Source organism: Sapajus apella, unplaced genomic scaffold, assembly GCF_009761245.1.
Source record: "Sapajus apella isolate SASKATOON/1434 unplaced genomic scaffold, GSC_monkey_1.0 scaffold21, whole genome shotgun sequence".
Lineage (NCBI taxonomy): Eukaryota > Metazoa > Chordata > Mammalia > Primates > Cebidae > Sapajus > Sapajus apella.
Window position 1 is genome coordinate 12,542,435 of NW_022436961.1, and position 62,189 is coordinate 12,604,623.

Here is a 62,189-nt window from a genome sequence, read left to right on the forward strand (position 1 = left end):
AAAAAAAAAAAAAAAAAAAAAAAAAAGTGGGAGCTACATGATAAGAACTCATGAACACAAAGGAGGGAACAACAGACACTGGAGTCTATTTAGGGGTTGAGGGTGGGAGAAGGGAGAGGAGCAGAAAAGATAACTTTTATTGAGTACTGGGCTCAATACCTGGGTGATGAAATAATCTGTACAGCAAACCCCCATGATACAAGTTCACCAATGTAACAAGTCTCCACACGTACTCCCGGACCCAAAATTAAAGTTTAAATAAATGTTGGCCACAAAAAAAAATTGTTTAGATTTGCAGTGTTACAAAGATGGAGAGATAATTTTTACACGAGATTGATTAGTAGATTTTGAAACACCTGGCAAGCAATAGTAGATGCTCTATGTGTAAGTCTGTTGTGCCAAACCAAGCCTGGTGTGATAAGGGCCCTGCCTAGAGGGTGGCTGTGGGAGTGAAGGATTAGATTCTAGAGGCATTTGAGAAGGAAAGAGTTGGCAGGATTTTGTGACTGATTGGATATAAGTGATAACAGAGAGGAGCGAGGCCCAAATGACTCCCAGGGCACCGTAATTTATGTTTTTAGTATATGAAGAAAGAATAATAAAAAACATAAGTTAATGACTCATTCTTTGCCAGAACTTGATGGTCTGAATTTGTATACTTTGTATACTTTGTTCTGTATATGAGAAGGATAATAAAAATTGTAGTAAAAATTTTTTTAAAAGGAAAGTAAAGCCGGGCGTGGTGGCTCACGCCTGTAATCCCAGCACTTTGGGAGGCCGAGGCGGGTGGATCATGAGGTCAAGAGATCGAGACCATCCTGGTCTACATGGTGAAACCCCGTCTCTGCTAAAAATACAAAAAATCAGCTGGGCATGGTGGCGTGTGCCTGTAATCCCAACTACTCAGGAGGTTGAGGCAGGAGAATTGCCTGAACCCAGGAGGCGGAGGTTGCGGTGAGTCGAGATCGTGCCATTGCACTCCAGCCTGGGTAACAAGAGTAAAACTCCACCTCAAAAAAAAAAAAGGAAAGTAAGGAGTTAATTTCCATAGCAAACTATGAAAGCATATTCATTATATGCATGCATTAAAAAATTATCATGTAACTATGACAACTTAAAATTCAACTGTATTTATTTATTTATTTACCCACCCTGAGACAGGGTCTGGATCTGTTGCCCAGGCTGGAGTGCAGTGCTGCGGTTATGACTCACTGAAGTCTTGAACTCCAGGGCTCAAGCAATCCTCCCATCTCAGCCTCACAAGTAGCTAGGACTTCAGGCTCACGCTGCCACGTCCAGCTAATTTTTAATTTTTTTTTCTAGAGATAGGGTCTTGCCATGTTGCCCAGGCTGGTCTTGAACTCCTGGCCTCAAGTTATCCTCCTGCCTTGGCCTCCCAACATGTTTGGAATACAGGCATGAGCTACCATGCCCAGCCAAAATTCAACTGTTTTAAAAAGCCAACTATAGTGCTAACCAGGACTGTAAAAGTTATAAATTCAGCTGTCAAAGGATTTGTTAACGCTGGGAGCAGGGGCTATAAACTTTCATTCTGTTATAAGAGGAATAAAAAAGAACTACAGACAAATCTTGGAAGCTTTTTAGTAGATTTATTTTTCACAGCAATAAATAGGCATAGCAGTTCTGAAACCATTTTATGTATATCATAGAATTGAACAAATGAGTAAATGTCATTTGATGTTTTGGGGAGTCAGAGGTCTCATTGTGGAAGAAGGGAGGATAAGAGTCCTCAAAGGGATGGGGACAGTGACTCATGTCTGTAATCTCAGTACTTTGGGAGGCTGAGGCAGGCAGATCACTTGAGATCAGGAGTTCAAGACCAACCTGGCCAACATGGTAAAACCCCATCTCTACTAAACATACAAAAATTAACCAGGCATGGTGGTGCATGACTGTAATCCCAGCTGCTTGGGAACCAAGGCGTGAGAATTGCTTGAACCCAGGAGGTGGAGGTTGCAGTGAGCCAAGATGGTGCCACTGTACTCCAGCCTGGGAGACAGAGTGAGACTACATCTCAAAAAAAAAAAAAAAAAAATAGATATCAGTATAAATTAAGCCCTCTTAAGTATTTGACTAATTACTAATCTATGCATTGAGATAACTACCCAGTCTGCGAGGGGAAGGAACCATCAGGAAGCTGTGGTAAAACAATCCCCAGGGCTCATATAGGACTGGGAATATATGTGTTCCCACCAGCTAGGGTGAAAAGGCCTTGTAATATAGAAAACATACAGTAGGGTCTTCAGAAGGATATCATCTTAGTATGGGGCCACGTTAGCCCTTGACTAAAAGCTGCTCTGAACCCTCCCTCCTTTAAAAGCTCAAAAGCAAAGCCTTGCCTTGAAAAAATCCAAATAATTCCAAGTAATCACACACTAGAACGAAGCTCAACACTAGTTAAATAACCACAGCAAAATCCAATCAACAGTGTAAAATTCATCTGTCATCTAATCAAACATTACTAGGAAGGCGAAACAATACAAAAATACGACCCGTTGCTAGGAAAACAAACAGTGAAATGACAGAAATGATGAAATTACTGAACAAGGATATAAAATCGGCAATTATAAATATACTTCATATGGTCAAGAATATAGAGGCAAATAACATAGGAGACAAATGGAAGATATAAAAATTATGCAAATGGAACTTTTATCTGAAATGAAAAATACACTGGTATAAAGAGAAGATTAGACAGTGAAGAAGACAAATCAACAGACTTAAGAACATAACCATAGAAACTACTCAGAATGAAGCACAGAGACAAAAAAGAATGGGAAAAGAAAAATAAAACGTCAGAGCATCAGTGTCCTGTGAAACAAGACCAAGCAGTCTAATGATAAGAGGAGAGTGAGACAGGAACAAGAAAAAAAAGGTTTTGAAGAAATAATAGATGAAAGTTTCCAAATGATCAAAACTATAAACCCACAGTTCCAAGAAACTCAATGAACCCCAAGAGAAATAAAGCCTCAATAACTCACCTAAATGTCTAAACTTTTTTTTTTTTTTTGAGATGGAGTTTCGTTCTTGTTGCCCAGGCTGGAGTGCAATGGTATGATCTTGGCTCTACTACAACCTCAGCCTCCTGGGTTCAAGTGATTCTCCTGCCTAAGCCTCCCAAGTAGCTGAGATCACAGGCACCCACCACCATGCCCAGCTAATTTTTTGTGGTTTTAGTAGAGATGGGGTTTCACTATGTTGGCCAGGCTGGTCTCAAAACTCCTGACCTGAGGTGATCCTCCCGCCTTGGCCTCCCAAAGTGCTGGGATTATAGGCGTGAGCCACCATGCCCAGCCAAATGTCTAAACTTTTAAGACTGGCCATACTAAGTTCTAGTGAAGACCTAGTGTGATTCACACTGTCACACATTGTTAGTGGGAGTGCTGAGTTGTGCAACCACTTTGGAAAACAGCTTGACAGAAACTAAGCAATCACCATATGACCCAGAAAACCCACTCCTAGACATTTACCAAAGAGAAATGGAAACATATGTCTACCCACCGCTTGTATTTGAATGTTCATAGCAAATTTATTCATAACCAAAAGTTGGAAACAACCCAAGGATGCATCAACCTATGAATGGATAAGCAAATTGAATAAATTATAGTATATCATGGAATACTGGACAATAAAAAGGAACAAACGAATACACCATTTAAATGAGTCTCAACAGTTATACAAACTAAGGAAACCAGACACACAAGACTTATCCCATTTGTATGAAATTCCATAAGAAGGTAAACTATAATGTTAGAAGGCAGATCAGTGGTTGCTAGGGGTCGTGGTTGCGGAAAGGACTGTCACAAGGAACATGATGGAAGTTTCAGGTTGAGGGAAGTGTTCTACATCAGTATTGTGTGGTGGGTGATGGGTAGATGACTGTATACATTTGTTACAGTTCAACTAAATGGCCATTTTAAATTGGTAAATATTGTACACAAATCATACCTCAATAGAGTTGATTTTTTAAAATATGCTATATTTTTTTAATCTAAGATTCCATTGATTATGAAATTAATTTTAGAGACAAACTGAAAAAATGGTACCTTAGAATCAGCAAAATATGATATATGGGAAAATGCAAATTGAAATTAAAACAAGACTTCAGGTAACTCAAGAGTATTAGAATAAACACCAGAAAGCTTCTTTGAGGTGTTAGGGTAGGACTTTTCTATTAATATCAGCAAGTAATATGTATATTATCAGAAGATATATGTATATTAGGCTAAATGGGGTGTTACTGCTTAATGGGTACAGAGTTTCTGTTTGGGATGATGAAAAAGTTCCAGAGATGATAGTAGTGATGGGTGCACAACATTGGGAATGTACTTAATGCCACTGAATTGTCTGCTTAAAAATGGTTTCATGGTAAATGTTATATTTTACTCCAGTAACCAGAATCATCAAAGAAATTGGGTTGTAAAGAGATTTTAGTAGAAAATCCACAATAAATTATTTATTTCACTTAAATATATGATATAATATTCATGCAATTTTGGGACAGGGGAACCTTTCTAAATAGGCTTATGCAAAATTACTGACAGGATTGGTGAAGGAGAGAATAGGGGGAACACAGGCTCTTAGACCACATGGCTTCATTTCCCAGCTCAAGGTGACAGAACTCAGCCCCAGTCGCTTGTGGCCTCTACCTCAGTATCCTCATCTGATTAATCAGAATGATGATAATAACCTACTTCATAGAGTTGTTATGAAGGGAATAAATGAAGTAATAATCTAAACACTTAGACCACCACCTCATTCATACGTACTCTTATTATGATACAAAGATTTAAAACTTTTGTATGCCAAGACTCAAATACAAAATCCAAGTAACTGGGTAAAATACTTGAAACATACATATTAAGCAGCCTATAAATTAATAATAAGAAAGTGAAAAACCTAATAAAATAATAAACACTCAATTTGCACACACAAATACCTAAGTGTCAAAAAAATATCAACAGTTGCTAAACCCCACTAACCACAAAAAAAGTTTATTTTCAGCTACCATTTGGTCAAAGCTTAAAATGAATAGTACCCAATTGCATCAGTCAAGTTTGTGTTCCAATGTAAATAACAAAACTCCTAAATGTAGCTTAAATATAAGTTTTCTTTTTCTCTTATATGAAGTCTAGAGGTACCATATGATCCAGCAGTTCCCCTCCTGGGTATTTATCCAAAGTAAATTATCAATATGTCAGAGAAATGTCTGCACTCCCATGTTTGTTACAGCAGTATTCACAATAGCCAAGATATGGAATCAGCTTTCATGTCCATCAATGAATGAATGAATAAAGAAAATGTGACCAACACAGTGTAACCATGCCTCTACTAAAAATGGAAAACTTAGCTGGGCATGGTGGTGGGTGCCTGTAATCCCAGCTACTTGGTGTCTGCCAGGTGTGAGATTCCTCTGAGATTGAATTCCTGAAGCAACTTTGCTGTAAGGACACTGAACCTTGAAACTACAGTGATGTAGGGGATCTGACACTCTCATTGTGAGCCAAACTGTGGCTGAAGTGGTACTGGATTAAGGATACGTCTTGACTACCAGAGAGAGAGACACAAACTTTCTAGAAGATAAGACTTCCCAAGGTAGGCCCACAGGAATCCCAAAAAATCTGTTCAAGCTGTGAACCCATATGCACTAGAAGGCAAACCCCTATGAGTAAGAGTCAGTGGAAACAAGAAAAACATCTTCAGTCACTTAAAAATTGTCAGGTACATAACATAGAATAGCTGGGTATAAAAATGTTTAAAGATATAAAGGACTCCACTTTTGTATGTTGTAGTAAGAAATTTGAACCAGTCCTTTTACTGAGGTCAACAAAGAAGAACAAAATGTTCAACATAGTATCTGCTCTGGTGCCTTTGTCTTTGAATAATTCCATCTCTTGGTTGATAAATTTGAAAAGTTTTTTAGAACTACATTTTTTGACAGAAGGGTGAGAAGAGAGGATGAGAACTATGATCTTTTTATTGGTTGTGATTTGTTTTTAAATACAAAGAAAGAATTCCCAATTTGATTTTTTTCTATTTCAATTTTAATTTTTATAATCATTACCAATAGATATACAGAATTCCCTGTGACAGTTTTGATAATATCATATTCACATTCTAAGTATCAGAAGGTATTTGAACTGGAAGTAAAAATATTTCTTTAATCATTTGTGGATTACAGTGATATAGAAGAATCATTTTTAGACCCATCCAATGTATAATTGTAGCATATAGTTCTCTGGATACATTACAAGACATAAATGATTCATATTTCATATTTTAAATGGTATACAATATATTAAGAAAAATATCAATGTTTTTATATATATATATATATATATTTTTTTTTTTAACAGAGTCTTGCTCTGTTGCCCAGTCAGAGTGCAATGACACACTCTTGGCTCACCACAACCTTTGCCTCCCGGGTTCAAGTGATTCTCCTGCCTCAGCCTCCCGAGCAGCTGGGATTACAGGTGCACGGCACCATGCCCAGCTAATTTTTGTATTTTTGGTAGAAATAGGGTTTCACCATGTTGGTAATGCTTGTCTCAAACTCCTAACCTCGTGATCTGTCTGCCTCAGCCTCCCAAAGTGCTGGGATTACAGACGTGAGCCACTGAGTCCAGCCTGTTTATATATTTTAAAAGAGCCTAGTCAATTGTGTAAGAAGAAAATTTGACACGTACTTTTAAGGCAAATGATCTATGGAAGTTTTTTTTTTTTTTTGTAATTATTTGACCAAAAAGAGAGAGGTAAACAATAAAAATAAGAAAACTTCTGGGTCAACAAAGAAAATTAGATCTGGCCTATAAACCTAAGATTAAGTGCAGTTTGGCATGACAGTAATTTACCAAGGATTGGAGGTTCATGGTTATGTTCTGCAGAAGAACACACACACACACACACACACACACACACACTTGACAGTAGCAAAAAGCAAAAAAAGAAATAAGTTTAAGAATTGCTGTTCTTGGCCGGGCGCGGTGGCTCAAGCCTGTAATCCCAGCACTTTGGGAGGCCGAGGCGGGTGGATCACGAGGTCAAGAGATCGAGACCATCCTGGTCAACATGGTGAAACCCCGTCTCTATTAAAAATACAAAAAATTAGCTGGGCATGGTGGTGCGTGCCTGTAATCCCAGCTATTCAGGAAGCTGAGGCAAGAGAATTGCCTGAACCCAGGAGGCGGAGGTTGCGGTGAGCCGAGATCGCGCCATCGCACTCCAGCCTGGGTAACATGCGTGAAACTCCGTCTCAAAAAAAAAAAAAAAAAGAATTGCTGTTCTTCCAGCCTGGCTCATATGGTGAAACCCCATCTCTACTAAAAATACAAAAATTAGCCATGCAGTAGTGGTGTGGACCTGTAATCCCAGCTACTCGGGAAACTGAGGCAGGAGAATTGCTTGAGCTTAGGAGGCAGAGGTTGCAGTGAGCTGAGATCATGCCACTGCACTCCAGTCTGGGCAACAGAGTGAGACTACATCTCAAAAAAGCAAACAAACAAAAAAGAATTATTGTTCTTATTTATAATTAAGAGGCCATCACAACCAAAATAGCAAAAACTGATACTGCAGTCATGAAGCCCCTTGGCCAATCTGCCATTCTCGGGCTTTCCATGCTCCCATGCACACTGTAGGGGCCATAGAACATTAAGCATAAAGCATGGAGTGGAACTCATATGTATGTGTTAATCCGTATTCTGCCGGTGCTATCTGTGTGACTTGAACATGTATTTAAACCTCTATCTGTCTTTTTTTAATCTGTAAAATGGAAAGTAATAACACCAGCCTCATGAGGTTACTGGAGCATTAAATGAGAAGCTACATGTAAAAACATTAGTATATAGGAAGCACTCAAAGAAAGTATTTTTCTTTGTTCTACATCACTACTTGACTAAACTTGGAAGTACTATTTTCACAAACATCTACTCACCTCTAACTCTTAAGAACATTCTCTCACATTAATTTCAAACACATTTGCTTCTATTTCCAGGACCCCCCTCCCTAACTACCATCCACAGTTCCCACTTGCCCTCAGGGTATATTTGTTTTCAGTCCATCTTCTCTAGGAACCCTGAAAATATTCTCATTCTCACTTTTGTTGTGAGATTTCCAAGCTTGGCTGAAAATCAGCTTCCTTTTTAATTTATTTATGTGTGTGTTTATTTATTGAGACAGGGTCTCACTTGTTGCCTAGGCTGGAGTGCAGTGGTGCAATCTCGGCTCACTGCAACTTCTGCCTCCTGGACTCAAATGATCCTCCCACCTCAGCCTCCTGAGTAGCTGGGATTACAGGCCTGCACCACCATGCCCAGCTAATTTTTTCTAGAGACAGAGTTTTGCCATGTTGCCCAGGCTGGTCTCGAACTGATGGGCTCAAGTGATCCTCCCACCGCAGCCTCCCTGAGGCTCAAGATTTTCCTTTCCATACTTGGGGGGGGAGGTGCCTAGCTGGCTCCTAAGAAGGGGTCCCTCCTCTGTCTCAAAATATTTGTTGAATGAACAAATCATTAACCTCAGTACACATTGCAGAAAACACGTTCAATAACACTGGAGCTGGAAGGGCCACAGATTATCCTACAGAATAATCATTTCACTTTTCTAATGTTGAAAGAGAGGATTCGAGATGTTAGGACTACAGACCAGGCTGGAAATAAGCAATTATTTACTCCATCAATATTGAATGCCTGCTATTGAGTGCTAGACTCTGGGGGAGGACAATGTTAAGGGGAGCCCAAGTTTTCCAATTCCCTGTCCAGAGCACTGAAAAAGTACTGCAGGAAGCTAAAGTGAGGACAAAGTTCCCAGAGATCAGTGTATCTGAAGGGAGAACCAGCAGAACTTGGTCTGGGGCAGGTCTGGGAAAGGAGGGACCCCGGCCCCCTAGGACCGTTTCTCCGCCGAGCCAAGCGAGGGCGCTGTTCTGCTCCTAGTGCGCCGTGGCCCGGCGGCGCCGCCTGCTCGCCTTTTCCCGGCGGAAATGCCCGAGCGATGACGGAAACCTGGAGGGAGGGGCGAGAAAGAGCGAGAGAAGGGGAAAGATAACCGGGAGAGGCCGGCGGGCGTGAGGTGGCGGCGGACGGCCATAGTCCAGCGGGAGTTGGCCAAGAACCCGCGGCGCGCTCCCCGGCACCTCCCCGCGTCCTTCACCGACTCGCGCGGCGCGCGGCCAGGCGAGGAAGGGCGGGCAGGGGTCTCTTCCAGGCCGCGCGCTTGGAGCCGCCTTCTGGGCTTGGGCGGGGCGCGGGGCCCACGGCCGCCCTCCCCGGCTCCGTCTTCCCCCAGTGGGATCTGGCGGCGGCGGCGGAGGGAGAAGGGAGCGGCGCCGGGGCCGGGGCCGGGGCCGGGGGCGGGTGGGGTGGGGGGAGGGCGGCGGCGGGGCAGGGGCTCGGGACCCGCATCGGGATCGGGCCGCCATGGACGACAAGGCGTTCACCAAGGAGCTGGACCAGTGGGTCGAGCAGCTGAACGAGTGTAAGCAGCTGAACGAGAACCAAGTGCGGACGCTGTGCGAGAAGGTGAGGGCGCCGTGAGGGGCAAGTGCGGGAGCGCGAGGCTGGGACAAGCCGCGGCCGCAGCTTTCCTGCATGTCCCTGGCCCGTCCGCTCCCGGCCTGGCTTGGCCCACCAAGGGCCTGCGGTGTTGCCGCTCCGGCGTCCATTCAGGCGGCGGGCCCAGCCGGTCAGGGACTGGAGCGTTGGACTGCCCTGGTCCGGCTCCTCTGCCTCGGCGCGGGACACGCCCCACGCCCGCGGCCGGTGGCCCAGATCCCGGGCGTGGGGACTCGGGTGTGGATGGGCAGGGAAACGCGCCCCCAGGAGTCGAGCCTGATGTTGGTCAGGTTGCCTGCACTCCCCTGGGGAGTTCCTGCCACTCCAGCATGTCCCGAGTGGGCTGGCGAGAGCGGTGTCCGAAAAGGAGCAATGCTGTCTCTAAAAATGCACCTAAATTTAACCAGAATGTCGTGCCTACTAATGAACTTGTTAATTAATGTAGACTTTTTGTCAGGCGAACGGGGCATCTCAAAAATCACTAACTCACGGGAGGCTGAGGCTGGAGGATTGCTTAAGTCCAGGAGTTAAGAGAGCAGCCTGGTCAACGTAGTGAGGCCCCATCTCCACAAAAAAAATTTTTTAAAAAATTAGTGGGGCATGGTGGCGTGTGCCAGTAGTCCCAGCTATTCGTTTGCTTGAACCCAGGAGGTGGAGGCTGCAATTAGCCGAAATCGCGCCACTGTACTCCAGCCTGAGCGACAGAGCGAGACCCTGTCTCCGAAAAAAGAAAAAAAAAATTCCTGGCTCTTTAATGTGTCAAGCGTTTGTTTGTGGAGAGGTAGGCGTGATGGCCAACTGCGATTTTTAAAATAGAGGTTGACTTTGGTGAAAACAGATGGTGACTGGTCTTTGCCTTCACTCGCTTTTGGTAGTAAAGCATTGATTTTCAGAGACGAGAGCGGGTCTTGAGTTTGGGAACCGTGTTTGCTGAAAATGATGTGGAGTGTGTGTTTTCACGCATGATAGCACTTTTCAGACAATTATTTTCGTTTTTAACAAAGTTTTTTCCAAAGAATAATGCAGGTGATCAATTCTTTCTTGTACATCGTTCGTGAGTGTGTAAAGTGATCATTTTATAAATTCTGTATCCGTTGTTTTCTTAACCTGTGGAATTATTTCCATCTCTCCATCTTTAAAGTCTAGTTTTCCACATTTATCCTTTATAAGATGGACTAAATAATTTTCATGTATTTTTATGTTAAAAATTTCCACTTGAAGTCCATGAAGTAACAAGGTTATTTATTTTTAACATAATCTGTACTTTTTTTTTTTTTTTTTTTTTTACCGTAACGCTTGGAAATCATGATATCGCAGAAGTACACTGGAAAAGGACAAATTTTTGTTAGTCTTATTTTAGGACACTCTTAAAATCATGAAATTTACTTAGAAAAGAAGCACTAATAGTGTTAAGTTAAAATAGTGTTTTTAACGGGTGTAATGTTGCCCGGGACCTTTATGTATTAAATAACTATTGGTTAACACAGAAGGATTTATTTTTGTAAATAGAAATGCCAAACAAGTGGTATTTTTCTTTTTCTAAAACGAACTGCTTACCTGTGGCTTCAGTCAACATTCATTTTATTATGTATTACAATTTATACTTTAAATATCTTTCTCAAACTCTAATGTGTAGTGAAATGTACAGGTTTGAAATGAGCTGAGTCAGTTAACCTTGCTATGAACATTAGAATGCAGATTATGGGCAAAGTGTTAGTTGAATCTGTTTTTCCCATTGACTTTCTTTTTTTGTTGTTTTCTTTTTGTTTTTGTTTTGAGACAGAGGTTGGAGTGCAGTGGTGCCATCTCTGCTCACTGCAGCTTCCGTCTCCTGAGTTCAAGGGATCCTCCTGCCTCAGCCTCCTGAGTAGCTGGGATTAGAGGTGCACACCACCAACACTGCTGATTTTTGCATTTTTAGTAGAGATGGGATTTCGCCATGTTGACCAGGCTAGTCTCGAACTCCTGGCCCCAAGTGATCCGCCCACCTCAGTCCATCAAAGTGCTAGGATTACAGGCGTGAACCCGGTGCACAGCCCCCATTGACTTTCTAATAATTTTAAGATGAACTCCTAGAGAAGAATAGTGTACCACTACTGTACCTTGAAATAATCACACCGGAGTGTCAGTCACTTGTGAAGCTTTCTGTATTTGTCAAGAGATATTTTTTTTTTTTACTTCGGCTCCTAAATAAATCAGACTAACAGTTCCTAGGACTTTATAGGTATATTTAAGATTGTCTTGGGCAGGCACAGTGGCTCATGCCTATAATCCCAGCACTTTGGGAGGCTGAGGTGGGCAGATCCTGGCCAATATGGTGAAACCTAGTCTCTACTAAAATTACAAAAAATTAGCTTGGCGTGGTGGTGTGTGCCTGTAGTCCCAGCTACTCAGGAGGCTGAAGCAAGAGAATCGCTTGAACCCAGGAGATAGAGGTTGCAGTGAGCTGAGATTGCGCCACTGCACTCCAGCCTGGCAACAGAGTGAGACTCCATCTCAAAAAAAGAAAAAAAAAAAAAAATTTTTTTGTATCTTACTAGCTTTTTTTTTTTTAAGGCACAGTCTTGGTGTGTCAGTAAGGCTGGAGTACAGTGGGGCAATCATGACTTGCTGCAGCCTTGACCTCTAGGACCCAAGAGATCCTCCCACTTCAGCCCCTCAAATAGCTGGGACCACAGACAGGTGTCACTGCAACAGGATTATTTTTTTATTTTTTTGTATGGGATCTCATCATGTTGCCTAGGCTCGTCTCAAAATCCCGAGCTCAAGTGATCCTCCCGCCTTGGCCTCCCAAAGTGCAGGAATTGCAGGAGTGAGCCACCACTCCCAGCCCATTTTTTTCTTTGAATATTTGTACTTATCCGCAAAAATATTTGTTAGTGAAATTCATTACTTTTTGTCCTCTACCCCCATTGATGGAGTTGCCAATGAGATGGAGAAGTGTGATAATACTCATTTCTTTCTACTCTTTTGAGCCATGTTTAGTTTTGCATCTCTCTCTGGCAGCTGTGACCTAGTTTTGTGGTTTGTGTGTGTATGTGTATATATGTTTTCAGACCTTAGTCCCTAATTCCAGTTTGTTTCCCTACCCCATCCTCCTTGTTCATACACAACAAATGCAGCATTCAGCCTGTCTGAGTTCCAGTCCTGCTTCACAGCTTGCTAGCTGTCAGTCTCTCTACACCTCTCATTCCTTATGACACTATGTACCAGCCCTCCGGGATTGTTTGTACGTGCTAGGATACTACCCATTGGCCAGGAACAGTGGTTTACGCCTGTAATCTCAGCACTTTGGGAGGCTGATGCAGGTAAATCACTTGAGACTAGGAGCTTGAGACCAGCCTGGCCAACATGGCCAAACCCTGCATCTAACTTTAAAAAAAAAAAGAGCTGGGTGTAGTGTTGCACTCCCAGCTACTTGGGAGGCTGAGGCACAAGAATCCCTGGGAGACAGAGGTTACAGTGAACAATGATCATACCACTGCACTTCCAGCCTGGGTGACAGAGTGTAGTTTAAAAAATATATATATATTGTCCATGTAAAGTCTTGATGAGAAGTAAGCACTCAGTGAATGTTAAATGAAGAAAGGCTGCCATGTAAAGTCCTAATGAGAAGTAAGCACTCAGTGAACTTTAAATGAAGAAAGGCTGAACGTTTTAATCTTAAGTATTACCCATTTTCTTTTGTAAAAAAATGCAAAATAAATAGATGTGCTGATGTGACTCTTCTGTGGTAAATGTACTTTAAAGGAGATTTTTATATATAGTAGCTCTAGAACCCTGAAAAGGTCTCTGTAATGTGAACCACAGAGTACTGGGATTAATAGCAGTTATGTGAAGTAACTTTACTCCTGATTTGGTCTACTTAATACTTGCCCTACCTTTCTGGGGTAAGAATGGTAGGCATATAGAAAGAATGTATGAGAAAAATAAAAGTCAAACCTAATTATATAAATCATCGTTATTTAACTCCTTGTGATTAGATTTTGGGTTATTTTTTTTTTTAATTATTCTATTAGAAATACTATTCTATAGAAAGTTCCATTGTATGATGGTGGTTTTTCCCTTAAATTTCTATTCTAACTCAGATTCCCCAAAAACTGAAGGAGTCCACTGAAATCAAGACCAGAGTAGTACTAGTAAAGGCCTATTTTGAGGTAGTAGCAAAAATCCATCCTAGTGCCAGTGGGTGAATGACTACAAAAAATAAGAGTATGAATGGTATGATGTGTCTGGCTTCCAAGGTTAATTTCTGCCTAGTGAAAAATTGTTTGCATAAAATAGCAAGGCACGTCTTCTGAGAAGACTAGCTCTTAACACTAACTTAAATTAGCAATCCAGCTTTTGAAGCTGATTGTGAATTTGACTCCTCTTTTGTGTGCAGAGAAATTGCTTCTGTGATTCATTCCTGCATCAGCAGTATGCAGTTATTTTAGAAGATTGTGTGCCTAGAGAGCCAGGCTAGCACTGATAAGGACACTTTGTAACTAGAACTATATTTAACTCTTGTCTCAGAAAGAGTAAAAATGTTAAGCTCTTTGACCTGATACATTCTATATAACTGAAGAACCTTGGTGATGATTCTTTAGGTGGGGAGGGAAATTCAGCCAATTTGTGTGCTGGTAGATCTTTATTCTGACGATTATAAAGCACCTATTGAGAAAAATATTGAGGTTTGTGTAGGAGTATAAATAATGTAAATTTTATATTGAACTGATGGAAATGTTTCTGAGTCCTGGCGTTAGCCTTGAAATAAGCAGCAATATCTTTAGGCTATGACTTACTCCTAATGTGAAATAGTGCTTGTTTCACATTGGTGCCTACTTACACTAATGTGAAATAGTCCTTGTTCCTGAATGCCCAAAACCATCTTAATGAAGATCAGACCCTGGCAAAAATGAGTGATTTTTGTGAATTGAGAAAAAATTTTTAGATTACTTTCTGTGATTGATTACAGCTTTAAAAAATAAAAATAGTGGTCTTCACCAGCAAAATGCCTAACTGTACTTCCATTTTTAACCACACCTGAGCAAAAATTAGTGCCAGCTTTGGGGGCCCATTGATAACGTCTAAAATACAGTGATAAAGAAAATAGCTCCTTTTTTTACTGTAAGGAGGAATGGCATGAGTGCAGTGAACTAGAGGCTTAAGACCCAATTCTAGTGACTGAACTTGCTTACCTAAGCCAGCCTCTCTTAGTGGACAGGTAAATTAAATCAAACTAGGCTAGCATGAACTATTGCTAATGACGGGAAAGTGGACTTTCTTACATTTTTCTACTTTATATATGACATGTCAGATTACATACCTACAGTGTAAAATTTCTTTTCATTGTATATTTTTACTTGCAGTATGTGCCTTTTATTCTTATTTGAAGATCCTGCAGAAATTTTGTCTTCACAGTCTTTTCTTCAGTACAAATGCTATAAAAGACTTGGTGAATGAAGCCCTTCTTTGGTAAAAGGAAATGGAAATGAAAATGCCAGAAATTGGAGATGGAATTAATGCTTAATTTATTTTCCTAGATTATTTTTGAATGTAGTGTTTTATAGGAAGAATGTTATTAAAATTACAGACATAATCTGTATGAGAAATCTGAGTCTGTATTAAATAGAAATTTTTTATTGTTTTGAACTGATTGCCTTCAAGTAAATGTAGTGAAGTCAAACCTAATCCAGATTGTTTAAAGAAACTTGCATGAAGACATCTTTTCTTCCTTAACGTATGTTACTTTTCAAGTCTAAATTTTATTAATAATCATATTAGTCCTGGAGTTCTGTGTATTACGGATTCCGTTTCCTTTCTGGAGAATGGGAGAGCTCAAGAGCTCAAGCTTAGAACTGGTTTGCTCTTGTGTCCTTTGTAATTTAAAATGTCTGTAATCATTCCTTGTAAACTGTTTTTTGACTGAGGTACTTTTGTTATCAAAAGAATTAAAAGACAATCCTGAGGCGCAACCTGAGATTCTTGACTTCTGCTATAATAGCATTATGTTACGCCAAAAATGTGCAAAAATCTCCTTCGTAGATCTATTACGTGAATATTTTATACAAATACAATCGTTTTTATTTTGAGACTGGGATGGGGAAGTGAATTTAAGTGTTCTCACCTATTCAGTCTTAGAAGAAAGCTTATTTTAATTAACTTTATAGCATAATTGGATTTTTTTTAATGTGCAAGGTAGAGTGTATAGGCGGTAGTTTAATTTTGCTCAAAAACTCATTTTATAGAGAGGGAAATAATTAAGTTTCATCTTCCTTTAAAAGAGTTCCACATGATATTTATGTCCTGGATGAGGAGCATTCAGAATTGGTTCAGTGCATTCTCGACTTGGCTTGAGTAACAAGAGAGGCGCTTGTTCCTGTGGGCATTGAGGAAGAAAGGAAAGGAGTGGTTGACAAAATCCTGCCACTATGTATTTATCCCATACATGCCACAGAGTTGAGTTGAACCATTATGTACCAGACTGTTCAAGGTGCTAGAGATTCAGCTGTGAAGAGGGGACATCATTAATGAACACCAGGCAGTGATTCTTGCTGGAAAGAAAAAGCAAAAGATGGGGACAGTGATGGGCTTGAATTCAAGAGGCTGTTTTTTTTTTTTACTAAGGTGGTCATAGAAAACCTCCCAAATTCTTTATAATGTGGTTTACTTTTGTAATAAAAAAGAATTTTGCAAGAGTTGGCACAGTCCCTAATACTGTTCTCACCTCTGACACCATCTTCAAAAGTTTAGTCGTGATGTACCTTCAGAACAGCAGACAAATAAAAAAGAAAGTTTAGTGAACTGTAAATTACAGAGAACTCTCCCCAGGACTGCCTCACTTTTGTCACCAATTACAAGTTCAGTGGGTTCCCAGAACTACTCTTAGGTTCAGTGATTCACGGGAATGACTCACAGAACTCTCTTAAAGCTGTTATCGCCATGATTATGGTTTATTACAGGGAATTAGTACAATTTAAGCCAAGGGAAGAGACACATAGGGCAGAGTACAAGAGGGACTGACATCTGTAGTCTCCAGTCCTCCAGAGACCAAACTGATAATGGAGTCACCCAAAGCCCGCATCATAAGTCACATTGTTAACCGTCTGCAGGTCAGAGCCCCCAGGCAGAGAGTGACTTTCTACCAAGCAGAAAATCCAAGGGGCAAAGGCCAGATCTCTTTTTGGATGAGGTTAATTCTTTACTACACAGATTTTTATTCCATAACAAATTCTAAGGGACAAGAACCTTAATAAAAATACATGGCAATACCAAAATACATGAAGAAAACAAGGATAGATTTATCAGAATTGTGGAGTGTGTACAGTGTGAGGGAATTTTCCAGTTGAGTTGGCGTATTCTTTTTTTGTTTTAATTTTGTATTTTGTCAGCCTGGCACGGTGGCTCACGCCTATAATCCCTGCACTTTGGGAGGCCAAGGTGGTCAGATCATGAGATCAGGAGTTCGAGACCAGCCTGACCAACATGGTGAAACCCTGTCACTACCAAAATTACAGAAGTTACCTGGGCATGGAGGCATGCGCCTATAATCCCAGCTACTCAGGAGGCTGAGGCAGGGGTATCTCTTGAACCCAAGAGGCAGAGGCTGCAGTGAGCCAAGATTGTGTCAATACGCTTCAGCCTGGGCGACAGAATGAGGCTGTCTCAAAAAGGAAAAAAAAAACTGTATTTTGTCTTTTCTTGGTTGTATAAATTCTTTGAAATTAAAAGTTAGCAATTTTTAAATGTTCAAAATATTCTTTTCTAGTTTGTATGTGTATAATTTTTACTGTGCAAGTTTTAGCATTTTTATGTAATTTGTCCGTGTTTTCCTTCAACTTTTAAGTGTATGTAAGAATCACTTGGGAAGGAAATAAAAAATCCAGGTTCCTTGACTCCATTCCAGAGACTGATTGACTATGTCTTGGGCAGGTCCAGGAAGCTGCCTTTTTTTTTTTTTTTTTTCTCTAAAGGGAGGGTCTTGCTGTTGCCTAGGCTGGAGTGCAGTAACGTGATCATAGCTCACTGCAGCCTTGAACTCCTGGACTCCGTCTGTCTTCACACCTCAGTCTCTTGAGTAGCTGAGACTACAGGAATACATCACCACACCTGGCTAGTTTTTTTCATTTTTTGTAGAAACAGTGTCTCCTCATGTTTGTCCAAGGTGATCTTGAATTCCTGGGCTCAAGTGATCCTCCTGCCTCAGCCTCCCAAAGTGCTGGGATTACAGGCGATGTGAGCCACTGCCCCCAGCCTCCTTTGTGTTTTCAGTGTCATGGAATACCTATGAGAATACTATGAAGGAGATTTTTGCTAGCATCACTTCCTCTGGTGTATCTTTATCCTCTCATCAAAATCATTTTCCTCATTTATGCGTTAAGTTTGCATTTTCACTTCTTTATGTCACTAAGTTTATGCATGTTGCTGAGTTCCTAGCTGCATATTTGGGGTCTCTCCAACAGCAGCATTGTCAGCATTCCCACAGTTGGTTCTTCTGTGTACTTTTTTTTTTTTTTTTGAGACGGCGTCTCGCACTGTCACCCATCCTGTAGTGCAGTGGTGCAATCTCGGCTCACTGCAACCTCCACCTCCCAGGTTTAAGCGATTCTCCTGCCTCAGCCTCCTGAGTAGCTGGGAACTTAACAGGCGCCTGCCACCACACCCAGCTAATTTTTTGTATTTTTAGTAGAGGTGAGGTTTCACCATGTTGGCCAAGCTGGTCTCGAACTCCTGACTTAATGATCTGCCCGCCTCAGCCTCCCAAAGTGTTAGGATTACAGGCGTGAGCCATCTCGCTCAGCCTCTTCTCTGTACTTTTGATTTGAATTTCATTTCCAGGGTTATGTCTTTGTATTTGGCTTCTTTCTTTTAGCATAAGATTTCCAAGATTCCTGCATATTGCAGCATGTGTCTGGAAAATATGGGTTCCATGAAAACCCATGTTTTCATTTCTTTTTATTGCTGAATAAAATCCCCTTGTGTGGATATAACGCTGTAGTGGTTTTTATAATTACTACCATCTGGAATTTGTTTTGAAGTTTAAGAAGTCAGGCTTATTTCGTTTGAAAACGTAATACAGAATTTGTTTTTTAAAATTTCGAGCATCAGCCAGTCGCGGTGTCTCAGACCTGTAATCTGAGCATTTTGGGAGGCCCAGGTGGGAAGACTGATTGAGCCCAGGAGATTGAGGCTGCAGTGAGCCATGTTCACACACTGCACTCCAGCCTGGACAACAGGGCAAGACCCTGTCTCAAAAAAAAAAAAAAAAAAATTGCAAGACCTCAGAAAGGTAGGAAAGAAAGCAAATGCACTCCACCCACCTTCCCTATCCACTGCCCTCCCACCTCCCAGACAACCATTATTATGTTTCTGTATATCTCCTCGGCCATGTTCTTCATATGCAAAAAAACATGGGGTGCGGAATGTTTGTGGTGTATTAGGAACTGTCTGTGGAATAAACTTGGCTTCTGATAAAATTATTGTTTAATTTGTGATCTCAGGAAAAGAAACCGAAGGCTATAAAGGCCTTAAGATTATATAATTAGATTAAAACTGAAAATCCCATGTTTTCTGGAAGACTTCAGTGCATATAATCTCATTCTAATTACTTACAGGCAAGGAGAAGAAAGTATGGGCTATATTGTTCGTAACTCTTGGGAATCCTACCAGGCTATAAGCAGAAAGGGCATTTATAGAAGAAAATGTAGTAGACTGGAAACAAAAGGAAAGCTGGAAAACCAAGCATGAGCACTTTGCAGAAATTAAGGGAAGTTATAGAGATATAGTCAAAATTATACCTTAGAAATGTTTTAGAACACTGGAGAGAACAGTTCCATTAGAGCAGAACTTGCCATTGTCCATCCTGTTTAGAGTTGCTTCAGATTAAAAGTCTATGCTGGGTGCATCCAGTTGGCACAAAGTAATCTGGGGCTAGAGTAACTTTGTGATTCCTACAGTGTGTATACAAACTATTGTGTATTTTGAAAATCACTACAGGTTGAGTATCCCTCAGCTTAGTGTTAAAGTCTATTGACAAAAATGCACAGCAGCAGGAGCATACAATGAAACTCAAAATTCAAGTTTTCAAATATTCTTCGGATTATCAAATCACTGAAGGGGCAGAGAATTGTCTGTTCCTACAGTTGCACTCACCCACCAGTCTGACCCACCAGTCTGAGCTGTCATGTACTTATTGGGCTCTACCTTAAGCTTCATCCTGTTTGACTTTTATTGTGCTGTGTTGCCTTTTTTTCTCTGTCTCACTCTGTTGCCCAGGGTTAAGTACAAAGTGGTGCAACCATGGCTCACTGCAGCCTTGAACTCCCCAGCTCAAGCTGTCCTCCCACCCCTCCCTCCTAAATAGCTGGGACTATAGGGACACACCACCACACCCAGCTATTTTTTAAATTTTTTGTAAAGACCAGAGGTCTCAGTATGTTGCCCAGGTTGGTCTCAAACTCCTGGACTCAAGCCATCCTCCCCTCTCTGCCTCCCAAAGTGCTGGGATTACAGTCATGAGCCACCACTCCCGGTTGCCCTGTGTTGTTTTAACTACTCTAGCCATCCGGTTGTTTCTTCCTCTTATTTTCATGGTTTTCTGTTTCTAATTTGTCATGGACCTGGAAACTCGGTAAATAGCTTGTTGGAATTTTGTAGGTAACAGTAGGCCCAGAATAAGGCCTAAGAGATTCTTCTGGTGGTTTAGTGGGGAGGTACATACACTTTTATGATGTCTTGTTTTTTTACTTCCGAGGCTTTTAAATTTTTCTTCCTGATTCTGGGGTCTTTTGCTATTACAGGCAAAGAGGCTAGATAGATGAGCTGTTAGTGAACTTTGATTTAGTCAGAACATTTTTTTTTTTTTGCCAGTGTTTAAGCGTAAATTCTGTACTTCAGGACCACCTTAGTGTGTTCTAACTTAATTCTATAAATATAAAATAATTGGAATAAAGGTATTCAAGGTTGGCCTATAAATTGATGTAATAATGTTTACACAAGAATTTGAATAACTTGTGACTTTTTTCTTCATTAACTTTTTAAACTTGCGAATAATAAGATTATTCTTTTTAAAACACAGAACTTCTGCCTCAGAGATTTGCCTATTCTGGACATTTCATGTAAATGGAATTGTACATTATGTGACCATTTGTGACTGACTGACTTGTACTTAGCATAATGTCTTCAAAGTTGTAGCATGTATCAGTACTTCATTTCTTCATGGCTGGATAACTGTTCCATTGTATGGATATATTATGTCCATTTATCGGTTGATCAACATCTGGTGGTTTCTGCTTTTTGGCTGCTACGAATCATGCTGCCATGAACATGTATAAACCAGATTTCATTTCTCTCAAGTATATACCTAGGAGCGGAACTGCTGGATGATATGGTAATTTTAGGTTTAACTTTGGAGGAACTGCCAGACAGTTTTCCATAGCAGCTGTACCATTTTGCATTTCTACCAGCAGTGTATGAGGGTTCCAATTGCTCTACATGTTTGCAACACTTATTAACTGTCTTTTTTATTATAGCCTTTCTAATAAAGTGGTATCTCATTGTGGTTTGCTTTTCATGTATGTTTTTATAAGGCATGTTTCAAGTGTTATTTTCCCCAAAATTTTCTTTTAATGGATAAGAAATGATACTTTAACTTTGTGATAGAATTTTTTTTTTTAATTGTTGATTTCACTTTTCTAACAGGCAAAGGAAATTTTAACAAAAGAATCAAATGTACAAGAGGTTCGTTGCCCTGTTACTGTCTGTGGAGATGTGCATGGTCAATTTCATGATCTTATGGAACTCTTTAGAATTGGTGGAAAATCACCAGATACAAACTACTTATTCATGGGTGACTATGTAGACAGAGGATATTATTCAGTGGAGACTGTGACTCTTCTTGTAGCATTGAAGGTATGATTATTGAAATTCAGTTGTTTTTTTGTTGTTGTTTGTTTGTTTGTTTTCAAGTTTTAAACCAGGCAAAAGGCAAGAATGACAGGATTGTATATCATCTGTTTTATCCATTCAGTTTATAGCCCCTTAAAATAATTGGTTTTACATCTTTTTTAAGGAGAGGTGAAAAGGATACATTAACTTGTGTGTATTCCTGGTAAATGTATCACTCTCTGGAGTAGTCCATAGCTGAAGTCTTGGATTACCCGCCATATTATTGGTCATATTGAGTCAATAAATAGCTCTTTTAAAATCCTTGTTTTGAAAAGTCTGTTATTCCTGTGTCTTACTATTTTTACCACACCATTTATCATTTCAGAGTTCAATTGTTGCAATGGCTTAGTAACTAATATTTCTGCCTCTAAGGTCTGATTCTCCTCCCCCACCCCCCCAGTCCACCTGGCATATGCTGGCTGATGAAATCTCTTATTTGACACTTTTATATTGTTACTTCCTCTTGATTGCCTGTTGCCTATAGAATCAAACTCAAACTCCTTGCCTGGCCTTCTATACTCTAGACTGAATTTGCCTGCCCGTGGTTGGTAGCATAAATTCCACCTCATATCAGTTTCTTATTACTCGGTGCTCTTGAGTCTGTTTATTTCCTTATTCGATTTCCCCCATGAGGTTACTCTGCCCCTGATTTCTTAGGCTTTCTGCCAAGATTCAGCTCAGGTCTCACTTCTTCCATGTATCCTTCAACCATTTTAGCCTTATTCCTTCTGCTCTAAATTACTATGAGGAAACTTAATTCTCCCAGCCCTTTTTATGCTGCAAAAGTGGCTTATTGCCTTGTATTACTTCTTTTACATATCTCCTTGGTGAGATTAGACCCTCAACAGCAGAACACATATATTACACAGTCATGGGTCACTTAACTACAGGCAGACATTCTGAGAAATGTGCCATTAGGTGATTTTGTTATCTTGGAATGATGCATTCCATAAATTTTGTCACCTTTTGAACTTAAACAAACCTGGCTGGTATAGCCTACTCCACACCAAGGCTGTGTGGTATAGTCTGTTGCTCCAGCCAATATTATACATGTAATCTATTGTTAACAGAAACGTTGCACAGCTCATGACTGTACTTGTGTAGACCTGGCACCTGGCTTTGTAGCACCAAACTTATGTTAGACACATAACATATGCTTAGTAAAATATGTATGAATTGAAGTCTATACTTGCAGCTTTTTGCTTGATTTGCAGAATCCAGTGCTTTTTCATATTTCTTATCAGACACATTCCTGACTAGTTGCTTATGTTTTTGTTTTGTAATAGAAAGGAAACTATTAATACATTTGAAATCTTGCCCAGTTTTGTCAAGGGCCTGTTTTTGTGTTATTATTGGCAAATCCAATCTTCCTGTGGGACATACAAATTGAAAAGGGAAGAAGTTAATCAGTAGAGGAGTTTGTCTCAGTTTCAAACCTGTGATTTTCACTGTTCATTCAGCACTAAGAAGTCATAGTGTTCTGGAAAGATTTAGAAAAGTAATACTTTGATGATGAAGAAGATAATAGAAACAGTATCAGATACAAATTTATAATAGTAATATAAGTATTAGTTAAAGGTTTTGATGAGAGTGGTATAAACATGATGAAAAAGGATGATTATAACAAACATGTCAAATGTTAACCAGTAAGACCTGGTTATGAATAAGCAAGTATTTTATTTTGAAAATGAAATTAACATTTAATTTTACTGGTGGCCAAAAGAGCCATTTTTAAAAATGGATCAGAGACTAATGTGCTTCACATGACACTGGTAAAAATCTGATTTTACTATGTGATTTCATTCCTTTTCTTCCAGGTGCGTTATCCAGAACGCATTACAATATTGAGAGGAAATCACGAAAGCCGACAAATTACTCAAGTATATGGCTTTTATGATGAATGTCTGCGAAAGTATGGGAATGCCAATGTTTGGAAGTATTTTACAGATCTCTTTGATTATCTTCCACTTACAGCTTTAGTAGATGGACAGGTATGTATGTGTGTGCTTTACATCTTACTTGTTAAAAGAAAATGAGGCAGGGAGGAGGTAAATGAAGGCAAAGATTGACTATTGATAAGTTAGGGTCTAGATTTACATGACATGTGTTTCTGCATCTCTTTGGCCTTTTCCTCCTCCTTCCCTTATACTTAAAATTTCAAAGCAGGGAAGTGGATAAGTTTCGTGTACATTTGGACCAGCAAATTTTCCTGTTGTTCTCAGATATGTGTGTAAATCTTTTGACCAAAGAATATGCTGTGTGCTTAAGATATCGATAAACATTATAAATAAATGCTTAAGACACTGATGTATAGTACTAGTAAAGCATGGTGTTATTTAAAACTTTCTCTGCATATACACACAGTGCTGGTTACCATGAAAAACTTTTCATTCCCGTTTTTCTGGAAATTGCAAATGTTACATTGCATATTATACCTTCTTCCGTGAGAAGTGAATGCTTGGCTGAGCACAATGGCTAGTTTGTTGGGAGGCGAAGGCAAGAGGATCGCTTGAGTCCAAGAGTTCAAGTCCAGCCTGGACAATGTAGTGAGACCCTGTCTCTACAAAAAAATTTAAAAATTAGCTAGGCATAGTGGTGCGTGCTTGTGGTTCTAGCTACTCAGGAAGCTGAGGTAAGAGGATCTCTGCAGCTTGGGAATTTGAGGCTACAGTGAGCCGTAATCATACCACTGCTATCTAGCCTGGGCAACAGCAAAACCCCATCTCAAAGAACAAAAAAAAAAGGAAAAAGAAGCAAATGCTATTTCTGCCTATAACAAGTAGTGCAGACATACCATGAAGCAGTCAAAGGTATAAAAAGAAATTATGCAAATTTCCTATTCTCTCAATTTCTAGAGGTAATCACTGTAAGCATGAACTGGTTTAAATTTAAATACAAAACATAGGCTGGGCAAGGTGGCTCATGCCTGTAATCTCAGTACTTTGGGAGGCCGAGGTGGGCAGATGACCTGAGGTCTGGAGTTAACACCAGCCTGGCCAACATGGAGAAACCCCATCTCTACTAAAAATACAAAAATTAGCCGGGCATAGCAGTGCACACCTGTAGTCCCAGCTACTCGAGAGGCTGAGGCAGGAGAATCACTTGAACCTGGGAGACAGAGGTTGCAGTGAGCTGAGATCACTTCACTGCACTCCAGCTTGGGTGATAGAGGAAGGCTCCATCCCAAAAAATAAAATAAATAAATATATAATAAAATGCTGTAATTCTTAAATTATAAAAATCCATTATAATTATTAATTATTAATTATAAAAGTTGTCAAGAGTGTAATAAATACTCTCTTAGACTGCTCATGGGAATATAATTTGGTTATAACCTTCTCTGTGTAATCCTGACAGTCTGTTTTCTCAGCCATGATTTTGGACACTGCCATGATTAATTTGAAAGTACAATACTTTGCATAGACTTGTTAAAAGAAAATGTGAATTTGAAAGATGTTAAATTTTAATTAAGGTTGTTTTTAATTGTTTTGAAGCAACATAGTCTTCATTAAATAATAAAATTACTGGACAGAATGATTTTTAAAAGATAGCCTATCAGTTTTGATGAAGGATCTAGTTTTTAAAATGGGTGCATTAGTAGAGCTTTTGTGTATTTTTTCCTTCCTCCACTCCTCTCTTTCTTCCTTTTGCTCTTTCTGAAAAGTTATCAGAAAAGAAATAAATAGTGGACAAAACTGATCTAGAAGAAAAGAGGGAGGACACAAAGCTCTAGGAATATAATAAAGTATGATTATAACTGTACAGAAGCTCGTGTATCACAAGAATAGGTGCAGCTTTACTGCACTACATTTGAAAAGCGGAATGACGCTTACTATAGTAAAATACCAATTATTAAAATGGGCTTGCAGAAATTAGTCCAATATAAGTAAACTACCAATAGTAACCAGGTCTAGATAGTTTTATAGGCCAATTCTACCAAACCTTTAAGGAACAAACAATTTCTGTGTTCTAGAACTTGGGAAAACATGGAGAATTCAAAACTCACACTGTATGCCTAGTATAACCCCAGTGCCAAACTAGATGTGGCACGCACAGAAAAATAAAATCAGATCAAAATCATTTGGGAAAAAAATTCCTATACTTATGATTCAAAACTCAGCAGTTATTTTATAAAATATAATAAGTGGGTAAAGAAATGCTGGTTTTACTATCAGTAAAACATTGGATCCTTCTTATCAGGCCAGGCACAGTGACTCATGCCTATAATCCCAGCACTTTGGTGGGAGGCCGATTTGGGCAGATCACCTGATGTCGGAAGTTCGAGACCAGCCTGACCAACATGGAGAAAACCTGGCTCTACTAAAAACACAAAATTAATCGGGCGTGGTGACGCATGCCTGTAATCCCAGCTATTCAGGAGGCTGAGGCAGGAGAATTGCTTGAACCCAGGAGACGGAGGTTGTGGTGAGCCAAGATCACACCATTGCACTCCAGCCTAGGCAACAAAAGCGAACCTCCCTTCAAAAAAAAAAAAAAGAAACCTTCTCATCAAAATGAAAAAGAAAGAAAATGCTTGTTAAAACTTGTGTTATTCTGATTCAGAACATGTAGAGCGCAGTATTTGAAAACGGTTTACAAAAAACAAAAGATTTGTATTATTCCATTTTGTTTTAGAAGTCCTGGCCAATTCACTAAGCAATAAAAAGAATTAAAAGGTATAAACATTGAGAAGAAACAACAAAATATTTTTGCAAATGACTTGATTATGTACTTAGAAAATATGAGAAAACTGAAAATTTATTGTAGCCAGTAACAGGAATCAGAGTGTTTGCTGTAAGAGAAACAAAAAATTGTATAGATCAGCAATAACCCACAGAAGCTGTAAAGGCAGTTGGGTGCAGTGGCATGCTCCTGTAATCCCAGCTTCTCAGGAGGCCGAGGCACGAGGATTGCTTGGGCCCAGGAGTTCATGGCTAAATTGCACTGTGATCGTGCCTGTGAATAGCCACTGCACTCCATCCTCAGCAACACAGCAAGACTCCATCACTATAGAAAGAAAGAAAATGAAATTTTATGGCAGGTCCCAAGGATGGGAATACCATTGACCAGAGAAGGGGGAAGGAACACCATATAAAATATCTAGGATTATAAAGAAAAACAGATGGACAAAATAATGTTTAAATGTTTGCACTATTTGGACGGACACGTTTAATCATTACTCTGTTAACTTTTAGCAATGAATAAAGCAAACACATTCCCTTTTGTTAATTCATGAACAGATATTCTGCCTCCATGGTGGCCTCTCTCCATCCATAGACACACTGGATCATATAAGAGCCCTGGATCGTTTACAGGAAGTTCCACATGAGGTAAGCTTAGTTTTAAAAAGAAGAAAGGAAAACAAAATATAACCACATAGTGAGGAAGATAAAGTGTGACTGGTAATAATTTGTAACATGTACTTAATTTTATTGGCCAGGGCCCAATGTGTGATCTGTTATGGTCAGATCCAGATGATCGTGGTGGATGGGGTATTTCACCACGTGGTGCTGGCTACACATTTGGACAAGACATTTCTGAAACCTTTAACCATGCCAATGGTCTCACACTGGTTTCTCGTGCCCACCAGCTTGTAATGGAGGTATGTACTTTCCTTATAGAATGATTTTTATTTCAGATTAATATATATTTCTGTAATAAAGCATCACGGCTTAACTAAGAAACATTCCTTTACCATTTATTACCTATCTGAAAAGAGGAAAAACTTCCTGGTTTTAGCAAGTAGGGAAAGCACTGGTAGACCAGAACAGAATTATAACTCATTTTTGAAATTGAGACTTAGAAAAAAGTTACAAAAATAGTACCCCAAAATTCCCTGCATGCTTTATTCAAATTCCTGACCCTAAATATTTTACTGTATTTGCTTTACCATTTTGTGTCTCCTTTCCTCTTCATTTCTCACACTTTCTTCTGAACCATTTGACTATCTGTTTCAGACAAATACTCTTTTACTTCCAGTTTTCTACATATATTTTGTAGAATCAAGGACTTGCTGTCACATAACCACCATATAGTTACTACAGTTGGGAAATTTGTGTTCATAGAGTACTGTTATTTAATATGAACACTTTACTCAAATTTTGCTAATTATCTCACTAATTGCTTTCATAGCAAAATTTAATTTTGTGCATACTGTATGTGTGTAATCTGATCCAAAGATTAGGTTGTGTTCATTCTACTTTGATGTGGAAATCCTAATTTTTTTTTTGTTTTCCATATTCTTGACATTTTGGAAGAGTAAGAGCATTTTATCTGACAGAAATATCCCTCGGGTAGGATTTGACGTTTCCTTGCAGTTAAGGAGTCATCGTATGCATTTTTTGGCAGTCTTGCCATAGAAAGATGGTGTGTCCTCCTCCGTGCATCATATCAAAGCAGATTTGAGACATCAAATCTGCTTGTGTCAATGCTGGTGGTGGTAACTTTAATTGCTTGGTTAAGATGATGTCAGCCAGGCGCAGTGGGTCACACCTGTAATCCCAGCACTTGGGAGGCCGAGGCAGGTGAATCATGAGGTCAAGAGATCGACACCATCCTGGCCAACATGATAAACCCCTTCTCTACTAAAAATACAAAAAAACTAGCTGAGCGTGGTGGCACGCACCTGTAGTCCAAGCTACTTGGGAGGCTGAGCCAGGACAGTCGCTTGAACCCAGGAGGCAGAGGTTGCAGTGAGCTGAGATTGCACCACTGCACTCCAGCCTGGCGACAGAGCAAGACTCCGTCTTGGAAAACAAAAAAGGATGATGTCTGCTAGATTTCTCCATTATAATGTTAACTGTTTTACAATTACTAAGGGAATATAAAGGGAACATAACCCCTCCAGACTAGTAGGGAGTGGCTTCAAGATGTTAGAGAAAACTTTACCTGCCCAGTAGAGACAAAGAGAAAGGGTGTAAGCATGATAAATAACACAAGTTTATATAGTAAAAATAAATTTAATGATACCAGTGATCCTAAGAAATAGACTAAAATTTTAGCCTAAAAGAGACTCCCAGATTGGATAAATAATTAAAATTTAGCTGTTACTTGGGATACACCTAAAACATAAATGACTGGCTGGACAAAGTGGCTCACGCCCATAATCCCAGCACTTTGGGAAGCCGAGGTGGGAGGATCTCTTGAGCCCAGGAGTTTTGGACCAGCCTGGGCAACATAATGAGACCTCATCTCTATAAAAAAAGTCAAAACCTTAGCTGGGCATGGTGGCATATGTCTGTTGTCCCAGCTACTTGGGAGGCTGAGGTGAGAGGGTCACTTGAGGCCAGGAGGTTGAGGCTGCAGTGAGCTATGATCATACCACTGCACTCCAGCCTGGGCAACAGAATGAGACCTTGTCTCAAGAAAAAAAAACCACAAACTAGAGGTAATAGTTAGAGAATAGTGTGTTGGTGTATCAAGTAGATAATCAAAATATCAAAAATAGCAAATAGGCCAGGTGCAGTGGCTCATGCCTGTAATCCCAGCACTTTAGGAGACTGAGGTGGGTGGATTGCTTGAGCTCAGGAGTTCACGAGATCCCGTCTCTACTACTAAATACAAAAAATAAGCCTAGTGTGGTGGCATGCGCCTATAGTCCCAGCTACTCAGGAAGCTGAGGCAGGAGAATTGCTTGAACCCAGGAGGCAGAGGTTGCAGTGAGCCTAGATCGCACCACTGCACTCCAGCCCGGGCTATACAGGGTGTGTATTTATATATATACGAATGAGGTAGGTTCTGATAAAAGGCATTGTTAGAAATAAAAAGAGATTATTGATGAAAACTGGCCCAGTTTTCTAGGAAGAAAGTATTCTAAATTTGTATTTACCTAGTAATAGCTTCAAAATATATAAAGCAAAAATTGGCATAATTTATAAGGGAAAATTGAGAAATTTATTATGATCGTGGGAAAAATTTAGTACACATCCTTGCCAAGATCTTAAGCATAGATAAGGCAAAACAACAATTAGCGAGCTGCATTTAACAAAACCCTGTGCCTAAGAATTGCACAGTATTCTGTATAGGTACACAAACTGTTAAAAATGGAGCCCTCATAAACTAATGTAGACTGTCTACATTTCCAGAGGGTACTTGTAGTTTTTGAGTTTAGTTTTTTTTAAATGTGTCTGTGTCAAAATCTTAAAACTGTAATGAAATGTTGAATTTGTTTTTATGCTGCAGGGATACAATTGGTGTCATGATCGGAACGTGGTTACCATTTTCAGTGCACCCAATTACTGTTATCGTTGTGGGAACCAGGCTGCTATCATGGAATTAGATGACACTTTAAAATATTCCTTGTGAGTAACTATAAATTTTAATTGTATATACTTAATTTCAGAAGGAAATTTTTAAATGTGAAAAATAGAAGTAGAAGATTTCTGCTTCTTAAATGGTGGGATAAGGAGTGTAGCAAATTCCCTCCCCAGCAAAAACAGCTGTTGGCTGGAGAATATTATTTTTAAAAAATAAGTTTTCAAAGCTTTTGGAAATTGTTCTAAGGGCATATCGCAGATAGAGAAACAGTTAATTCAAGAAATCCTACTAAATCTCAGTAATAATAATAGTAGTCTTAGTATTTGAGCTATGACTTGTTCCCTCCAACTCCTCCCAGATTCCTCTCACAGAAATGACTACAAGTGCTCTACTCTGGGTGGGTATAGTTAGGAAGCTAAGGGATCCCCCCTTCACCCAGTGTTGGAGCTGTGGTTTCACTCCCAGAGATCAGATGCCAGCTCTCTTGGTCTGGAGTTAACAGACGCTCTACTCCTGGTAGACGCCGTCAGGCAGGCTGAGGTCCCCTCCCTGACCCAGCTCCTGGGCCAGAAGCTCTGCTCCAGACATGCACGGCAGATGAGAATGCTGGGTTTCCCAATGCTGTTACCCTAGCACCTGCTCATAAACCAGGTGGTATCCCTGAGTACGCAGTGGCACAGAAGTTCTGCTCAGGAGGAAAGGCAGGTCACAGAAGTTCCTCAGCTCTGCCTCAGAGGCCTTACCTTAATTAGATGAGGGAGAATTCCAAATCTGAGTGCTTTGTGGAAAACAGTGGATGTCATGGTGGAGACCAATTAAGAGGGCTGTCATGGCGCCTATGATACTGGGAGCAACATGCAAAAGAGCAGAGCAACAAGTTGTTCAACAGATAGCACCAGGGAAAAAGCCAAGAAAAGCCCTTCTGGGATCACAGTCATCTCTGGGGGACAAGAAGGCCGTGCACATGCACTAGCCATACGCACTCAGGAGCAGTCAGAGTAGGATGTGGGTTATTCTGTAATATTCTCAAGCCAGACATAGATTGTACTGAGTTGAATAATGTTCCCCCCCCCCCCCCCCCAAAAAAAAAATTCATGTCCACCTAGAACTGGAAAAGGAGATGCTATTTGGAAATAGTATCTTTGCAGATATAATTATTAAAGATGAGATTATACTGGATTGGAGTGGGCCTAAATCCAATCCGAATGGCCTTTTAGTAAGAGGAAAAGAAACACACAGGGGAGAATGCTGTGTGAAGCCAGAGATTCGAGTGATGCATCCACCAGCCAGGGATTGCCAGAGCCACCAGAAGCTAGGGAAAGGCTAGGAAGGATTTTTCCTAGAGCCTTCAGAGAGAGCATGGCCCTGCCAGCACCTTAGTTTCAGAGTTGTAGCCTCCAGAAGTCTGAGAGGATAAACCCCTGTTGTTATATAAGCTGTACAGTTTGGTAATTTGTTATGGCAGCCCTAGGAAATGGATAAGTAGCCTGATCAACAAATGGTTTAACCCTCACTGGTATATGAGGCTTAAACACAATCTCTAATCATTGACTGAATAATCAATTACTCTGACCCAGGAGCACCTCCTAGGAAGCCAGACTTTAAAATAAAATCATGCTCATCCCTGACAGTCTGGCAGCATATGTGCATGCCCAAGGTTACATCCTCTCTGGACTGAGTGGAGAAGGAAGATCCAAGCTATTAGTTCCTGGCTGAATGGGAAACCAAAATGTAAACTCCTTCAGCTTCAATAGCAATCTGCAAGTCACACAACATTTCCAATGGTCATTAGGGTGGGCTTTAAGATCTAACTGGCCAAGGGGGCTTAAGTACAACCTTTGATCAGTAAGTGGCTTATGCGTACCCAAAGATAGCCTCTCAGTAGCCAGGCCGAAAGATTAAAACAGGTAAAAACGGCCAGGTGCGGTGGCTCATGCCTGTAATCCCAGCACTTTGGGAGACCAAGACGGGCAGATCACCTGAGGTCCAGGGTTCAAGACCAGCTGGACCAACATGGAGAAACTGTATCTCTATTATAACTACAAAATTAGCCTGGTGTGGTGGTGCATGCCTGTAATCTCAGCTACTCGGGAGGCTGAGGCAGGAGAATCGGTTGAACTCAGGAAGCGTTGGTTGCGGTGAACTAAGATCGCGTCATTGCACTCCAGCCTGGGCAACAAGAGCAAAACTCCATCTTAAAAAAAAAAAAAAACCCCAAGTAAAAACATCTGAACAGGGCCACAGGGGCCGTACACTGTTGTGGAAGTAGACTTTACAGCTAAGTCACTAAACAAAAATTAAAATAAACCACCAAAAAGACAAGATCAGTCCCCAATGACATGAATTCTAGAGTTAACTGCAATATATTATCTTTAATGTCCAATTTTTCAACCACAGATTGTAAGACATGGAAGGAACAAGAAAGTATGACCTCTACACAAGGAAAAACTACAATAGGAACTGTTTCTCTTGGATAGAACAACTAGGCAGGAGAACAAGGCAATAGAAGACTTGAGCAACACTGTAAACTGTATGCCTCACGTCTATAAAATAACACCCAACAACAGCAGAATACATTCCTCTCAAGTAAACATGAAACATAGTTACATGCTAGACTATAACATGTGTCATTTGGCTGGGCGCGGTGGCTCACACCTGTAATTCCAGCACTTTGGGAAGCTGAGGCGGGCGAATCACAAGGTCAAGAGATTGAGACCATACTGGCTAACATGATGAAATCCCATCTCTACTAAAAATACAAGAAATTAGCCTGGTGTTGTGGCATGTTCCTGTAGTTCCAGCTACTCAGGAGGCTGAGGCAGAATTGCTTGAACCTGGGAGGCAGAGGTTGCAGTGAGCCCAGATCACGCCACTGCAGTACAGCCTGGGCAACACAGCAAGACCTTGTCTTAGAAATAAAAAAAAAAAAAAAAAAAAAAAAAGAAAGAAATATTTCAAATTAGTAACCTAATTTTATACCTGAAGACCTAGAAAAAGCAGAGTAAACTAAACCTGATATAAGTTTATGAAACGAAGTTTAGGGTAGAAGTAAATGAAATAAACAGTAGGAAATCATTAGACAGCAATTAACAAAACCCTAAGTTGATTATTTGAAAAGCCTTAACTAGACTGGCCAAGATAAAAAGGAGTAAAGACATTACCAAATCACTAGAGACCTTACTGAAATAAAAAGGATTATAAAGGAATACAATAAGTAACTATATGCCAACAAATTAAGTGACTTAGATAAAATGGATAAATTCCTAGAAAGAAACTGCTGAAACTGACTCAAGAAATATGAGATCTGCATGACCTTTTAAATGTGAACATATGGGGCCAGTGTGGTGGTTCACACCTGTAAATCCCAGCTTTGGGAGGCCAAGCCAACAGGATTGCTTGAGGCCAGGAGTTTGAGACCAGCCTAGACAACATAGCAGGCCCTTGTCTCTATTTAATTTAAAAGAAAATAAATAAATTAGTAAAAAATTAAAAAAATAAATAAATAAATAAAAGCCCACGAATAAAAGCCCAGGTCCAATTGACTTCACTGATGAAGTCCACCAAGTGTTTAAAAAAGGAATTGGCCAGGTGTGGTGGCTCTCACCAGTAATCTTAGTACTTTGGGAGGCCAGGGCAGGTAGATTGAGTCCAGGATTCAAGACCAGCCTAGGTAACATGGCAAAAGCCTGTATCTACAAAGAAGACAAAAATTAACCAGGTCTGGTAGCTCAACCTATATATAGTCCCAGCTATTCAGGAAGCTGAGGTGGGAGGATCAGCTGAGCCCAGGGAGGTGGAGGCTGCAGTGAACTATGATCACACCACTGGACTCCAGCTTGGGCAACAGAGTGAGACCCTGTCTCAAAAATAAAAAAGAATTAATGCCAGTCCTTCACAAACACTTCCAAAAAACAGAAGAGGAGGACTACTTGGTTCATCCTGTCAGATGAACCTGCATTATTACCCATGATACCAAAAGTAGACAAAGGCAAAAAAAAAAAAAGACCAGTACTTGTTACAAATACAAATAGATGGCCAGGCACAGTAGCTCACGCCTGTAATCCCAGCACTTTGGGAGGCTCAGGCGGGTAGATCACCTGAGGTCAGGAGTTTGAGACCAGCCTGACCAACATGGAGAAACCCCATCTCTACTAAAAATGCAAAAAATTAGCCTGGCGTGGTGACACATAACTGTAATCCTAGCTACTCTGGAGGCTGAGGTAGGAGAATCGCTTGAAACTGAGAGGCGGAGGTTGCCAGTTTGTGGCATTACACCCCAGCCTGGGCTCAAGAGTGAAACTCCATCTCGAAAAAAAAGAATACAGACATAAAATGTTTCAACATACATACCAGCAGCCTGCATCCAGCAATATATAAAAAAAATTATATACCATGAGCAAGTGGGATTTATCCCAGGAATGCCAGGTTGGTTCAAAACATGAAAATCAATATAGTAAATGATATTAATATAAAGGGATTAAAAAAACCGGCCGGGCGCGGTGGCTCACGCCTGTAATCCCAGCACTTTGGGAGGCTGAGGCGGGTGGATCACGAGGTCAAGAGATCGAGACCATCCTGGTCAACACGGTGAAACCCCGTCTCTACTAGAAATACAAAAAATTAGCTGGGCATGGTGGTGCGTGCCTGTAATCCCAGCTACTCAGGAGGCTGAGGCAGGAGAATTGCCTGAACCCAGGAGGCGGAGGTTGCGGTGAGCCGAGATCGCGCCATTTCACCCCAGCCGGGGTAAAAAGAGAAAACCCCTCCCCCAAAAAAAAAAAAAAAAAAAAAAAAACCATGATCATCTCAGTAGAGGCACAAAAAGCAACTGGAAAAAACCCACCAGGCTTTCATAACAGAAAACAGTCATACAAGGGAACTTCCTCGACCTGATAAAGGATATCTGAAAAACCCATACTAACTTCATACTTCCTGATGAATAACTGAATGCTTCTCCCTAAAATATGATATAAGAAGTATGTTTATTCTCACTACTTTTAAATAATATTTGATATTATTATTAAAGAATATTAATTACTGTTTATAATTATTTAAACTTATTTAATCTTTATTTAAGCTTTTTAATATTTAAAAGTTGTGCCAGGCACCAAACCAGACATTCTGTCTTCCTAAATATCATGATAGCCCCATGAAGCAGATAGTGGGGATGGGAGCGTCTATGGTGACTTGCCCATGATCATTCCAGCCTTAGGTGATGGAGAGTAGTGGTGGGAAAGTAGGACTGCTGCTTCTGCTCCAGTGTCTTGTTCTTTATTCATTTATTTGCTTTGCAAAGTCAGATCCTTTACTTGCTTCCCTTTTTTTTTTTTTTTTTTTTTTTTGCCATTTACAGCCTTCAGTTTGACCCAGCACCCCGTCGTGGGGAGCCTCATGTTACACGACGCACCCCAGACTACTTCCTGTAAATTTCTCCTGGGAAACCTGCCTTTGTATGTGGAAGTATACCTGGCTTTTTAAATATATGTATTTAAAAACAAAAAGCAACAGTAATCTATGTGTTTCTGTAATAAATTGGGATCTGTCTTGGCATTAAACCATATCATGGACCAAATGTGCCATACTAATGAGGAGCAAATGCACAATTTGAGACTGAAATTTAGTACACTATGTTCTAGAGCGGTCAGTCTAACAGTTTGCCTGCTGTACTTATAGTAACCATTTTTCTCTGGACTGTTCAAGCAAAAAAGGTAACTAACTGCTTCATCTCCTTTTGCACTTATTTGGAAATTTTAGTTATAGTGTTTAACTGGCATGGATTAATAGAGTCGGAGTTTTATTTTTTAAAAAAATTCACAAACTAACTTCCACTAATCCATTACCCTTTATTTTATTGAAATGTATAATTAACTGAAGAAAAGATTCTTCTTGGGAGTATGTTGTCATAACATTTAAAGAGATTTCCCTTCATTTAAACAATTACTGTTTTATGTTGATCTGCATATTTCTGTATATTTGTCATGACAGTGCTTGCATCCTATTTGGCGTACTCAGCAAATAAACTTTTCATTTTAAACAAAAACATTCATGTATTGTGTTATGCGTTAAATGAAAACTTTTTTCTTTTTTTAGACTGGGTCTTTCTCTGTCATCTAGGCCGGAGTACAGTGGCACAGTCGTAGCTCACTTCAACTTTGAACTCCTGGGATCAAGCCATCCTCCTCCCTTAGCCTCCTGAGTAGCTGGGACTACAGTCAACGTACCACCACACCCAGCTAATTTTTAAAAATGTTTTTGTAGTGAAGGGATCTTGCTATGTTGCTCAGACTGATCTCAAACTCCTGGCCTCCAGTGGCCCTCCCAAAGCATTGAGATTACAGGCGTATACTTGGCCCACTATCTTGAAATGACATAAAATCTCTTGAAGCAGGGCAATGGGACATGGCTATAGTCCCAGCTACTCAGGAGGCTGAGATGAGAGTATAGCTTGAACCCAGGAGTTTGAGAGGAGCCTGGGCAACATAGCAAGATCCCATCTCCAGCCGACGAGAGCAGAAAATCAAACACCGCATGTTCTCACTCATAGGTGGGTGTTGAACAATGAGAACACATGGACACAGGGAGGGGAGCACTACACACTGGGGTCTGTTGGGGGGAAATAGCGGAGGGACAGTGGGGGATGGGGAGTTGGGGAGAGAGCATGGGGAGAAATGCCAGATATAGGTGATGGGGAGGAAGGCAGCAAATCACACTGCCACGTGTGTACCTATGCAACAATCTTGCATGCTCTTCACATGTACCCCAAAACCTAAAATACAATAAAAACAAAACAAAAAAGATGGAAAAAAAAAATAAAAATACCAAATGCCAAAATATATATATATATATTAAGCCTTCCCATTTATGCACATGGAGTGTCTTTTCATGTGTCTTAATTTATTTCAGCAACATTTTATAGTTTCCAATGGACAAGTCTTTCAAGTCCTTGGTTAAGTTTATTTCTTAGTACCTTATTATTTTTGATGCTATTGTAAATGGGGTTATTTTTATAATGTTCTTTTCTAATTGTTTATTATTAGTGTATAGAAACACCATTGAGTTTTACACAGTTTTATATATTTTTAAAGGTAGACATTATATGCAAACAATGTTTGGAAAATCTCCAGGGTACAACATCAAATAACACATACATATTTCAGAACAATTCACTGATTCACCTTATGTAAATAAATCTCTTCATACATGTGTTCACAAAAAAAAATCCCATCTCCAAAAAATAAAAAATAGGCTGGGCATGGTGCCTCATGCCTGTAATCCCATTGCTTTGGGAGGCCAAGCTGGGAGGATTGCTTGAGCTCAGGAGTTTGAGACCTGCCTGGGCAACAGTGTGACTCCATCTCGTAAATTTTTTTAACTTTTTTTTTTTTTTTTTTTTTTGAGACGGAGTTTCGCTCTTGTTGCCCAGGCTGGAGTGCAATGGCGCGATCTCGGCTCACCGCAACCTCCGCCTCCTGGGTTCAGGCAATTCTCCTGCCTCAGCCTCCCGAGTAGCTGGGATTACAGGCGCGCGCCACCACGCCCAGCTAATTTTTTGTATTTTTAGTAGAGACGGGGTTTCACCATGTTGACCGGGATGGTCTCGATCTCTTGACCTTGTGATCCACCCGCCTCAGCCTCCCAAAGTGCTGGGATTACAGGCGTGAGCCACCGCGCCCGGCTAAACTTTTTTTTAATAAAACATAAACCTCTCAACTTGAAATAAACAGTTGTGTTGAGGAAATTTGATTATAATATTCTTTGTACAGGACAAATTTTAAGAAGAAATTCAAATAGCTGATAATTTTTAGACCATAAAAAAGGCCATTCTAAAAATTATATTAGGTAATTTGTATTAATGTCACATTTTTAAGTACATCTGTGATTATACACTAAAACTAGAATATAACTGGGAAGAAACTCAAAAACTAAAATACATTAATCTTTTTTTTGAAACAGGTTCTCATTTTGTTTATCCAGGCTGGAGTGCAGTGGCACAGTCAAAATTCACTGCAGGCTTGACCTCCAGGACTGTTGATTCTCCAGGCTTAGCCTCCCAAGTAGTTGGGACTACAGGCCTGTGCCACCACGCCCAGCTAATTTTTGTATTTTTGTAGAGACAGGATTTCACCATGATGCCCAAGCTTGTCTTGAACTGCTGAGTGCAAGCAATCTGCCCCTTTGGCCTCCCAAAATGCTGGGATTATAGGCATGTGCCACTGCACCCCACCTGGAGTGGCTATCTTAAAATAGACTTTATGACGAAATTTAATAGTTAAGACTGGGGGTGCTTGTAGTTCCAGCTACTCAGGAGGCTGAAGCAGAAGGATCCCTTGAGTCCAGGAGTTTGAGACCAGCCTGGGGCAACATAGACCTCATCTCAACAAAAACTTTAAAAAATTAGCCAAGTGTGGCGGTGCACCTGTAGTCTCAGCTACTTGGGAGGCTGAAGTGGAAGGATGGTTTGAGCCCTGGAGGTCAAGGCTGCAATGAGCAGTGATTGCACCATTGCATTCCAGCCTGGGCAACAGCATGACCCTATCTCTTAAAAAACACATTAAAAATGAAAGGACAAACTAAAAATATTTGCGGCCCACGGCTGTAATCCCAGCACTTTGGGAAGCCAAGGGGGGTGGATCATGAGGTCAAGAGATCGTGACCACCCTGGCCAACATGGCAAAACCCCATCTCTATCAAACATACAAAAACTAGCTGGGTGTGGTGGTGCATGCCTGTAGTCCCAGCTACTCAGGAGACTGAGGCAGGAGAGGCTTGAACCTGGGAGGTGAAGGTTGCAGTGAGCTGAGATCACACCACTGCACTCCAGCCTGGTGACAGAGCTAGACTCCATCTCAAAAAAAAAAAAAAAAATTTGCAAAACCTGTCTCATAAATGACTTGTATCCCAAATTTCAAAAGAACTCATAGCACTCAATAAGACCCAATCAGGACATGGGTAAAAGATATGAACAGACATTTTATCAAAGAAAGTCTGCAGATCTAATCAGTATGTGAGAAGATCAACATTAGGGAAATGTAAACTAAAAGTAAACAGATACCATTTCACACCTATTAGGCTATGATAAGCCTTTTTCAAGCAAATAATGAAGGTTGGTGAGAATGTGGAGAAATTAGAGTCCTCATACACTACTGTCAAAAATAAATTTGAGTCCGGGCACGGTGGCTCACACCTGTAACCTTAGCACTCTCAGAAGCCGAAGGGGGCAGATCACCTGAGGTCAGGAGTTCGAGACCAGCCTGACCATGGTGAAACTTCGTCTCCACTAAAAATGCAAAAATCAGCCAGGCGTAGTGGCACATGCCTGTAATTCCAGCTACTTGGGAGGCTGAGGCAGGAGAATCGCTTGAACCTAGGAGTCAGAGGTTGCGGTGAGCCAAGATCATGCCACTGCACTCCAGCACTCCAGCCTGGGTGACAGAGCAGTATCTATCTATCTATCTATCTATATATACTTTTTTTTTTTTAATGGTGCAACTACTTTGGGAAACTGTTGGCAGCATTTTAAACACACAGTTGCCCCGTGGCTGAGCAATTCCACTACCATGTATCTGTCCAAGAGAAAATACATATTTGCACAAAGTCTTGCATTGTAAATGTTCATAGTAACTTTAGTTACAATAACTAAAAATTGAAAATAGCCTAAGTGTTTTAAATGGACACATCAACTGTTGAATGGGTAGACAGGAATGTGTTATATCCACACCATGGCAAGCTGCTTAGGATTAAAAGAATGAACTGATAAATATGACATGGAGGAACTTCAATACATGATAACGAAAAAGCTGCACAAGGCTGAGCATGGTGGCTCACACCTGTAATCCCAGCACTTTGGGAAGCAGAGGCAGGTGGATCACAAAGTCAGGAGTTCGAGACCAGCCTGGCTGGCCAACATGGTGAAACCCCGTCTCTACTAAAAATACAAAAATTAGCTGGGCATGGTGGTGCATACCTGTAATCCCAGCTACTCGGGAGGCTGAGGCAGGAGAATCGCTTGAACCTGGGAGGGCGAGGTTGCAGTGAGCCAAGACCGCACCATTGCATTCCAGCCTGGGTGACAGAGCAAGATCTATCTCAAAAAAAGAAAAAGAAAAAGCTGGGGGCCGGGCACGGTGACTCACACCTGTAATCCCAGCACTTTGAGAGGCCAAGACGGGTGGATCACAAGGTCAAGAGATCGACACCATCCTGGCCAACATGGTGAAACCCTGTCTCTACTAAAAAATACAAGAATTAACTGGGCGTGGTGGCGTGCGCCTGTTGTCCCTGCTACTCGGGAGGCTGAGGCAGGAGAATTGCTTGAACCTGGGAGGCAGGTTGCAATGAGCCGAGATTACACCACTGCACTCCAGCCTGGCGCCTGGAGACAAAGCGAGACTCTGTCTCCAAAAAAAAACAAAACAAAAAAGGATTATCTTACTAGGTATAAAATGCTATCATTACCCATAGAATCAAAGCCCATCTGCCTCCAATTCCACTAACAGTTTGACCACTGATACCTTGTGTGTACGGTACGGTTGAGGTGCTGGGGTTTTCTCGGGCCCTCCTGCTCCCCCTTCAGCAATCCTTGCACCCGTGCATCCGAGGGAGGTCCTTCATGCTCTCTCCCCTTCTCCAGCTGGAAACTGCGGCTGTGTATCACTCAGTGCTGGGCTCATGGTAGGAGCAGGTGAGGTTCTCTGTTGTCCCAATTCAGCCTCAATCTTGGGCTGGCTTTTTGTGCTTTGGTTTTCTTTTTCTTTTTTTTTTTTCTTTTCTTTTGAAATGGAGTCTTGCTCTGTCTCCCAGGCTGGCGTGCAGTGGCAAGATCTTAGCTCACTGCAACTTCTGCTTCCCAGGTTCAAGCGATTCTCCTGCCTCAGCCTCCCGAGTAGCTGGGTTACAGGCATGCACCACCATGCCCAGCTAAATTTTGTATGTTTATTAGAGACAGGGTTTCACTATGTTGGCCAGGCTGGTCACAAACTTCTGACCTCTGGTGTTCCAACCACCTCACCCTCCCAAAGTGCTGGAATTACAGGCATGAGCCACCGGGCCCAGCCTGTGCTTTGGTTTTCAAGGTGAAGTTTTCCGGGCATTCTTGCTCCTCCTACCTGTGGCAGCCAAACTCTGCCTTGTGTCTGTGGTTGTTATAGGGTGGGAGTTTTCGGCCCCATTCCCAGCAAGAGTAGATATCTGTTTGGTATCTGTATCCACCCTTCCCTCCCAGGTAGGGAATTTTTGCCTTGACCTTTTCCCGGCAGCAATAATCTTTGCCTGAGTCCTGAGAGAAGCAGATGGGTTTTGTTTTGGTTTTGTTTTGTTTTGTCTGCCTCTGTTCCTTCTCCAGGGACAATAGATCTGCCAGTGCCTGACAGGCCATAGTACTTGCTGTACTTTCCCCAGCAGGTTAAGACCTTGGCTTGGTAGGAGAGAAGGGTCTGGGGAAGCCAGTGGAGCTTTGCGCTTATTCCCCTACAGCCACCAGTCACCTCTTTGTTTGCCCTGAATTTGGCTGTCTCTGGTCTCCTGCCCTGTCTCACTCCTCCTGAACACCTAGTAAAGGCTGATGAGGAAGAACTTTCTTTCTTTCTTTTTTTTTTTTTTCCGAGACTGAGTCTCGCTCTATTGCCAGGCTGGAGTTCAGTGGCTCGATCTTGGCTCACTACAACCTCTGACTCCCGGGTTCAAGTGATTCTCCTGCCTCAGCCTTCCGAGTAACTGTGACTACAGGCGCACACCACCACACCCAGCTAATTTTTTGTATTTTTAGTAGAGATGAGGTTTTACCATGTGGGCTAGGCTGGTCTCGAACTCCTGGCCTTGTGATCTGCCCGCCTCGGCCTCCCAAAGTAATGGGATTACAGGCCTCAGCCACTGTGCCTGGCTGGATGAAAAAGAATTTTCTAGAGAATGGGCACTCCCTTTGTGTCTCAAGCCCCCAGCCAGGACTGGCTTCATGGCATGGGACCTGCGCAGAGCCCCACACTTAGAAGGGTTTCAGGTTTGGTTTATTACATTGCTGTTGCCATCTTGAACTTCTTTACTTTGGAGTGAGGGTTCCCACATTTTCATTTTGCACTAAGGCCCGCAAATTAAATAGCCCATCTAGTTCCAAACTGATGCAGTAGCCCATGAGTGACCTTTAGAAACATCAAAATCTGGCCGGGCACAGTGGCTCATGCCTGTAATCCCAGCACTTTGGGAGGCTGAGGCAGGTGGGTCACTTGAGGCCAGGAGTTCAAGACCAGCCTGGCCAACATGGTGAAACCTGTCTCTATTAAAAATACAAAAATTAGCTGGGCATGGTGGGGAGTGCCTGTAATCCCAGCTACTTGGGTGACTGAGGCAGGAGAATCGCTTGAACCTGGGAGGTGGAGGTTGCAGTGAGCTGAAACTATGTCATTGCACTCCAGCCTGTGTGACAGAGTGAGGCTCTGTCTCAAAAAAAAAAAAAAAAAAAAAGAAACCTCAAAATCTTAGCTTGTATAGCAGCTGCCTTTTCTCCCATGTTTTGCGAAAGGGAAGACAGTTTCTGTGTCCTGTCTCTCCTTGGAAAGGGTTATGTCTTTGGAATTCAGTTTATATCATTGCTTTGCAGCCTCAGCTTGCTGAGGGCTCAAAAATGTTATGATTTTGTGTATGATCCAGCTGTTTGTTTGTTCTTTTCTTTTCTTTTCTTTTGAGACAAGGTCTTAGTATATGGCCAAGGCTAGCCTTGAACTCCTAGGCTCAACTGATCCCCCACCTCAGCCTCCCAAGTAGCGAGGACCACAGGCATGCACCATGCACCCAGCTAGATCCAGCTGTTTCTTGTTGCTAGGGTGAGAGCAACATTCTTTGCAGATCTCTGCGTCCTCAGTGGAAGTCTAAATAAGCCGTATGATTTAGAGCTTGTTATTTTTAGAATCTCATTTTCAGCTAGAGCAATTACCTGACTAAAGCTTGTTCCCTCCCTTTAAAGGGAAATTTCACACTTTTTAATTTAAATGTTTCCTTCAGAAAAAAGTCACTTTCTTTTCTTTTCTCCCCACAACAAACACCTGTTAGTGTCACTGTCACAACAGAACAACCTAGAATGAGTGACTTTATATATATATTTTTTTGAGACAGAGTCTGGTTTTGTTTCCCAGGCTGGAGTGCAGTGGTGCGATCTCGGCTCACTGCAACCTCCGCCTTTCAGTATCCTGTGATTCTCCTGTCTCAGCCTCCTGAGTGGCTGGGATTACCGGCGCCTGCCACCATGCCCGGCTAATTTTTGTATTTTTAGTAGAGACAGGGTTTCACCATGTTGGTTAGGCTGGTTTCAAACTCCTGACCTCGTGATCCCCTCACCTTGGCCTCCCAAAGTGCTGGGATTACGGGCGTGAGCCACCATGACCAGCCTATATGTTCTTTTGATAATAGCTACTGTATAATTAAACTCAAATGAGCAGCACTCCCAGGTCAACCTATTATAGTGGGGAAGAGAATTTACAAAATGAAACACACAGATGAAGAATAATAAAATGAGGGGAAATTCTGTAAATAAAGCCACGTAAGGCTGAGTGTGGCTCACGCCTGTTAGCTCAGCACTTTGGGAGGCTGAGGCAGGAGGATCACTGAGTCCAAGAGCTGGAGACCAGCCTGGGCAACATAGTGAGACCTGGTCTCTACAAAAATAAAAAATAATTAGCTGGGCCCAGTAGCACACACCTGTGGTCAGTCCCCAGATACTCAGGAGGCTGAAGCAGGAGGATCGGTTGAGGACAGTAGGTCGAGACTCCAGTGAGCCGAGATCAGGCCACTGCATTCCAGCCTGGGCAATATAGTGAGACCCTGTCTCTACAAAAGTATTTAAAAATTAGCTGGGCATTGATACCCTGAGATTCTGTAATGAAAAAAGCTAAAGATAAAGAAAAAATAAATAAAATAAAAATTAGCCAGGCATGGGAGGCAGATTGGCGGTGGTGGGGTGGTCCCGGGCGGTGCAGCCCATGCCAGTGTGGGGTCGCTCCTGAGGGCCGCACCTCACGTGGGTGCTGGGGTTACCAGTAACGTCATCAGGAGCGTGAGTCCCAAGCCCTTTCGCCTCCTTATCTCGGCCTCCTCCATTGGGTTTTGTCATGTTGGAAACAAAGTCTGAACTCAGGCCAGTTAACTAAGATGAATGTACAAGGCCTTCTATTTTGCAAGGAACAGCAATATGCCCCCTCAAAGATGACAGCTGGCCACAGGACTAAGCTTGGAATAAGATGTGAGTGAAGCTCCCAGAAAAGCTCTCTAAAGAGGCCTCCTCTTCTCTGCTTCTTCGAGTGTGAACAGGATAGCTGGGATCCTAATATCCAGTTTTGACCTTGAAGATGAAAGCCATAAACGGAGAGAATGTCCCTGTAAGCTTTTTTGTTTTTGTTTGTTTGCTTTGAGACGGAGTCTGACTCTGTCACCCAGACTGGAGTACAGTGGCACGAATGCGGCTCACTGCAACCTCTGCCTCCTGAATTCAAGCGATTCTGATGTCTCAGCCTCCCAAGTAGCTGGGATTACAGGCACTCACCACCATGCCCAGCTAATTTTTTGTGTTTTTTTAGTAGAAATGGGGTTTCGCCATGTTAACCAGGCTGGTCTCGAACTTCTGACCTCAGGTGATCCACCCACCTTGGCCTCCCAAAGTGCTGGGATTACAGGTGTTAGCCACCACACCTGGCTCCTGTAGGCTTTTACAGGAGAGAAATCAACTAATATAAAAATAAATAATAAATAAATAAATAAATAAAAATTAGCCAAGCATGATGGTACACACCTACGGTCCTGCAGCAGGAGAATAGAGAATTCGGATAACAGGGGTTCAGCAGGTGCAGCCAGTTCCCACAAGCAAAAGAACAGCAGGTGCAGCCAGTTCCTATAAGCAGCAGAGCGGCGGGTGAAGCATACAGGCCACGCCCTCCGGTGGTAACAAGCCGCTTCAGCCTCTGATTGACTGTGGCCGGGTCTCCACTTCAGCCTCTGCTTGGTTGCAGGCCCCTCCTTCATGGGGTGTAGCCAATTGGAGGCCTCTGTAGGGCACTAAGAGGTGTTGCCTGGTCCCGTGGGCTTGATAAAAATCCTAATTAAGGAGGCTCTTGAGCCGTTTGCTCGAGCTCAGTCTTGCTCTGAGTTCTTTTCAATGAGTCTGTTTTCCCTACTCAGTTCTTATATTGCTTTGTCTTCCCTTGCTTCGTTCTTTTGTCACTTTGTGTGTTTTGTTCAATTCTTCGTTCAACACACCAAGAACCTGGACAACTCTATCAGGTAACAGTCCCCGCTACTCGGGAGGGTGAGGTGGGAGGATGGCTTGAGCCTGGGGAGGTTGATGCGGCAGTGAGCTGGGATTGTGCCACTGTGCTTCAGCCCAGGTGACAGGCACTAGCCAAAAAAAAAAAACAAAAACTAAAGCTTTTTAAAGTCAGAAACTTCTCATAGAGCACTTGCAAATATACAAGTCAGCCTCCTTCTAATATTCAGCCTGTTGATAGTATCCTTTTTTTGTGAGACGGAGTTTCGCTCTTGTTGCCCAGGCTGGAGTGCAATGGCATGATCTTAGCTCACCACAACCTCTGCCTCCTGAGTTCAAGTGATTCTCCTGCTTCAGCCTTCCCAAGTAATTGGGATTACAGGTGCACCACCATGCCTGGCTAATTTGGTATTTTTAGCAGAGACAGGGTTTCTCCATGTTGGTCAGGCTGGTCTTGAACTCCCAACCAGGTCAGCTGCCTGCCTGAGCCTCCCGAAGTGCTGGGATTACAGGATTGAGCCACTGTGCCTGATACTTTTTAACATGTAATCATTAAATACTATACAGAAGTAAACAGAAAAGAGTAAATTATGTATCTGTTCCTTAGCCTTTTTTTTTTTTTTTTGAGTCAGAGTCTTACTCATGTCTCGCAGGCTGCAGTGCAATGGTACGATCTTGGCTCACTGCAACCTCTGCTTCCCAGGTTCAAGCAATTCTCCTGCCTCAGCCTCTGGAGTAGTTGGGATTACAGGCACGTGCCACCATGCCCAGCTAATTTTTGTATTTTTAGTAGAGACAGGGTTTCACCATGTTGGCCAGGCTGGTCTTAAACTTCTGACCTCACGCGATCCACCTGCCTTGGCCTCACAAAGTGCTGGGAGTACAGGTGTGAGCCACCACGCTAAGCAAATCCCTTAGCTTTGATATTTACTCATCTATATCTGCACCTCCTGCCCCAGATGATGATGATAATGATGATGATGATGATGATTGAGGCAGGATCTCACTCTGTCGCCCAGGCTGGAGCACAGAGCTGAGATCATGGCTCACTGCAACCTCAACCTATTGGGCTCTAGTGATCCTCCCACCTCAGTCTCCAGAGTAGCTGGGACCACTGGTGCCGGCAACCACACCTGGCTAATTAAAAAAATCGTAAGCCGGGCGCAGTGGCTCAAGCCTGTAATCCCAGCACTTTGGGAGGCCGAGGCGGGTGGATCACGAGGTCAAGAGATCGAGACCATCCTGGTCAACATGGTGAAACCCCGTCTCTACTAAAAATACAAAACATTAGCTGGGCATGGTGGTGCGTGCCTGTAATCCCAGCTACTCAGGAGGTTGAGGCAGGAGAATTGCCTGAACCCAGGAGGCGGAGGTTGCGGTGAGCCGAGATCGCGCCATTGCACTCCAGCCTGGGTAACAAGAGTGAAACTCTGTCTCAAAAAAAAAAAAAAAAAAAAATTGTAGAGAGGGGGTCTTACTACGTTGCTGATATTGCTTGGGTCTGTGTCCCCACCCAAATCTCAACTTCAATTGTAAACCCTATGTGTAAAGGGAGGGACCTGTAATCCCCACATGTGAAGGAAGGTAGGTGATTGGCTTATGGGGCAGTTTCCCCATGCTGCTCTCGTGATAGTGAATTCTCACAAGATCTGATGGTTTTATAAGGGCTTTTCCCCTTCCCTCCTCACTTTTCTTTCTCCTGCTGCCTATGAAGAAGAATGTGTTTGCTGCCCCTTCCACCATGATTGTAAGTTTCCTAAGGCTTCTGCAGCCATGCTAAAATGTGAGTCAATTACACCTTTTTATATAAATTACCCAGCCTCAGGTAGTATCTTTATAGCAGTGTGAAAATGGACTAATACAGTAGCCCAGACTGGCCTCAAACTTCTGGGCTCAAGCGATCCTTCTGTCCTGGCCTCCCAAAGTGTTGGGGTTATAGGTGTGAGCCACCATGCCGGGACTTAATCATGTTTCTGATTTTTCCATCTCATTGCAAGAGGCCTACACGACAAAAAATAGTATAATTAACCAAGGGCCTAAAGACTTACAGCATCAGTAGTTCCTTTCCCCAAATCCAGAGGAAGAATGCTGCTTTTGTAACCAAGGAAACAATTAAGCATCTCTATTTTTAGCCCTTTAGTTATACGTGCAACTGACATTTGTCCTTTCTGTTGAAGAAAAATCTCTGCATTACCATGGCAAGAAATAGCCCTAAGGGTTTTTGTGTTAGGAAATGGGGAGGAGGGGCAGAGGAGAACCATTATTCGATAAATGTTATGAATTAATTACTGAAATTTTTACTGTGTAAAAGACAATTTTTTAGCTGATAATTTTCTATACTCAATATCCTTAAAAATGCATATGGAGGGACAACTGAAAATAGAGCCTCATATGGGTGATACAATGGACTTTGGGGTCTCAGGGAAAGGGTGGGAGGGGGTGAGAGACAGACTACACATTGGGTTCGGTGTACACTGCTCAGGTGATGGGTGCACCAAAATCTCAGAAATCACCACTAAAGAACTTATTCATGTAACCAAACACCACAAACCTATTGAAATTTTATAGATATATATGGAGCGAGAGATACAAATACATCTAAGGAAAAAAAAAAAAAAAATAGAGCCTCGGAAAGTCTGTGGGCCAGGTGCAGTGGCTCACTTTGTAATCCCAGCACTTTGGGAGGTCAAGACGGGTGGTTTGATACCAGCCTGGGCGAGATGGCGAAACCTGTCTCCACAGAAAATGTAAAAACTTAGCTGGACATGTTGGCATGTGCTTGTAGTCTCAGCTACTCAGGGGACAAAGGCAGGAGAATCATTTGAGCCCAGGAAGTCAAGGCTGTGCTGAGCCGTGACCGCACCACTGCACTTCAGCCAAGGTGACAGAGTCAGACTGTCTCAAAACAAAAAGAGAAAGATTAAAAGATATCAACAGCTAGAGAAACCAAACCATCTACCCAGAAAAGTAAATGTCATTCCTAAGGACCGTTTCGTATTGTTGGGGAAAATGCCCTAAATGTTTCCTATAACAGTTATCGATTGCCACAAAACACATTTTCCCAAAATATAACTACTTAGAGACAAACTGCCGTTGCAAAATTATGACGTAAGAGAAATCTGACATAGTTGATTCCATCTTGCATATAACCTCCAAGCTGTCCTTGGTCATTCCTGGGTGTAGGGCAAGTTAATCTTGGGGAAAAATTTAGTTTATTCCAGCAAGGATGATGCCAACCCTTCCCAAAATTAAACTGCCTTCATAAAGCCAGTAAAGGCCACAAGGTTAGGATGATGAGAGGGGCCTGAATTCTGCTAAGACAGAGTTATTAAATGATAACCAGCCATTGTTCTGAGGTCACAAGATTTGCAGCCTCCACAGTTGCCCCTGTAAAGAAAATCTCTATTGTAGCACCTAAGATTGGTCTTTTGAGATGTTTTTGCAGACTTTTGCATTAGGGCAACTGACTGACCCCACCTGCTTGCAATTTGTGACTCAACAGGTCCCGAGGCCCTGCCCACATGGGGACCTAGCCTCCAGGACCATTTTCCACATCCTACGATTCCATCCCCAACCAATCAGCATTCCCTGTTTCCTAGGCCCCCCTGCCCACCAAACTATCCTTGAAAAACCCAAACCTCTGAGCCTTGGTGGGGGGGTTGGGGGGGAGGACCGCTTTGAATACTAACTCCCTCTTCTGCGAGGTCGGCCTCACATCAATCACATTTTCTTTGCTGCAATGCCATAGCCTCAGTGAATTGATATTTATCTGTGCAGAGGGCGGGAGAAAGCCTTTGGGCAATTGCAAAACAGAATTCATTATCTCTTGTAGTTTATGTGGGTCTGGGTTCGAGGAGCAGCTCAGCTGAATGGTTCTGGCTCAAGGTCTGTCATGAGGTTGCAGTCTCTAAAGATACAACTGGGGCTGCAGGATTCACTCCCACCTCACTGGTGGAGCTACTGGCATGACGCTCTAGTTCCTTGGCACATGGTCCTCCCCAGTGTGCTAATATGGTTTCAGCCAGAGCGAGTGATGAGACGGAGAGATGACAGGGATAGAAAACCAAAAGAAGTGCAGTCCTTTATCATCAGACCTAGGAAGAGACATGCCATGACTTCTGGTTATTTCTATTGGTCTGAAGATCAGCCTTGGCACATTGTGGGAAGGGACAGCACAAGGTGTGACTACCAAAAGAGATAAATCATTGGGGTCTCTCTTGGAGGCTGGCTCCCACTCTGTTCCCTAGACCCCATAAATCCACAGTCCTCCCACATGTAAATATATTCACCAGCTCCCAAAGAACAAAACAGTCCCGTCAGCTCACAGCATCAGCCTAGAGTTCATCTTATCTACGTTAGGTCCAGGGGCAGATGGCAACCCTAGGGTGTGGTTCTAGGTACAGCTCTAAGACACAGTTCCTCCTGATCTGCAGGGCTGAGAACTAGAGACGAGTTGTCACCCTCCCAACCCCCAGCATGCAGTGGCGGGACAGTTACATGATTCCCAGATGCTCCTGCTCAGAAAGGCCGCAAATGAAAGGTACACACACTGCTGGTCCATAAGCAGTTGTGAAATCCAGCTGCGTGAGCACTGGGACCCAGGGCTACTCGTGCCAGGAAATGACTTTCCAGACTCTTGACTACCCTGGGAGGCCTTGATTTCATCTTAGAAGTCACACTTTTGCATGAAAGGTAGCATGGATTTACAGCAGAGCATTTTTCTCACTTGCTTCCCGCCTGTAGAACCTTGCAATCTGAAGGCCTGTTTTGTGTTTTTTTGGTGAGGGGGTTTACTTTGTCTCTTTCAGTTCAAGTTGACCAGGTTACTGCTGATGTAATTATTTTTTTAAACATTGTCTTTTCTGTGAACCATATTGAGGCATGATCTCTGATTTTTCTTTTTGCTTTTAGAGATGAAGTCTTGTTCTGTTGACCAGGCTGGAGTGCAGTGACATGATCTTGGCTCACTGCGTCCTCAGTCGCCGAGCCCATCCCACCTTAGCTTCCCAAGCATCTGGGACTACAGGCACATGCCATTGTGCCAGGCCAATTATTTTTTGCAGAAATAGGTTTTTATCTTGCCCATGCTGGTCTTGAACTCCTGCGTTCAAGCGATCCTCCCATCTCAGCCTCACAAAGTATCAGGATTACAGGTGTGAGCCACTCTGCCTGGCCCACCTTTGACTTCTCTCAGATTTTAACAAAGGATTTTATAGTTATACCCTCACTTTAATCTTTACACCATATTTTCATGAGTGTTCTGAATTTAATCTTTGCACTGAAGCCTCTTCTAAATGTTAGAGTAATGATTTGCCACCTGAAGAAGCTGCGAATCTTCCAAACCAGTGAGCCCTGGTTTCTTTTCAACAGTTCTTCCTTTAGCTTATTTCATTCCTCTTATTTTATTATAAGCAGCAAGAAGTAACCAATGACATTTTCAGTCTAGTTGGAAACAGACTTAGCTAGATCACTCATTCATTAGCTGTATTTTCCATTTTCCACATTACTATGGGTGATAGCGTTGCTGAACTTTCTGCCTCTAACCAGGACTTCCCTTTCTCCAGCTTCCAGGAATAATTCCAAGTTCAAGTGATCCTTGTGCCTCAGCCTCCCAAGTAGCTGAGACTGCAGGTGCTCGTCACCACGCCTGGCTAATTTTTGTATTTTTAGTAGAGAGGAGGTTTCACCATGTTGGCCAGACTACTCTTGAACTCCTGGGGCCTCAGGTGATCTGTCTGCCTTGGCCTCCCAAAGTGTTAGGATTACAGGCATGAGCCACCACGCCTGGCCAAAAACTTTTTTAGAGGTGGGGTTCTTGCTATGTTGCCCAGACTGGTCCTCAAATTCCTGGGCCCAAGAAATCCTCCTGCGTTAGCCTCCTAAGTAGCTGGGACTACAGGTGTGAACCACCATGCCTGACTCTAACTGTGATGCTTTTATCCGAAATTTGAAGGCACTGTGGGCTTTCACCAGTGCTCTCCTCAAAGCGTACTGCCGGATTCCAAAGCCACTCCTGCACAGGAGGATTTTGTTAAGGCTGCACCTTGCTAACAGATACACACATCTGTGTTAATTATTGCTCCATTACAAATGAACTCAAAACTTAGCTGCCTCAAACATATGACCTCACAAATTGGGAGCATCCTAGCCCGATGGTTCTGGCTCGAGGCTTACGTGCAGTTGTACTCAAGCTGCTGGCCAGAGTGGCCGGCTCTGAAGACTTGGCTGGGACCTGAGGTGACCTCTAAGCTTCCTCTCGTTGCTGTGGGCAGGAGGCTTCAGTTCCTTGCTTAGGCCTCTCCATGGGGCCACTTACACAGGACTTCTTCCCCCAGAGTGAGGGACCCAAGAGAGACCACCAGGACAGCCATGGTCTATTATAACCTAATCTCAGAAGGGAGATACTATCACTTTTTTTTTTTTTTTTTTTTTTTAAGACTCAAGTGATCCTCCCGCTTCAGCCTCCCTAGTAGCTAGAACTACAGGAATGTGCCACCATGCCTGGCAAATTTTTGTATTCTATAATTTTTGTATTTTATATTCTTTGTAGAGAAGACCATGTTGCCCAGGCTGGTCTTGAACTCCTGGCCTCAAGCAATCTGCCTGTCTTGCCCTCCCAAAGTGCTGGGATTACAGGCATGAGCCACTGCACCTGACCTCATTGTTTCCAATGTGAGATAGTCTAGAACCAACCTGCCCTCCCACCCCAAATTTAAGGTTGAGACAACTTACTGTTTATTTTCAAAGAAGTATTAGGTATCTAACATACAGTAGGTACTTCTGAGGGCAAGAAAAGACACAGTCCTTGCCTTTAAGGAATTGCCTATTAAGAAAAAACACCTATAATACAGTGTAATAAATTCTACAGGAGAGGTATAAAGGGAATGCCCAGAGAGCCAGATAAGCAGACTTTTTTTTTTTTTTGAGAGAGTCTCCCTCTGTTGCCAGATTGGAGTGCAGTGGCGCAATCTTGGCTCACTGCAACCTCCGCCTCCTGGGTTGAAGCAATTGTCCTGCCTCAGCTTCCCGAGTAGCTGGAACTACAGGTGTGCACCACCACATCTGGCTGATTTTTGTATTTTCAGTAGAGCCAGGGTTTCACCATGTTGGCCAGGCTGGTCTCCATCTCTTAACCTTGTGATCCACCCACCTGGGCCTCCCAAAGTGGTAGGATTACCGGTGTGAGCCACCATGCCTGGCCTGAGGAGACTTTTATTTACTTTTTTGAGACAGTTTTGCTTTTGTTGCCCAGGCTGGAGTGCTATGGTGCAATCTCAGATCACCGCAACCTCTGCCTCCCAGGTTCAAGTGATTTTCCTGCCTTAGCCTCTCGGGTAGCTGTGATTACAGGCATGCGCCACCACGCCCAGCTAATTTTTTGTATTTTTAGTAGAGACGGGGTCTGTCCATGTTGATCAGGATGGTCTCCAACTCCAGACCTCAGGTGATCCACCTGCCTTGGCCTCCCAAAGTGCTAGGATTACAGGCGTGAGCCACCGCACCCAGCCAGTAAGCAGACTTTTAAAACAGCACGGAAAAAGAAAGGAGTAGAAAAAAGTTAAGAGCCTTTTATAACCACACTTGTGAATTTGTGTTATAGTGCATGACTTTGTCATTACAGATTTATAAGCAGGAGAGGGAAGTGATCAGATAGATTTTTTAAAATTCGCCTAAGTTTTAATGCTTTCATAGTTTTATTTTTAAAAATAGTGATTCATTTGGAACTTTGTAAATGTTACAATTAATACAAGAAAAAAAGTATATAAGTTGCAAACATGAGTTAATCAACTGCAATGCATACCCATCAGAAAGAATTTTAAAGCCTTCAAGAGCTTTGAAACTTCTTTCAAGTTTGTAATTTCACAGAAATACAGCAGAATAAACATTCCTGCTAAGACTCTGAAGGATTTGACTAAATCATGAAATATTCATTGGGTGGAAAGATGGATTGAAGAGGCAGAAAGCAAAGTTCTACAGCTTTGTTTTCTAACACACTGAGAAATGTCAGCTGGGAAAATATTAATTACTGAGTACCTAACTGTATATATTTTTACCTCATTCTCATTTGGGACATTATAAAATGGCACAGTCCACACATTATTATATGCAGAAAGCAATCATTTTCCAATCCTATTCCCACAGATAGCAGCATTCAAGTGTTTACTGCCATGAGCTCAATCGAGGTATAGTGTGATTTTCAACGTGAAGCCTTTATTGTGTCAGAAGGTCATGGCACAGCTGAGTTCATGCAGAACAGGGAGCTCGCTCTTCTTCCCTAGTTGCTCTGCTCCTTCTCTTCCAGGATGAGTACAGTGTCCACAGTTATTCCAATGTCCTCCAGAGACTGGCCTCCCTCCACAGCCAAAGGCCGTCTGGGAAAGGAAGTAGAAAGGCTGTATAGAGATGTGTGGTACCCAATTCTCATCATCCAGTCAAATAAGACCTAGAAGATAAAAAGCTTAGCTTAGTCATTATCAAATACTTGACAAACTGTGTCCCTTTACACCTCTGTAACATTTTACAATTTTGTCAATGTAACATCATATGCCTAGGAGTAATGAGACAGAGCTTTCATACCTTTCAAATAAACTTTGTAGAATTTAAAGGAAAATAGCTTGCCATGAGTTTTGAGATAGGAATTTTTTTTTTTTTTTTTTTTGAAACAGAGTTTTGCTCTTATTGCCCAGGCTGGAGTGCGATGGCGTGATCTCAGCTCACCGCAACCTCTGCCTTCCAGGTTCAAGAGATTCTCCTGCCTTAGCCTCTCAAGTAGCTGGGATTACAGGCGTGCACCACCACACTCAGCTAATTTTGTATTTTTAGTAGAGATGGGATTTCTCCAGGTTGGTCAGGCTGGTCTTGAACTCCTGACCTCGGGTGGTCTGCCCACCTCAGCCTCCCAGAGTTTTGGGATTACAGGCATGAGCCACTGCACCCAGCAGAATATTCTTTTTTCCTTTCTTTCTCTAGCAATCGGACTGAGACTTTTTTTTTTGAGATGGAGTTTTGTTCTTGTTGCCCAGGCTAGAGTGCAGCGGCGCGATCTCGGCTCACTGCAACCTCTGCCTCCTGGGTTCAAGTGATTCTCCTTCAGCCTCCCAAGTAGCTAGGACTACATGTGTCTGTCACCATGCCCAGCTGATTTTTGTATTTTTAGTAGAGATGGGGTTTCACCATGTTAGCTAGGATGGTCTCGATCTCATGACCTTGTGATCCACCCGTCTCAGCCTCCCAAAGTGATGGGATTACCGGTGTGAGCCACCGTGCCTGGCACATTTTTAATGCATATGTAATTATATGTTTAAATGTACTTAGAGATGGAAATATACCGAAATGTTAGTTCCTGGTTTTGGCATGCGATTACAGGTCAATTTTTTTCTCTGCTTTTCCATGTGTTCCCAATTATCACTAACAACCACAGTTTTGTTGTTATTTACTATTTTTGAGACAGAATCTTGCTCTGTCACCCAGGATGAAGTGTGGTAGCACGATCTCAGCTCATTGTAACCTCCGCCTCCCAGGGTCAAGTGATTCTCCTGCCTTAGGCTTCTGAGTTGCTAGGATTACAGGCATCCAGCACCATGCCTGGCTAATTTTTGTGTTTGTAGTAGAGACGGGGTTTCACTATGTTGGCCAGGCTGGTCTCAAATTCCTGACCTCAAGTGATGCATGCACCTGCCTTGACCTCCTAAAGTGTTGAGATTACAGACCTGAGCCACTGCACCCAGTTCACAGTATTGTTTAAAAGGAAAAAAAAAAAAAAGTCTAAAGTTTTTTAGTGGCTACTTCCTAAGGCTTTAAAAGCATCTTACCAGCTGGGTACAGTGGCTCACCCCTGTAATCCCAGCACTTTGAGAGGCCAGGGCAGGCAGATCACAAGGTCAAAAGATCAAGACCATCCTGGTTAACATGGTGAAACCCAGTCTCTACTAAAAATACAACAAATTAGCTGGCTGTAATGGTGTGTGCCTGTGGTCCCAGCTACTTGGGAGGCTGTGGTTGCAGTGAGTTGAGATCATGCCACTGCATTCCAGCCTGGCAACAGAGTGACACTGTCTCAAAAAATAATAATAAATAAATAAAAGCATCTTACCCATCAAATTATGAAAATGTAATGAAAACAAACAAGAAAGGAAAAATAAGCCAAAGGGAAAAGTTGAGTAAAATGTGAATGCAGACATTACAATACAGAGACACCCGGCATGCCCGCCTAGCTAGCCACATTTCCGCAATGTGGAGTGCCTGGAAATGTCCTTTATCCACAGCTGACGGGAGGTGCAGATGACAGTGTGATAACACCTTCCCCATGGCATGTGAATAAACTATTGCCAAAGTTAACAAAGCTATTTCTCAAAATGCGGATTCCCTTACTTACCTGTGAGCTGCAGGACTTCAAAAACCTTCTCCTCAGGACACTCCCACTGGGACATCGGAGAGCAACTGTAACTACCTGCGGAAGAAAGATTCACATAAGAACTCCGATCCATTGCTCTCTGCAATTCCTTTCATTCGATAAAACAGCTAAGCAGATAAAAAGAACTTAGGTGCTGGCAGGGCATGGTGGTGGCTCACACCTGTAATCCCAGGACTCTAGGAGGCTGAGGCAGGTGGACCACTTGAGGCCAGGAGTTCAAGACACCAGCCCCTACAAAAAATAGAAAAATTAGCTAGACATGGTGGCGTGCGCCTGTAGTTCCAGCTGCTTGAGAGGCTGAAGCGGGAGAATTGCCTGAGCCCAGGGAATCTGAGGTAGCAGTGAGTTGTGATCATACCACTGCACCCCAGCCTGGATGACAGAGCAAGACTGTTGTTTAAAAAAAAAAAAAGACATTATAAAATGAGAAGATGACAAATTAGTATATTTATTTTTCACCTGTCAAGAAATCTTTTCTTATGACTAACATGATTATTAAGTGTGCTGGGAGTTATGTGGGTATCATATTATGCATAAGTGGTGGTTTTAGAGTGGCAGCCCTCCGTCTCAGGAAAGCCATGTTAGCAAATATTTCCAATCAGGCCAGAGGAGGTGGCTCAGGCCTGTAATCCCAGCATTTTGGGAGGCTTGGTTGGGTGGATCACTTGAGGCCAGGAGTATGAAACCAGCCTGGCCAACATGGTGAAACCCCAACTCTACTAAAAGTACAAAAAATTAGCTAGGTGTGGTGGCATGCACCTGTAATCCCAGCTACTCAGGAGGCTTAGGCAGGAGAATCACTTGAACCCGGGAGGCGGAGGTTGCAGTGAGCAGAGATCACACCACTGCACTCCAGCCTGGGAGGCAGAGCAAGACTGTCTCAAAAAAACTTCCAATCAAGAGGTTAAGGGATTTCATTCACACCTAAATCAGTGTAATGTTAAGCCTATTACATGAAAGTTCTGCACTGCTATTACTTTCACTAAAGAAAGCTTTCATAGTAAATGATAAAAGAACTGAATCACAGATGAAAAACCAATTTTATTTTTATTAATTTTTTTTCTAACAGGGTGACATTTAAAATTTTTCTTGACAGATGGGGTCTCACTAAGTTGCTCAAGCTAGTCTCAAACTCCTGGGCTTAAGTGATCCTTCTGCCTCAGCTTCCTAAAGTGCCAGGATTACAGGCATGAGTCACCACACCTGGCCTGCTTATTTTTATTTTATTTTTTATTTTTGTTTTTTGAGATGGAGTCTCACTCTGTCAGCCAGGCTGGAGTGCAGTGGCTTGATCTTGGCTCATTGCAACCTCTGCCTCCTGGGTCCGGGTGCTGCTTCTGCCTCAGACTCATGTTTAACCATGTTGTCCAGGCTGGTCTCCAACTCCTGACCTCAAGTGATGCACCTGCGTCAGCCTGCTCGATCCCTCCCAAAGTGCTGGGATTATAGGCATAAGCTACTGCACCTAACATGGCCTGCTTATTTTTAGAAACAATATTTAATTTTTACATTGAGGTTTTGTTTACTTCAGTAATTTCACAGGAGGATTAAAGCCAATTGCCTTATGAGAAATTAGCATTAAAATATACTGAATTAGGCCAGGCATGGTGGCTTATGCCTGTAATCCCAGCACTTTGGGAGTCCAGCGTAGGGTGGGGGGATCACCGGAGATCAGGAGTTCGAGACCAGACTGTCCAACATGGGGATAACCATCTCTACTAAAATAACAAAAAAACCTAGCCAGGTGTGGTGGCAGGTGCCTGTAATCCCAGCTACTTGGGAAGCTGAGGCAGATGAATCACTTGAACCTGGGAAGCAGAGTTTGCAGTGAGCCGAGATCACACCACTACACTCCAGCCTGGGCAACAGGGTGAGACCCTGTCTCAAAAAAAAAAAAATTATTTTTTCACCAGACAGAAATGAAATATCACTGTTTGAAATGTGGCAACTGTCCGACTACAACTACTGTAATGGTTGACTGCAATTTTTCCTAATCTTACTGACAGTGTAGTGGACTGACATACAAATGGGTAAAATCCATGAGCTGCAACCCAAATTGGAAAGGAAATCAGTATGCCAAACAGAGATTAAGTGAAATCTAATTTTAAAAGTAGCAATAATTAAAACCTGTTTCACAGCTACTCCTTAAAATGAAGCAAGGTAGCATACAATAACAAAAGTTATTACAGTGGTAATATGGTTTTGTTTGTTTGAGACAGAGTCTCGCTCTGTTGCCCAGGCTGAAGTGCAGTGGTGTGAACCGGGCTCTCTGCAACTTCTGCCTCCAAGGTTCAGGCAAGTCTCACGCCTCAGCCTCCTGAACAGCTGGGATTTCAGGTGAGTACCACCACACCTGACTGATTTTTGCATTTTAGTAGAAACAGGGTTTCACCATGTCGGTCAGGCTGGTCTTGAACTCCTGGCCTTAAGTGATCCATCCAAAGTGCTGTGTGATGATTTACAAAATTATCTTCAAATTCTCTGAAACTCTATGGTTACTGTTTCAATTAAAAAGTAGAACAGTAACATATGGTGACTATTCCATTAAGAATTCTGGACTTCGCTTATAGCCATTACTGGAGGTAATGAAAAAAAAAAAAAAAAAAAAAGAATTCTGGACTACCATGAGTTACTTTCCTCTCTCTTTTTCAAAATCTAAACGTGAACATTTTAGAATTCTACAGATAGCTACAATACTAAATACTTAACAGGTGCTGAATAAATCAGAGTGTACTCCTTAAGTACAAACTGCATTATTTTTCATGTCCCTCCCTTTTATTTTTATTTTTGAGATGGAGTCTCGCTCTGTTGCCCAGGCTGGAGTGCAATGAGGCAATCTCGGCTCACTGTAACCTCCACCTCTCAGGTTCAAGAGATTCTCCTGCCTCAGTTTCCCGAGTAGCTGGGATTACAGGGATCCGCCTCCCCAGCTAATTTTTGTTTTGTGGTAGAGAGGGGGTTTTATCATGCTGGCCAGGCTGGTGTCAAACTCCTGACCTCAGGTGATGCATGGCCTCACAAAGTGCTGGGGTTACCGGCGTGAGCAACAGCCTCATGCTGCCCTCCTCTTAGCAGAAATCCATGTTAGTCACTAGTTTCCTCATTAAGAGCCTGTTCCTAAATCCAGGCAGGCTTTGTACGCCTGTAATCCCAGCTACTCAGGAGGCTTAGGTAGGAGGATCACTTGAACCCAAGATTTCAAGATTAGCCTGGGCAACCCAGCAAGACCTTGTCTCCGAAATAAATAAGAAATTTTCGGCCAGGCACGGTGGCTCAAGCCTGTAATCCCAGCACTTTGGGAGGCCGAGGCGGGTGGATCATGAAGTCATGAGATCGAGACCATCCTGGTCAACATGGTGAAACCCCGTCTCTACTAAAAATACAAAAAATTAGCTGGGCATGGTGGCACATGCCTGTAATCCCAGCAACTCAGGAGGCTGAGGCAGGAGAATTGCCTGAACCCAGGAGGCGGAGGTTGCGGTGAGCCGAGATCGCGCCATTGCACTCCAGCCTGGGTAACAAGAGCGAAACTCCGTCTCAAGAAATTTTCTTATATGGTTATAGAGTCACTACATATCTAAAATATATATCAATATAGTGATATATATTCATTTAGTTCTAATAACTTTGTTTTTATTTTTCTTTTCCTTTTTTTGAGTTGGAGTCTTGCCCTGTCAACGAGGCTGGAATGCAGTGGTGCAATCTCTGCTTACTGCAACCTCCCCCTCCCAGGTTCAAGCAATTCCCCTGCCCCGGCCTCCCAAGTAGCTGGGACTACAGGCATGCACCACCACGCCTGACTAATTTTTTTGTATTTTTGGTAGAGATGGGGTTCCACCATGTTGGTGAATCACTTGAATCTGGGAGGCAGACATTGCAGTGAGCTGAGATGGTGCCACTGTACTCCAGCCTAGGCGACGGAGCAAGACTCCATCTCAAAAAAAAAAAAGACAACAAGATCTAGTCCCATGAGAACAGGAGAATTATGAAAGACGGAAGGGGCCAGCCTGGGCGACAGAGCAAGACTCCATCTCAAAAAAAAAAAAAGACGACAAGATCTAGTCCCATGAGAACAGGAGAATTATGAAAGATGGAAGGGGACATCTGAAGACATTTGAAGTCATCCAGGCTTATGAATGTTCGATGGGGAATTTAAAATATTTGCCTTGCATTCTTAGGAATCTATGAGCAGTAGAAATGGCCTAGGTAGAAAATATCTTGCCCAATGATTATTCTGACAGAATCAAAATATTCTAATATTTATTGGCTTGTCTTGATTAATGTAGAATAAAATACACTGTAAAAGTTCAAGTAGTATCAACTATACATTACTAGTATTCTTTTTATTTGAGGTAGGATCTTGCTCTGTCACCCAGGCTGTTAATTCCCCAGGCTCAAACAATCCTCCCATCTCAGCCTCCAAGTAGCTGGGACTACAGATGTGTGTCACCACATCTGGCTAATTTTTTTTGTATTTTGTAGAGAATGGGGTTTGGTCATGTTGGTCAAGCTGGTCTCGAACTCCTAGGCTCAAGCAATCTGCCCAGCTCAGCCTCCCAAAGTGTTGGTATTACAAGCATGAGCCAGTGCACCTGGTCCATCAGTGATAATCTTAATAAAACTTTATGTAATATAAAAATTGTACTGATTAAAACCATATATGGAGGGTCAGGTGTGGTGGCTCACGCCTGTAATCCCAGCATTTGGGTGGGCAGATCACTTGAGGTCAGGAGTTCAAGACTAGCCTAGGCAACATAGTGAGACCCTGTCCCTTTTTTTTTGAGACAGAGTCTTGTTCTCTCTCCCAGGCTGGAGTGCAATGGCACAATCTCAGCTCACTGAAACCTCTGCCTCCCAGGTTCAAGCAATTCTCCTGCCTCAGCCTCCCGAGTAGCTGGGATTACAGGCGCCTGCGACCGCCCCCAGCTAATTTTTGTATTTTTTAGTAGAGATGGATTTTCACCATGTTGGTCAGGCTAGTTAAGAACTCCTGACCTCAGGTGATCCACTTGCCTTGGCCTCCCAAAGTGCTGGGACTACAGGCTTGAGCCACTATGCCCAGCCCATCTCTATTTGTTAAAAAAAATCCTAGTTACAGTATAGTCACATGAACACTTATGCTATCATTTCTTTCAAAACCCAAGTTTAGATAAGACATATGTAACTGATGTTAAACAGAGAAAATAAGTTCAATTTTCAAAGAGAAAAACAGACTTACTTCTTCTGCTGTTACAGTAGGTTCTTCAGGTAAATCAGGAATCTAAAGAAAAGTAAGTATTGGTAAAAGGAATGTGAACATTTTCAAGAAGCAAACAAAAGTGTCAATGAGAAGAGTTCCTTTCAATATAGAGTTTAGACATACATCTAAGCTTACTGAAATCTTTTCTTTAAATATACGTCTATAAAAGTTTTATCATGAAAATGGGAGCTCAATTAATAAACATTTTTGGGCAAGTGTGCTAAAAATTAATCTTAAAAATAGGATTTAATAGCTCCCAACCTATATACACTTAAAAGAATTTTGCTTTTTAGGCTGGGCACAGTGGCTCATGCCTGTAATCCCAGCACTTTGGGAGGCCAAGGTGGGCAGATCACAAGGTCAGGAGATCAAGACTAGCCTGGCCAACATGGTGAAATCCCGTCTCTACTAAAATACAAAAAATTAGCCGGGCATGGTGGTGTGTGCCTGTAGTCCCAGCTATTGGGGAGGCTAAGATTGCAGTGAGCCGAGATTGCACCATTACATACCAGACTCTGTCTCAAAAAATAATAATAATCAGAGATTTAGACCACATCAAAACATTTGCTACCAGGCAAGGCGTGGTGGCTCATGCCTGTAATCCCAGCACTTTGGAAGGCAGACACAGGCAAATCATGAGGTCAGGAGTTCGACACCAGCCTGGCCAACATGGTGAAACCTCACCTCTACTAAAAATACAAAAATTATCTGGGCATGGTGGCACACACCTGTAGTTCCAGCTACTCAGGAGGCTGAGCAGGAGAATCACTTGAACCTGTGAGGTGGAGGTTGCAGTAAGCCGAGATCGGGCCACTGCACTCCAGCCTAGTGACAGAGCAAAAAACTGTCTCAAAAAAAAAAAAGAAAAAAAAATTGCTACAAATGACTTCGTCTCCAGAAATCCCTTTTATTGATCAATACCATAGAGTATATTTATAACATTTAATCTAACAAACATTACTTGCATTTACTAAATAACTCATTTGTTTTCCTTTGGTATCAAAAGCATACGTGACTGTCAAGTAAAATTTGCCATCAGCATAAGATAGTGTTGTTAACAAAACACAAAGAAACTTGAATTTTTAATCAGTCCATTTAGTTAATTTGATCTTTTTCAAATGTCAGTGATAGTTCAATAATTCCCTGCTGAGACTCCCTGCTGAATCTCCACTACAGGACCAGGAAATCTGAAACTGAGAAGCAATATATTAGAAACTACTTTCAGAGAATAGACAGGCCTCCCAGCTTTCCCTAAGGGCTGGTAAAAACAGATTTATTTCCAATTTTTTCCAGCTCCAATTGGAATTAATTTAGGGATTAAAGATTTGAATGAAAAACGTGTATAATAAACCTGGGCAGTATTCCAATGTGACTGATTGCTAATCTATTCCCTAGAAGGGCCAGTAAGGAAAATTACACACTCATGTTAATAACAGCTGTTAGCCACTCACAAGGTAGGGCTTGATAATGTCTTAAGTTAATAGGAATGCCCCCCTTTGTAAGCATTGTATTTCTGTCTCTCTCTTTTTTTTTTTTTTT

General features: G+C 42.0%; 2 protein-coding genes across 6 annotated transcripts in view; one reads left to right on the forward strand and one right to left on the reverse strand.

Moving 5' to 3' along the window:
- Window positions 1–9,044: 9,044 nt before the first annotated feature.
- Window positions 9,045–35,795, forward strand: PPP2CB (protein phosphatase 2 catalytic subunit beta). Its single transcript, XM_032288287.1, has 7 exons — window positions 9,045–9,536; window positions 21,252–21,461; window positions 23,315–23,488; window positions 26,738–26,827; window positions 26,938–27,099; window positions 29,679–29,797; window positions 35,107–35,795. The coding sequence occupies exons 1-7, from the start codon at window positions 9,435–9,437 to the stop codon at window positions 35,177–35,179; spliced, it is 930 nt and encodes a 309-aa protein (XP_032144178.1). The 5' UTR covers window positions 9,045–9,434; the 3' UTR covers window positions 35,180–35,795.
- Window positions 35,796–52,658: 16,863 nt separating this feature from the next.
- Window positions 52,659–62,189, reverse strand: part of UBXN8 (UBX domain protein 8) — a 24,529-nt gene continuing 14,998 nt past the window's right edge. For 4 of the 5 annotated variants that reach the window (XM_032288292.1, XM_032288294.1, XM_032288293.1 and 1 more), the window contains 3 exons: window positions 60,630–60,671; window positions 55,373–55,447; window positions 52,659–53,440 (listed from right to left, as the gene is read on the reverse strand). In XM_032288292.1, coding sequence (XP_032144183.1) covers window positions 53,273–53,440; window positions 55,373–55,447; window positions 60,630–60,671 — 285 coding nt within the window. In that variant the 3' untranslated portion in view covers window positions 52,659–53,272. The remainder of the gene's footprint in view (window positions 53,441–55,372; window positions 55,448–60,629; window positions 60,672–62,189) is intronic. The other variant, XM_032288291.1, reaches the window with a different exon arrangement.

Bases quoted from the DNA above. Each gene is read 5' to 3' on its own strand.
- PPP2CB (XM_032288287.1), top strand. From the start codon at position 9,435: ATGGACGACAAGGCGTTCACCAAGGAGCTGGACCAGTGGGTCGAGCAG. The intron at 21,462-23,314 runs GTATGATTATTG...CTTTTCTTCCAG, and splicing joins CTCTTCTTGTAGCATTGAAG to GTGCGTTATCCAGAACGCAT. The intron at 29,798-35,106 runs GTGAGTAACTAT...TGCCATTTACAG, and splicing joins GACACTTTAAAATATTCCTT to CCTTCAGTTTGACCCAGCAC.